The following is a 71466-nucleotide window of genomic DNA, read 5'->3' as shown; positions in this document are numbered from 1 at the left end:
AGGTCCCCAGTTCGCCTCAAGGTTTTGGAAGGCCTTCTGCCAACTCATAGGGGCTACGGCCAGTTTATCTTCAGGGTACCATCCGGAGTCCAATGGCCAAACTGAGAGGATGAATCAGGAGCTGGAAACCACCCTCAGATGTATGGTTTCCAACAACCCGTCCACATGGTCATCCTTCATTGTTTGGGCCGAGTACGCGCACAACACCTTGTGCTCCTCCTCCACTGGTATATCCCCGCATGAGTGTCAGTTTGGCTATGCTCCTCTATTGTTCCCGGACCAGGAGGCAGAAGTCAGAGTGCCTTCAGCCTCGAGGTTCATCAGACGCTGTCGGCTTACGTGGAAGAAGGCACGTCTTAATCTTCTGCGTTCCTCTCAGCAGTACCAACGACAAGCCAACAGACGTCGCCGTCCCGGTCCTACCCTGTACCCCGGCCAGAGAGTATGGCTCTCAACAAAGAACTTACCACTACGGGTGGAGTCTCGCAAGCTGTCCCAGAGATTCATCGGTCCCTTTAAGATTGCCAGGAGAGTCAATCCCGTTACTTTTCGCTTGCACTTACCCAGATCCCTTAAGATCAATCCAACATTTCACATTTCTTTATTAAAACCTGTTGTTTTTTCTCCCCTTATCCCGGCAGGCAGACCTCCGCCCCGTGTCATCGGTGGCCAGTCGGCTTATACCGTCCACCGGATACTGGACTCCCGCCGGGTGCAGCGGTCCTGGCAGTATCTGGTGGACTGGGAAGGCTACGGTCCCGAGGAGCGCTCCTGGGTTCCTGCCAAGGACATACTGGACCCTGACCTCATTCGTCAGTTCAGGACCCTCCACCCTGAGAAGGCTGGTAGGAACGTCAGGAGCCGTTCCTAGGAGGGGGATTCTGTCAGGTTTTGGCCAGGACTGTTCAGGTTTTTGGTCACTAGATGTCCCCATTGCACCTTTTTTGTTCCTTTTGTTTTCTTCCTTGCTCTATTATTGTTTGCAGCTGTTTGTCGTTCCCTTGTTAGTATTTAAACCCTGTGTGTTCCTCAGTTCCTTGCTCAGTGTTTGTAAGTTAGCACCCAGCCCCAGCCCAAGCCTTGTTTTGTTCAGATATTTCTCTTGTTGGATTTTCCAGAGGTTCTCTGGTTTAGTTCTTGTGTATTATTTGAGTAGTCTTTTGAGGTTTGTTTTTCCCTGCTGTTTTTACCACTTTGTGGAGTTTCTTTTGTATTTTGGAGGATTTCCATTTTGTGCCTTTTGGCTTTATTTTTGGACATTGTGGATTTAGTTTCTTTGCCTGAAGATTTTGTTCTTTAATTAAACCACCATCTCTAGTACTGCTGTGTCTGCCTCATCTTCTGGGTTCTGACGATTATTAGTGACTGTTTCTCGCACCGGGTCGTGACACATAAATCTTTATATTATCCACATTGTAACAAACTTATGGTAGCATAACAGTACATTGTGTAACATTATGACGGTTTTATATTAAACAATTTCGGAGCCAAGGACAACATACCTTGCTAGCCGAAGATCAGGCAAAAGAGAACAATAAGGGGGCACGGAAATACAGATAATCCGCGATGGGCCAAACCATAATATACAAAACTTTAACAATCACATGTATGTACAATATTGATATGAAAAAGTGTTTGTACACCAAAGAAAAACATTAGCTATGCAACTGTAATTAAATAAAAAAATACACTGATTTATTATTATTATCAAATTATTAACATCCCCTCTTGACCTGGCCTATTTGAATTGGTCCTTGTGTGCAAATTGGTGCGTAATCTAGGGGAACAACATCACACTGCTACATTCACCCCCATCACCCCCACACCCCCACATTCACCCTCAAAACACATTACCTCGAAGGTAACAAAGCAAAGAAAGAAAACATTTCACACCCACAGGGCGACAGAGTAACCCAGTGTAGTCCCTTAATTCTAGACCCACAAATGGTCGATCAGCTGAAAAGCTATCCTGCGAAGGATTAGGAAAAATAAGGGGTAGCTAATCCCTTATTCAACCGTATACGAAAAATGCCACATACATTTTATGCCGATGGACTACACATAAAGTCAAATATATTAGACAAACCAACAAATCATTCTAAGAAACGCTTAGATTCCTACATACAGTGAGGGAAAAAAGTATTTGATCCCCTGCTGATTTTGTACGTTTGCCCACTGACAAAGAAATTATCAGTCTATAATTTTAATGGTAGGTTTATTTGAACAGTGAGAGACAGAATAACAACAAAAATATCCAGAAAAATGCATGTCAAAAATGTTATAAATTGATTTGCATTTTAATGAGGGAAATAAGTATTTGACCCCTTCTCAATCAAAAAGATTTCTGGCTCCCAGGTGTCTTTCATACAGGTAACGAACGGAGATTAGGAGCACACTCTTAAAGGGAGTGCTCCTATTCTCAGTTTCTTACCTGTATAAAAGATACCTGTCCACAGAAGCAATCAATCAATCAGATTCCAAACTCTCCACCATGGCCAAGACCAAAGAGCTCTCCAAGGATGTCAGGGACAAGATTGTAGACCTACACAAGGCTGGAATGGGCTACAAGACCATCGCCAAGCAGCTTGGTGAGAAGGTGACAACAGTTTCTGTGATTATTCGCAAATGGAAGAAACACAAAAGAACTGTCAATCTCCCTCAGCCTGGGGCTCCATGCAAGATCTCACCTCGTGGAGTTGCAATGATCATGAGAACGGTGAGGAATCAGCCCAGAACTACACAGGAGGATCTTGTCAATGATCTCAAGGCAGCTGGGACCATAGTCATCAAGAAAACAATTGGTAACACACTATGCCGTGAAGGACTGAAATCCTGCAGCGCCCGCAAGGTCCCCCTGCTCAAGAAAGCACATATACATGCCCGTCTGAAGTTTGCCAATGAACATCTGAATGATTCAGAGGACAACTGGGTGAACGTGTTGTGGTCAGATGAGACCAAAATGGAGTTCTTTGGCATCAACCCAACTTGCCGTGTTTGGAGGAGGAGGAATGCTGCCTATGACCCCAAGAAACCATCCCCACCGTCAAACATGGAGGTGGAAACATTATGCTTTGGGGGTGTTTTTCTGCTAAAGGGACAGGACAACTTCACCGCATCAAAGGGACGATGGACGGGGCCATGTACCATCAAATCTTGGGTGAAAACCTCCTTCCCTCAGCCAGGGTATTGAAAATGGGTCGTGGATGGGTATTCCAGCATGACAATGACCCAAAACACACGGCCAAGGCAACAAAGGAGTGGCTCAAGAAGAAGCACATTAAGGTCCTGGAGTGGCCTAGCCAGTCTCCAGACCTTAATCCCATAGAAAATCTGTGGAGGGAGCTGAAGGTTCGAGTTGCCAAACGTCAGCCTCGAAACCTTAATGACTTGAAGAAGATCTGCAAAGAGGAGTGGGACAAAATCCCTCCTGAGATGTGTGCAAACCTGGTGGCCAACTACAAGAAACGTCTGACCTCTGTGATTGCCAACAAGGGTTTTGCCACCAAGTACTAAGTCATGTTTTGCAGAGGGGTCAAATACTTATTTCCCTCATTAAAATGCAAATCAATTCATAACATTTTTGACATGCGTTTTTCTGGATTTTTTTGTTGATATTCTGTCTCTCACTGTTCAAATAAACCTACCATTAAAATTATAGACTGATCATTTCTTTGTCAGTGGGCAAACGTACAAAATCAGCAGGGGATCAAATACTTTTTTCCCTCACTGTATATATATAAAAAAAGAAAAGGTAGGCAATATCCTACCGTCACTGAGAAACCAAGAACTGTTTCATTTCCTGTGTAGACATAGTTTGGATTAGCCTATCCACTGGCTTAATAAGTCTACCTAGTCTAGTCCGAACACCCTCACCCAAAAACCTAGCAGGAATGTCACAGACAGCACTAACCCTGCTCAGAGGTCTGACCTCAGGATGGGGAGTACTACAGATCCTTATATCCGGAGCCAGCACACTTTCAGTTACCGACTCAACACTAGTAGTGTCAGACGACTGTTCAGAATCCTGGTAGATTGTCACAGACCACACTGACGAAGCATCTTCAACCAAGGTAACATCATCTGTCACAGCAGCATCCACACTGAATGGAGTTTCGCAATCAGAACTCTTGTAGGCTTCGGGGATATCTCTCTGGTCCACTTCTGCTGAGCACACCTCACTTAAGGCGACTTCATACGGTTGTTCCACCTTACTTCCATCAGCTGGGACTTCACCATCCTCTTGGAGTATCCTCCCAGAAGACTCAGGAAGGCCTGCTACCCAGTTGACAGTCCTGGCGTCACTCCCATCCATTTGGCTGGACTCTGCAGACATCTCAGAGATCACGTCACCACTCAATAGAGATCCGTGACCCTCAGGTTCCTCCCACAAAGGCAAAGGCAGAAAGTTGACTTGCATAATCAGGTTCCTATGCACAGTTTGGATGCGTCCAGTGGTAGGGTGTTGGATACGATGTGTTCAGTGAGCTGTTCTTCGCAACCACTATGTACACCACACTCTCCCAGCGATCAGCCAGTTTCTTCTTGCCCCTCTCCCCCTTGTTAGCAAGTAGAACTCTGTCTCCCTTCTGCACCGAGTGACCCTTAGACCGTCTGTTGTAGACCTCGGCTTGTCTCTTTTGTTGCTTACTGGCATGCTGCTGGGCCAATGTCATGGCTTCTCTCAGATCGTCACCCAGAGACTGGACATACTTATCCACATCTACTGTGTCCTCATCCAACAGCACACTTTCAAATATAACATCTACCGGCAACCTAGGGGTGCGTCCGAACATCAAGAAGAAGGGTGGAAACCCAGTAGTCTCATGAACAGTGCAGTTATAGGAGAATGTCAATGTGTTCAACATCTGAGGCCATTTAGCCTTAGACCTAGCTGGCAGAGCTCTAATCATCCCACCCAGTGTGCGATTCAGACGTTCTGCTTGACCGTTACCCATGGGATGATAAGGTGTGGTGTGGGACTTTTCAACACCAGATAACTGAAGTAATTCTGCAATAAGTAAACTCTCAAAGTTAGCACCCCTGTCAGAATGGATGCAATCAGCAAACCCATAAATGCAGAAGAAATTATTCCAGAGAACACGAGCAACAGTCTTAGCATACTGGTTTGGACATGGATACACACAGGCCAGCTTAGTAAAGTGATCAGTCACTACTAACACATCAATAGACTTGTTGTTTGAATCTTCTGCAGTCCAGAAATCAATACACACAAGTTCTAAAGGTGCCGTTGTCACAATGGAGACAAGTGGAGCTCTTGCTTCAGGCTCAGGTGCTTTACTCAACACACATCTCTTACAGTGGGCCGCGTATTCCTTGACATCCTTCTCCATAGATTCCCAGTAAAACCGCTGTCTCGTGAGCCACAATGTGCGCTGCTGACCCTGATGACCAGCATCATCATGAACTCCCTTCAACACAAGGCCTTTCAAAGACACAGGTACGACATACTGGAATATTTTCTTCTTACTCACTGGGTGTTTTGAGACACGATACAGGATCCCTAACCGCGTGGTGAGTTTTCCCCACTGTCTTAGAGTATAAACTGTTTCTTTAGCTTCAAAGACTCGCTCTCTCCTAGATGGGCGCCGGCCTCTATCTACAAAGAACATGACTCTGCTGATGATAGGATCCAGTGACTGGTTATCATACAGCTCCTTGTGTGTAAGGACAGGTAAAGGGCTCTGACCCATGGACATCAACTTCTCAAGGTGCTGCACATGTGAAACGGCCCTCACTGTGGCACCATCATCCCATCGGCGATGGGCATGGAGGACAGCAGACACCTCTTCACAGGAAGCCAACCCACTGACATCATCACCAGCTCTACTCAACTCACTCCCAGGAGCCATAGACGTTCTACAGCAAGCCTCGGGCTGCTCACAGGAGAGACGGAACATGTCTTGTACATCATCCACTCGAAGACCTCTGGCTTCCTCCAGCAGGACATCATATGGAATTCTTGTCAGTCGGTGCAGAACTTTGGAGCGGACAAATGGCTCTCTGCTCAAAGCATCAGCAACGATATTCTTGGGCCCTGGTATGTACTGGATATCAAAATCAAAGGGTGCCAGCTTTGCAACCCATCTCTGCTCGCATGCATCAAGTCTTGGCTTTGTAAGAATATATTTGAGTGGATTGTTGTCGGTCCACACAGTAAACTTATGCCCTCGCAGCCAATGGCTGAACTTATCATGAATGGCCCATTTCATGGCTAGAAATTCCAGCTGGTGAGCAGGATACTTGGATTGTGCATGATTAAGAGATTTACTAGCAAAAGCTATTGGCCTGGCTATGGCCTTCCCATCTTGCACTTGGGATAGTACAGCTCCCAAACCACTAGTAGATGCATCAACAGAAAGTAAAAATGGCTGAGAAAAATCTGGATGAGCCAGCAGTGCCTGGTCAACTAGTGCTGCTTTCAAAGCTTCAAAAGCGAGTTGACATTCGGCAGTCCAGTCTGCAGCAGTGAGCCTGCGAGAGGGACCAGGCCTCTTTCTGCCCTTGCCTCTCCTAGGCTTCTTCTGACCTGTAGTCAGCTGAAACAATGGCCTAGCAACCATGGAACAATTCTCAATGTAGTGTTGATAGTATACTACCATACCAAGGAAAGAACGGATTTTGCTAGGAGACGGAGTGACACCATCAGCTTCCATCATCTCACTCTCAGTCACATTTAAAATGGTTTGAACCTTAGCAGGGTCAGTGGCTACGCCCTCCTGAGAAATGATGTGGCTCAAAAACTTAACAGACCTCCTCAAAAACTTGCACTTAGATGGAGACAGTTTAAGATTGTGCTCCTGCAACCGCTGAAAAACCATCTCAAGTCTCTGCAGACTCTTTTCCTCCGTCTTAGCAAAAACCATCAGATCATCCAAATAGCAAAGGAGCTCATAAAAGTAGCTGGGCTGTTGCAAAGGCCTTGAGTTAAACGATTGTACTCGTGCAGACCTAAAGGAGAGGAAAAGGCAGTGTATTTCTTATCCTCTTCATGCAGTGGCACATTGTAGTACCCTGATGTCAAGTCCATTGTGCTGAAGAAAGCATTACCACCCAGCGCAACCAGTACACCAGCCTGATGAGGCAGGGGATGAGCATCCTTTACTGTGCGGGCGTTTAACCACCTAAAGTCAGTACATAGACGCAAGTCCCCATTCTTTTTCCATACCAGCACCAATGGTGAGGCATACTCACTGCTGGATTTTCAGACGATTTCCTTTTCCTCCATATCATCCAGTGTTTCCCTGAGTTTTTGGTAATGAGCTGGAGAAAGCCTACGATAAGGTAATCGAAATGGGCGGTCATCAGTCAGCCGTATGCGATGGCAGAACTTTTGCCTCTCCACAATCCAGGCTATGTCTAGAGAACACGGTGTCATACTTCTCAATTAAACCGACAAGTTTGTCTTTCCAGAACTGTGAAACTGGACACTCCTCAACAGACAGGCCTTGAAGTCCAAGATTGCTCAGTATACTGTTGCCATTAACTACACTGCCACCAACTGAACTCTTAGCTGTAAGACTGCCATGTGAGCTGTCACATTGTACTTTTGCCACGTTCTGGTAAGCTGCTTGCTGCTTGACATCATCAAAATCCTCCAATGCAATGCAATGCAAGGGTACACATCTGCCACTTTAGCATTTTATCTCAGGGTAACTGGCGAAGTTGTTGGATTCACAATCTTCACAGGGAGCCATCCATCCCCCCACAGAGGCATAACTACTCTCCCTACTAGTATGTGTCGATTCACACAACGAGACGTGCTGGGCTCGACAACAACAGTACTGCCCACAGAGAGTTTTGTCTTTGGGGGTAGGCGGCCCCACACCAGATGCTCACTCATGGGTTTACATTTACATTTAAGTCATTTAGCAGACGCTCTTATCCAGAGCGACTTACAAATTGGATGGAGCTGGAGCGTTACTGCTCTCTTCAACTTAATGGTGCCCACTTTATCTGGGATGGAGTCTCCTCTCCATCTATCCAGATTTGATAGGAGACGCAGGAACTGTCTGTCATCACACTGGCCAGAAGGACCTGGCGTACCCACCACCCGCCAGTAGCTGTCATTTGATTTGAACTGTCTAATCAGAGACTTCAACACGTTAGTGCCCACAATGAGTTCATCAACCTGCCCATCTACAATAAGCACTGGGACTACATAACTGAAGCCATAAAGCTGTAGTTTTAAGTCACACATGCCCACTGGGCTAGTTTGCGTCCCACTACAACCCACCAGGATGATGTCTGAAGGAGCTAGAAAGTTCCCCTCTACCACTCCTGCCTCCCTCAACCGAGGTACAATATCTGTGCGCAGAGTAGTAGTCATGGACCCACTATCTAACATCCCCTTCAGCTCAACTTTATCCTGTACCAGCATGGTGGTGTAAAACAAACTGTCATTCTGAGTAATTCTCATTGTGTTCTGAAAAATTACTGTGTTGTTCTTGGGTACTGACTCACAAAAATAAGAATAAACAGATTGGATATCATCATCAGTGGAGGAAAAATTAGACTGCCCCACATTGCCCTCAGGATGGAGGCTTTCTAGTTTTCCAGACCTGCCAGTCTGTCCACATCCAGGGCTCTTTCGCTTCCCAGTCTCACTACAGTCAAAGCTCATGTGGCCAGGAGAGAAGCACTTGAAACACAGCTGGTGCATCTGACAGTGAGCTTTGGTCCAGTGATTAGTGCTTCCACAGACAGCGCACTCGCGCTCACATTTGGGCACTGTTTACGGGGCCCTCTGTTCACAGACTGAGTATTGCTGAGAAGAGCCTTCTCTAACATACTCAAAACATTCTCTAATGTCCCAACCTCAGATACAGATGGGGCCTGTTCTGGTTCACGGCATGTTCTACATGCTTTACGCTCCCTTAACAGTTCATCCAAACGATCCTGTAGCTCACTGGCAGTCCAGTCACAAAGGGATTTGCATTTGAACACTTGGGCCAACTCTTTATCAGGACAGTTGCGTACAAACATGACTGCCAACTCTGAGCACTGATTGGGCAAGGTTCTACCCTCACTTACAAGGTACTGTTCAGCTGCCTCTGCAGCTTTGTTAAGCCTAATCCAGAAATCTAGTGGACCCTCATTAGCATATGGTTTCATTGAATAGAAATCAGCTAATGGCATACCTGAGCAGACAGTATCCCCAAAGTGTTGCTTGAGAACACTGAACACTGCCTTAACATCTGTGACAACAGGGTTGTTACGCATCCAGACTTTGGTCACATCCCGTGCCCTCCCCATGAGCCTAGACATCACCTCCCCAAAATTCTCAGACCCAGTGTAACCCCTCTGCTCTAGGTAGACTCCCATTAGCTCCTCCCACTCCAGTACAGAGTACTCATCTGAGCCATCACCCCTAAAGAAAGGTGGAGCACTAACATCTGACTTCACAACCAGATTCAGCTTGGACGCATCAATAAAAGTTGACCCACATTGCTCAGGCAGGGGAACTGCTGGGGTTGGTGAGGGGAATGGGCAGGAGAAAGACTTGAAGCCCCAGGCTACAGTAAACTCGCTCTGATAGATTCTCCTATCTCTGAACCAATCTGCTTAATAAGGTCACTAAGCTGACTCGGAGGTGTCCCATTATTCTTGAGGACTGGGGATGATGGTACATCAAGAGACAGAGGTGGGATACCCTGGTCAGGTGGAGTAAACAGCCTACCCCTCCCAGTGCTTGTAAACTCAGGACTAGCAAACACTCTACTCCCAGGAGCTGACTGTACAAATGGTGTAAATGCAAGGACACCCCTCCCTCTACCCACACTAAAATCGCCAGCATAACTCATCTTATGGACTTGAGAGTTTTCCATGGCTCAATAGAGCACTAAAATACAATATAATTTACTGCATACAAATACAAAAAAAAATGCAATAAACAAATTCCCTCAAAACATGCAAATAAACACCAATACCCTTATCTAGTGAATATGCTACATTCACCTTCACTATTTACAGTATACATTCACTTATAGCAAACCATCAACAAGCGCGCACGCGCAGATCGCGCATCTCCTCCACAGCTCAGGTGGAGCTGCCACAACTGACAGTCTGCTAGTTGAATTATTTTTATTTGCCCTGTACACTAAGAGACAACGCACATTATGTTAACCCTTGCGCAGTCCTAGCTCTCAGGCACCTTGCTAGCCGAAGGTCAGACAAAAGAGAGCGACAAAAGGAAATAACATGTGCTGCGTGCACACATTCAATGCACAACAGCACACCATACAATACCATACAAGTAAAATGATACAGAACATAATTCGGACAAAATAAGACATACCTGCACACGAAGAGACAACACACATTATGTTAACCCTTGGCGCAGTCCTAGCTCTCAGGCACCTGCGCAAGCACATGGACACTCACTCAAACACTGTCCCAAGTACTCACAAGTTACAATAGATACCCTAGTTAGCGAGCTTGTGAAACTTGTTAACATAAATCTTTATATTATCCACATTGTAACAAACTTATGGTAGCATAACAGTACATTGTGTAACATTATGACGGTTTTATATTAAACAATTTCGGAGCCAAGGACAACATACCTTGCTAGCCGAAGATCAAGCAAAAGAGAACAATAAGGGGGCACGGAAATACTGCAACACAGGCGGTCACTGAGTCCGAGGTGCTAAAGGAGCTTCTTAAAACTTGACCCCAAAAAAACATCTGGGTCAGATGGTTTAGACCCTTTCTTCTTAATTAAGGTTGCTGCCCCTATCATCGCCAGGCCTATCTACAAACATTTTAACCTGTCTCTCCTCTCTGGGAAGGTTCCCATTGCTTGGAAGGCAGCCACGGTTCATTCTTTATTTAAAGGGGGAGATCAAGCTGATCCTAACTGCTATAGGCCTATTTCTATTTTGCCCTTTTTATCAAAAGTGCTGGAAAAACTTGTCGAATCAACTGACTGGCTTTCTTTTTTTCTTATTTTTTTACCCCTTTTTCGTGGTATCCAATTGGTAGTAGTTACAGTCTTGTCTCATCGCTGCAACTCCCATACGGACTCGGGAGAGGCGAAGGTCGAGAGCCATGCGTCCTCCGAACAACAACCCAACCAAGCCGCACTGCTTCTTGACACAGTGCACATCCAACCCTGAAGCCAGCTGCACCAATGTGTCAGAGGAAACACCGTACACCTGCGGTGTGCCCTGCGCCCGGCCCCTCACAGGAGTCGCTAGTGCGCGATAAGACAAGGATATCCCTGCCGGCCAAACCCTCCCTAACCCGGACAACGCTGGGCCAATTGTGCGCCACCCCATGGGCCTCCTGGTCGCGGCCGGCTGCGACAGAGCCTGGGCACAAGCCCAGAATCTCTGGCGGCACAGCTAGCACTGCGATGTAGTGCCTTAGACCACTGCGCCACCCGGGAGGCTTGACTGGATTTCTTAATGTCTAACGTATTCTCTCGGGTATGCAATCTGGTTTCCGCTCAGGTTATGGACTGTGACACTGTAACCTTAAAGGTCCTCAATTATGTTACCATTGCCCTTGATATTAAGGAATGTTGTGCTGCTATTTTTATTGACTTGGCCAAAGCTTTTGATATGATAGACCATTCAATTCTTGTGGGCCAGCTAAGGGGTATTGGTGTCTCTTAGGGCTCTTTGGCCTGGTTGGCTAACTACCTCTCTCAAAGAGTGCAGTGTATAAAGTCAGAACATCTGCTGTCTCAGCCACTGCCTGTCACCAAGGGAATACCCCAAGGCTCGATCCTAGGCCCCACACTCTTCTCAATTTACATCAACAACATAGCTCAGGCAGTAGGAACTTCTCTCATCCATGTATATGCAGTTGATAGTCATACTCAGCTGGCCCCTCCCCGGATTTTGTGTTAAACGCTCTACAACAATGCTTTCTTAGTGTCCAACAAGCTTTTTCTGCCTTTCACCTTGTTCTGAACACCTCCAAAACAAAGGTCATGTGGTTTGGTAAGAAGAATCTCCCCACAGGTGTGATTACTACCTCTGAGGGTTTAGAGATTGAGCTAGTCACCTCATACAAGTACTTGGGAGTATGGTCAGATGGTAACACTGTCCTTCTCTCAGCACATATCAAAGCTACAGGCTAAAGTTCAATCTAGATTTGGTTTCCTCTATCGTAATCGCTCCTCTTTCACCCCAGCTGCCAAACTAAACCGGTTTAAAATGACCATTACATTTACATTTAAGTCATTTAGCTGACGCTCTTATCCAGAGCGACTTACAAATTGGAAAGTTCATACATATTCATCCCATATTCATCCCACCCATGCTAGATTACGGAGACATAATTTATAGATCGGCAGGTAAGGGTGCTCTCGAGCGGCTAGCTGTTCATTACCATTCGGCCATCAGATTTGCCACCAATGCTCCTTATAGGACACATCACTGCACTCTATACTCCTCTGTAAACTGGTCATCTCTGTATACCCGTCGCAAGACCCACTGGTTGATGCTTATTTATAAAACCCTCTTAGGCCTCACTCCACTCTATCTGAGATATCTACTGCAGCCCTCATCCTCCACATACAACACCCGTTCTGCCAGTCACATTCTGTTAAAGATCCCCAAAGCACACACATCCCTGGGTCACTTGTCTTTTCAGTTCGCTGCAGCTAGAGACTGGAACGAGCTGCAACAATCACTTAAACTGGACAGTTTTATCTCAATCTCTTCATTCAAAGACTCAATCATGGACACTCTTACTGACAGTTATGGCTGCTTTGCATGATGTATTATTGTCTCTACCTTCTTGCCCTTTGTGCTGTTGTCTTTGCCCAATAATGTTTGTACCGTTTTGTGCTGCTGTCATGTTGTGTTGCTGCTATGCTGTTTTGTCATGTGTTGCTGCCTTGCTATGTTGCGGTCTTTGGTTTCTCTTTTATGTAGCGTTGTGTTGTCTCTCTTGTCGTGATGTGTGTTTTGTCCTATTATTTTATTTTTAATCCCAGCCCCTGTCAAAAGGAGGCCTTTTGGTAGGCCATCATTGTAATTAAGAATTTATTCTTAACTGACTTGCCTAAATAAAAGCTGACTATGACCAGTAGAGTAAAGTATTGGATCACACTAAAAAATCTTACATGTTCAGAGAAGAAAATAATCAAGACTGTGACAAGCATGTTCTATTGTAGTTTTGATTACCGGTCTTTGAATTTTTTTTGTATGCTAAATCTTAAACTTTTGCATAATATAGAAATTACAAATGTTTACACAGCAGAAAATAAACTATACCAATACCACTAAGCAAAACGATTTATCTACCCATAAAAGTGAATACAGTAATGCACACTTTATGCCTCTCAACAGTCATTAGTTAAGAGCTGCACTGACGCCCCCACACCACGAGGCGTCGTGAGTCATTTAGTATCACAAAAACCTTCATAAAATTATACTCTTCGGGATTTGTTTTACTCTATGCGGAAGTTGAAAGTTTCATAACAGTTATGTACACATCGGCTTGTATATGTTGGATATTGTAGTGGTATAATAAATACGTCAACTTAATTAAAGTGTTTATTTACGAAATGGTCAACCTTGGACTCACAAAAGTGGACGATGCGCTTGCAGCAAAACATCCGGTTGGTCCTTTCTCTTTCTACTGCTTCAACATTTTACGCAAGACACTGCTAAATGGTTCCTATAACTCAGTTGTAGATTACACTTGCTTTGTGTTTTCACGTTTTAAACACGATTATATACATTTGCTAGGTTTTACAGCCTTCCTTGTTCTTCCTTGCTAGTTGTGTTCTCAGATTTCTTACCAGAGCTACCTAACCTGGGACACATATTGAACATCAAATAATCTCTCAAATGATGATTGCATTTTGTATTCAACCCATTTGCGATCTTTCTTCTCTCTCAGGGTTTACAGCAGTATGCTGCCTGTCAGTCTCATGCCTTCATGAAAGGGACAGGGACCTTTATATTGGGTGAGTGACAGACACTCTCCCAATGCTTTGTTTTCACTTCATATAATAACTATTTATTTATGCATAAATGCATCGTGGAGCCTCTTTCATGTACCCTAACATTTCCTGTACTCTATTGTAGGGACAAGTGGATTATTTCTCATACAAAAAGTTATTCAGAAGAGGCTTCCATATCCTTTGCAGTGGAACCTGCTGATTTCAACAGGTGAGAGTGTGCCTGTGTACTCAAATTACAGAATGTGATGTTTAGCTATAACTTTCAGTAATATAGAGTTTAGAATGATTGTCTAAACGTCAATCATGTCTAACGCTTTGTCTCACCTTGTTCCTTTCATTGCCCCCTCTACTCCGCTTCAGCGGCTTCGTCAGTGGGCAGCTATGCAGTGACACGCTGGGAGACAATGAAGTGCACTGACCTATGGATGCTAATAGAGACAGGGAAAGTACCAGACAGAACACCACACAGTGAGTATAGCAGTGGTTCTACTCTATTCTATGCCATTCTATACTACGTGGAGTAAATCTCAATGCTGGTTGTGAAGACGGACACAAAATAAGAGGGGTAGACATTAGGTCAGCGGTTTATTCAGCTCTCAGGTCTCTGACATCGCTCTGTGTTTGTCTGTATTGCAGTAGCAGAGCCTGCCCCTGAGGAACCAGCTGGGCCGAAGAAGACCCCATATGGAGATGTGATGGAATGACCACAGGACATACTCATGTACAGGCAACCCCAGTCCTCTGCTTCACATCTCACCCACTCAACCCTATCAATAAACACATTTATTTATGTATTATGGTTCAACTGTGTCACCATTGGACAATGTTCTGCCATGCTGGACTTAGTTTCACGCGGGTTTAGTGATTGAACCCTTTATATAGATCAGAAAACCGTGTAAGGGTTTTAGTTGATCATGGCATTTTGTCAGATTGGGCCACCCTGACTTGTGTTCAGATGAGTCCTGTATAGTGCATAGTTTATTTAATATATGGAAAAGGTAAGGGAAAAACATTATTATATGTTATAGAGTGGTCCTTGGGGCTTGAGGGTTGAATAAACAATGTCCATTTGATCACATCCTGTAAATACTTCACATGTTGTATTCTGCTCATGTGACAAATAAAATTTGATTTGATTTACTGGGTTTAATGCAATAGAAATCATGTATATCATTAAGCTTTTATCTCCTCAAAGGTAAACCACTGTTGACACATGAGTAAGGGTCAGATTTCCAGACCAATAGGCTGTGAGATTTGGATTTGGAGCGCAGGGTTTTTTCTGGATTAAAAAGGGGGTTTGGTAGGGGGTGTGGCAAAGAGCGTGGCTACATTTTCTAACACATTTTAGAGGCTCCCATCTTGGAGATGAGAGCCTAAAGCTATTTATCTAGGGCTTCCTGAGTGGCGCAGCGGTCTAAGGCAGTGCATCGCTACAGACCCGGGTTCAATCCCAGGCTGTGTCACAGGGCGGCGCACAATTGGCCTAGCGTCGTCTGTGTTAGGGGAGGGTTTAGCCAGGGCGGGCTTTACTTGGCTCATCACTCTCTAGTGACTCCTTGTGGCGAGCCGGGCGCCTTTTGTCATGCATCTGAGAGAAAATGTTGCAGTTTAAAACTTCTTCGGGATTGGTGTCCCTTCCACGGGATGGTAGAGCTAACGTAGGCTAAATCGATTAGCATGAGGTTGTAAGTAACAAGAACATTTCCCAGGACATAGACATATCTGATATTGTCAGAAAGCTTAAATTCTTGTTAATCTAACTGCACTGTCCAATTTTCAGTAGCTATTACAGTGAAAATACCATGCTATTGTTTGAGGAGAGTGCACAATTTTGAACATAAAAAGTTATTAATAAACAAATTAGGCACATTTGGGCAGTCTAGATTCAAAATTTTGAACAGAAATTCAATGGCTCATTCAATGGTTCATCTAAAATGTGGCACATACACTGATGCCATCTAGTGGCCAAAATCTAAATTGCAACTGGGCTGGAATAATACATTATGGCCTTTCTCTTGCATTTCAAAGATGATGTATTATCTTTTACCAGATCTATAGTGTTATATTCTACTACATTCCTTTCACATTTCCATAAACTTCAAAGTGTTTCCTTTCAAATGGAACCAATAATATGCACATCCTTGCTTCAGGGCCTGAGCTACAGGCAGTTAGATTTGGGTATGTCATTTTAGATGAAAATTGAAAAATGGGCTAATCCTTAAGAGGTTTAATGCTAATTTCCCACAATTCTACATATTCTGCCATGGAGCTGAGGATTTTCTTTGCAGTTTTAAAGCTAGTTTCTTTTGCTCAAACAATAAGAAAAATTAATACTGCTAAATTGTTTTGGGAATTTTCCTTTCTCCCTGCAGTCTAGTTTTTATTTTGGTGATTGTTAGTTCTCAGAGATTATATTATTTTAAAATGTATAGGTCCATTATCTTTTCTACATACTTTATATCTGGTTTTAGTCGTTTAAGTTTACACTTATTTTTTTATTTTTTTTACACTGTTTGCACTTAGGTGACCCGAAAAAAAGCTTAGGCGGCCCGCCCAAGGATTACAATGGCAGAAAAATCCCTGGAGCAGGATACGAGGGCAAATGTTGTTGCATTTTGACAGAGTTCCACAAAAAAAAATAAACTTTTTGGGGGGGATTCAAATTTTAAGCTCATGATCCTGTATTATTTTTTATGCCTTGGTTGGCATGCTGTACGGCTGAAACGAACCAATAGTTTCCTAAATTGCCACTAGTGGTTAGTATGGATCATTGAGGTTTTGTAGAATTCCTGCGCATTTAACACAGTTTGGGACAGGTTATACTAGCAGCATAACATACAGTATATCACTAGGTATAATGCTTTGTTTCTCTTTCATTCAGAATTGACTTTATTTAGCAACTCCTCAACTTTACTTTGAGTCAACAGAGGGTATGAGCAGGATGCCTTACAGGATGCGAAACTATTTGACAAAGGTCTTCTAGAATTGCATTGTAAGGACTGTACTGTCTGTATTCATCCACTTGGTGAATGTGTCTCACACTTTATGTAGGCTAATACTACATCAATTTATCTAGGATATTTTATGATTATAGCTTTTAATCCTTAGTGGATTTTTTTTATTAACACATTTGTGAGTACTTTGCATGATTTGCCTAATTCTGTTCAATTTAAAGTCAATGGAATTTGCGTTGATGAGAGATGGCAAAGAAGTGATGACCGGAGGGAAGAGAAGTCCACACAGACGAGGGTACGCTAATGTGAAGATGTCTGTAATGATACATGACATAATGTTCATTGAACTGAAGCAGTTTAAAATGAATAGGCTAAAACAGATTAGCACAATGTGTTGATTTCCTGTTAGTGATAAGCATTAGTGTTAACGACGTACAGGATTTACCTCTGAAACATCCATTAAATAGATCATGTTTGCTTTTGTCACTTACAGTATATATATATAGTAAATGCTGTGAGTCTGGAGAGGGGGCTTTGGTCACCATTATTTAGACATGCCACCACTAGCTGGCTCACGTATATATATGTAAAGCCACTCACATCTCTCGTGCGAATTTGCTCATTTGGTTGAAGAAGAGGCATGAGAGCGTGAAACTGTGACTATTTGACACTTCAAGTCAGTGTATTCTACCTCCTGTCCGGTCTCATTGCAGTAACGGCCTATAGTCTTATGTGTGTGTCTTAATCTTCTCATGTCCCAAATGACCAGCTTAACTCATTCTATTGACTCTGACTGACTTTTCAGGACATTCAAGACAATGTGTACGTCCCACACAATGCATTAGCTGATAATCCAAAAATTATAACACCAAGCTTGATCTGGTGCAGTAGTGGCCACGATACCATTTTGCTCCTCCCTTCCTATAGGTATACACTTTTACAAGCACTTTGCTACACCCGCAATAACATCTGCTAAACATGTGTATGTGACCAATAAAATTCTATTTGATTTGAAGATCGTCAAGGATCTCAGCCACCCGAGCCACAGCCTGTTCACCCCGCTACCATCTAGAAGGCGGAGACAGTACAGGTGAATCAAAGCTGGGACTGCGAGACAAAGATTCTCTATCTCCATGCCATCAGACTGTTAAATAGTTTCACTAGATGGCCTTCGCCCAGTACCCTGCCCCGAACTTTAGTCACTGTTACTAGCCTTCTCTAGAGTAGAGTTTGTAAGGATTCTAAATATACTGATGCTGGGTAAAACATGAAGATGTAGTATGGTTCAAGCTCCTTTTCTCAAGGCCATTAAAAATCATACCTGAACTAATGCTAACAGGCATATTGGAATTGGTCTGATATTTCTGTTTTCATACATACTAGAGGCACAGTGTGTCATTACTATGTAGTTTGGTATTTACAGTGATTAACAATGCTTCCAAGAACAAGGAAACATTCTTCCATAAGCCCCCTGTCACATAATGAATTCGATAGATGGCTTAGACTAGAGCAAGACATGCATTACAATCTATAAATACATACTGCATGTATTTATAGGAGTCTGAAGGATTTGGCTAAGATATCAGTCCTTTGCATCATTATTGTTATAAAAAACACAGGATCAGCTTCATGGGTGGTAAAAATCAGTATGGGTGTAAATAGAACACAATGCGATTGTATTGTATCTAAAACCCTACCGTGGCACCATTTGCATAACTGAACTAGTTTCCTTTTCAAATTTGTGCAAATATGTGTTTTTCTCACTTAATGGAGGCCAGTGAAACAATAGAGTCTTTTTACACATAACTATCCGGAGAAACTATGTGACCAAAGTCCATTACCTTAGGCACCCAGAAAAGTGCTTAAATAAACTCTCTTAACAATACTAGGCTCCAGAAACTCCAGAAAAGCAGGAACAGAATGAAGGCTTGGAAATGGGGGATACCTAGTCAGTTGTACAACTGAATGCCTTCAACTGAAATGTGTCTTCCGCATTTAACCCAACCCCTTTGAATCAGAGAGGTGCGGGGGGCTGCCTTAATCGACCTCCACATCTTAAGCACCCAGGGAACAGTGGGTTAACTGCCTTGCTCAGGGGCAGAATGACAGATTTTTACCTTGTCAGCTCAGGGATTTGATCCAGCAACCTTTCGGGTTACTGGCCCAACGCTCTAACCACTAGGCAATCCTTGTCATAGATGAGGATTGGATTGGTTTCATTATTTGCGAATAGACATTCACAGTCTAATCTGAAGGCTAAATGAGAGAAAGACTTGGCACTATCTGTTCCCTCCTTTAGCCTCCATCGCTTAAATGTACTTCCACTCTGTCTTCCATTGTGACTCAACTTTGGATAAAAGCCTAAGATTTGAAGCACTTCCCGAAAATAATGCGGTGACCCAGCTCTCAAATGGTTTGCCACATGCACAGTGATATTGCTGAAGGGAGAGACAGAGATACAGAGCACAAGTTAAAAAAAAGATATAATGTGTGTGCGTGTGAGCGTGTGAGTCGGCCAGTGGGGTCAGGGTAAACCTATGGTTCTAATAAGTAAGATAAACAATAGCAGGGTCAGGGATAATTCCCTCAGTGCACTCATGGTTTAGCTTCCACTCATGAACTGTGGGCACTGTAGTGTGTGTGTGTGTGTGTGCGTGCGCGCGCGCGCGCAGGCTTATGTGTTTGTGTGACTGTGGCGGTGTATGTACGTGACAGGGAGAGAGAGACAGAGTGAAAGGAAAAGAAGGAGGGGAGGGAGGCTGGTAGAGAATTGAGGATTAAATTGTCTGACTCTGTGAACCTGCCGATCAGTAAAAGAACACCACTCACATTGGCAGTGCAGCCTATCTCTCTCTGTCACGTGCACAAACACATGAGCATGCACACGCACGCACGCACACACACCATCTTTTTCTCTAGCTATGCTACTACATAGGAGCGTGCACTAGCTGACCCCGGTGGAGTAGCCAAAGAGGGTTTACTGTTAGGATAATTCCCTCCATTAATGACCAAAGCCACTGTGTGTAGGACTTTCTACTGTATGCAATTGTCAAATCCTTTACTATGACAATCAATTTGATCTCACCCTCAGGCATTCAGTGATTCTGTTCACAAAATCAATATGTTATCAATAATGACTAGTACTGTGTTGGTTGGTTTACAGTGAGAGGAGAGAGTAGAAACAGGGATACATCATAAATGTACCCTATATAAGTTGCAGCATTCCCTGTGACAGAGTGAAACTTAAATTACATCAAATTAAAAGTTGTCCTCAAGGGATGAGAGAAGAATTCAAGTCTGAGCAAGCGAGGCTTGAGGATGAAATGGAAGTGACTTCTCTAATGATGTATCTACATGGAGGAAAGAGGAGATTGCTGTGACTTGTGTTAGTTATAAGAACCTTTTTTCTAAAGATATTTTATGATATGTTTGGTCATATAAAGCTTACAAAGCCCGATATGTTAAACATTCTGAAATATAAGTGGCTTAGTCAGTTAAAACACTTTCATTTATGGAATATAGCGGTAATACAATGCTCTAATCTACAATGTATCACTCGTAGGCTACAATGTATCATACGCCTATTACTACGTATAAACATTACTGTAAACATCTTGGGTAAAGACTGCCTCTCTTTTTTTTAACAATTAGACCCACATGTAGGTTAAACACACATATTGCCTCACTCATAAAGTGGGCAGGGTATGAATCCTTGGGCGAATAACGTCCGGCTCTATGAATAACAAAAGCACAACTCAAACTTCTGCCTTCCACAAGCTCCTACCAATAAACGCACGGCAATTCTGACGATGACCAATGGCTGCGTCCCTAGACAAATCTGCGCAGACGTTTGAAGGACTGTCCAGTTGAAAAAAAGTATCCTGGAGCTGCAAATGCGGAGAGGGGAAGCAGTGTTTCGTCAATGGAAGACATAAAGAGAAGTTGGTAGAATTTCTATTCAGTTTTGAATAAATATAGTAGGCTAGGCTACTTATTACAAACGAATATTTGTTGTATCACGCGCAAAGTAATAAGACTTTATAACCACGTTATAAGATATATCTTGGTGAGGTTTGAGTTTGCCATTATTCAGTTCAACGATTGACAAATGAATGGCTCTGATAGTGACTGATCGGAGCTGCAAATTGAATTGGTCATCGACAATTTACGGTAGGATTGGCACAAGAAGAGAAGGCAAGACAAGCAGAAGCGGTAAAATGCAGCCTAAAGACACGGAATATTCAACAGATGGGTTACCCAAAGCATTTTTACAAAGTTTGAGGACACTCTTTGACATCCTTGATGACGGGAAGAGAGGGTATGTGCACATATCGGAGATTGAGAGTCGATGGCAAGGGGCAGATACTCATGATTTGCCCGGCGGGGTGCTGGAGTGCCTGAGGCGGGTGGCCCCACCGCATGGTTGCCTGACATTTGAGCGCTTCGTGGCGGGGTTGCGATACTCCATGCTGAACCCGGACAACAACAACCAAATGAAGGGCCAGTCTGCCGTGCACACGGAACACCCGCACTCTAATCAGCACCATCTGCCAGCGCAAAAACCAGCCCCGCTCTCTGCCTGCTCTGTCGGAACTCGGATTGAAAACAAAGTTATTCCACTGGATTCGAGCAACGGGACCAACAATACGCATCACCACCGCGCGTCCTCACTTCAGAGTCGGTCCAGACATGAGGAGGGGAACACTGGATACCCAGTCACCTCTGCCGCAGGTGGCCCCATGCGGTACACCAATGCGGGTTATGAGAGATCAGGCAGAAGTTTGGAACGGATTCCCATTGTGCTCGAAAGCGGTTCGTATCGAGCAGATTCGTCTCGAATGGTGAAGCAAGCGCATCCACAGCAGAGTCGGGTGAGGTCCATAGAGTCCCTTGCGCTCGAGTCACCAAGCCTCCAAAAACCAAGTAAGTTTGAATGTCACTCTTGATTGATTTCACATTGTGATAAATTAAATAAATATCTGAATGAGTATTGAGTGGGTCTGCAGGAGAGATTAATTATCTAAGATCAGGACCAGTCATCCATCTCTCTCTCTCTCTCGCTGTCTCTCTCCATGGGTGTATTTTGTTTCTCAGTAGGGTAAGCGATCACGAAAGACTCAAGGATGTAAAGCTCATTGATCGTCACTCAGTAATACGATCAAGTGGGTTGTAAACCGGTCAGGACTATTCTGCTGCCTCAGTCTCATTGACCCAGCTGTGGACATAGAGTATGAAACACACACACGAGCATTTATCATCGCTATACCAGACACACAGACATCCTCTCACTAAACCTCTGCAGCACAACAGGTTTTAAGTTCCAGGTTACAAAATGTTTAGCATCAAACTAAATCAGTGGTGTAAAGTACTTAAGTAAAAATACATTAAAGTATCTACTTAAGTTGCTTTTTGGGGTATCTGTACTTTACAATTTATATTTTTGACTACTTTTACTTTACTACATTTCTTAAGAAAATAATGTACTTTTTACTCCATACATTTTCCCTGACACCAAAAGTAGTCATTACATTTTGAATGCTAGCAAGACAGGAAAATGGCCCAAATCACACAATTATCAAGAGAACATCCCTGGTCATCTCTACTGCCTCTGATCCTCCACACTAAACACAAATGCTTCGTTTGTAAATTATCTCTGTGTTGGAGTGTGCCCCTGGCTATCTGTAAATAAAAACACTAAAATGGTGCCGTCTGGTTTGCTTAATATAAGGAATTTGACATTATTTATACTTTTACTTTTAATTTTGATACTTAAGTATTTTTAAAACCAAGTACTTTTAGACTTTTATTCAAGTAGTATTATACTGGGTGACTTTCACTTTTACTTGAGTAATTTTGTATTAATGTATCTTTAATTTTACACAAGTAGGACAATTGGGTACTTTTCCCACCACTGGACTAAGTGTCAGCTGCCTTCTGAGCTCTTGATGCATGCAGTCTCGCAGGTTGACATTTATTGTCATGAATCTTGCCCTGGAGGCAGAACTGAGTGATTTCCTCTAGATGGGCCAGCTGCAAAGTCAATATTGGCTATGTGTGATCCACCGCCTCCATTCGGTCTTATGTAGACTAGTAACATTTGAAATTGCTTTAGTTTTTTTACATTGGATAAAAGTAGAGATTCAGAGCTACAAAATGGTATATCATACACTGCAGTTGAGAAACAATGAGAAAGTAATTCTGCTTTGAAAGTTGATAAACTTGTAACCCCACTTTTGAGAAAATGTCCCTTGAATATTTTGGTACACCTACTGGAGAGCTCGTCTTTGTCTACACCTATTCAGCATCGTTCACACACCCTTAAGCCTTAGCCCCACCCATCTCTTTCAAAACTTCAGGTAAAAATACACTTCATCAGGTACTTGGCCTATATCCTAATCTGACTTTGAAAGTGTCCAGATAAAAATATTTTATTTATATTTTATAATTAGCTTATTAGATGATGCTTACCCAGACACTTGTCTAAATTGATGGGTCATGTGAAAGAAATGCTATAACCACCCCCAACCACATCTAGAAAAGTGGATGGGTCACTGTTGTCTAGACATGTACAGTACACATGTTCATGATATACAATAGATGTCCGTAACCACCCCCAGACATACCTGGCTAACTTGATGGGTCATGTAATCATTCTCTTGCGAAGTAGAGTCTTTTGTTTAGACATGTAGCCAGCTAGCTAGCTAAACAATGAACCATAATCCCAGCCCATAGCTACAGTACAAATGGATTGTCATAGCTAGCCACTATGCATGAAATGCTAGAGTATGAATCTGCAGCTAGCTAAAACTAACCAACTAGGGTCAATGTTAGCTTTCTGAGATACAAATAATATTACTACACAGATCATACACGTAATGTTAGCTAGCGAGCCAGAAAGCTAATGTTTGCTAGCTAACTAACAGTCTTTTTTATTTAATTGAACCTTTATTTAACTTGGCAAGTCAGTTAAGAACATATTCTTATTTACAATGACGGCCTACTCCGGGCAAACCCGGACGATGCTGGGCCAATTGTGCGCCGCCCTGGCTAGTGGAAAGATTCCTGTCTTTTTCCGTGGCTAAACCAACTAGGCTCATAATCTAAAAATTGTATTCATATTTACAGATGGCATACACGTTTGTTATTAAGGCACATGAACGTTTGCATGTTTCAGAAGGCATTTCTGTAAAAAAATGCATTTTGATAAAATTAAAATGCCTCTCCTGTGAAGTAGTGACTTCTGATTTTTTTTTATTTAACCTTTATTTAACTAGGCAAGTCAGTTAAGAACAAATTCTTATTTACAAGGACGGCCTACGAACACTGGGTTAACTGCCTTGTTCAGGGGCAGAATGACAGATTTTCACCTTGTCAGCTCGGGGATTTGATCCAGCAACCTTTCGGTTACTGGCACAATACTCTAACCACTAGGCTACCTGCCGCCCCAAATACGCCTTGATTATTGAAACGAGTCACATATTGTAACAATTCATGAAAACAAACATTTCCTTTTTGGTCGTAATTTAAGGTTAAGGTTAGGCATAAGGTTAGCAGTGTGGTTAAGGTTAAGGTTAGTGTTAGGTTTAAAATCAGATTTTATGACTGTGGCTGTGCCAGCTAGTGACCACTATGCAGAGCTGCCTCCAAGGCAAGATTCATGACAATAAATGCCAACCTGCTGCAGTCTCATTCCTGCCTTAGTCATCCATATAAGTTCCAGGCAGTTTGTGGTTATACAGTTTGTTTTTGATTTGTTGATCTTGTCAGGCTGTTTAGGGATTACATGTCCTTACTTAAATATATATAAGAAACAACTTTTCAGTTATAGTCACAATTCTCTTAACCGTTAGGTTACCTGCCGCATCAGCTCCATACCAATTCCATCATGCATTGCACAGTGGAGTGAACACACTGTAAAAAGTGACTATTTGAATTTAAAAAAAATTGTGTCAACTGGTTACAATTACATGAGTTAGGTTTTCTCAATTGAAAAAAACTACATTTGTTGAAACCAAATATATGACTCAATGCCAACTGTTATATTTGATTATTAACAAACCTACTGTATGTTTCAAGTTGCAACCTGTTTCTTTAAATACTCAACTTACTAAAAAATATCATAAATGAAAATGATTACAGTATATAAATAACACATTTTAGTTGATTTTTCACTTTGGAATTACCCATCTACATTTCTTCAATTGGGTTACAAGCAGTTACATCAATTTATTGTTAATCAAGATATTAAGTTGGTTCCATAACATGAAATAATGACACTTTCTTTGCATAAGACTTTCAAATTAACTGGTTAAAATAATGTAATCCAATGGTGACCATCTCATTAGTCTACTCATAACCACTCATTTTGCATCATCATGATGATGATGACACTTTGCTTCTTGAAAGTCCAATATCTTAAAATCTTGACTGCTGACATGCAAAACATTTTGGGACTGTATCAACAGTGGACTAATGAAAAAGAAACCAAAAGTTAGTTTTTGAGTGGATTTTCCATTTATTAAAATTCAGTGCTGGCAGTCAACATATAATAATAAAATAATAAAAACAGAACACATTACCTGGAATGACATTCACTCTCACAGGTGGCCAAAAATAACAAACTGAAAGCCACAGACCCAATAGGCCACGCCTACAACTCTTCTGATAGGCTGCTGCCACTACATTGCACGCACCGCTATGCAATGTGAATGTGCATGACGTGTTGAAAACAATTTAGAATCTTTCATTCAATAAAAAAAATCACATTGATCTGTCAAAGTCGTTATTTGATTTCAGACTAATATAATAGGTTGAAAGAACCAAAGCGTGATTTTGGGTCATACCAATCAGAAAAAGCACTTCAGATGAAGAACTGTACCGTCCTACTTTTTACAGTGCAGGAGAAGTACTGTGCAATAGGCTCCATTTTGAGTCAGCTAACTGATTCCCAGCAACGGATCTTTTGATCACATCCTTTCTTTTAGTGTGAAGGTGCCTAATCTGAGCTTGTCATCACAGCCTTGTAACTTCTAATTTGACCTGACCTACACACATGCTAACACCAAACCTAACCCTACACTACACACATACTGCTAGTGTCAGTGTTTATGGACAGCGCTCTTCAATAATTTAGCTGTTTGTTCTCTCCCTCTATGTGAAGATGATAAGACCAGCCACACCGCTGCTGTACATTTTCTAGCCCTGGAACCATTGGAACCACTGCCAAATTGCCACATTAGAACAGAGAACCAGAGCCCACAGCTAGGGGCCACAGCTAGGGGTCAATCCTTCCACACTCGCTGGTATTTTACTAATGGGTGAGCTCAGCTAACTAACCACCATTATTTCAAAGCCATGGTATGCCTTTTAAATCTCTCCGCTCCAGTGAAGAGTGTGTAATTGAGTAATTGGCCTCCAACTTGTCCAGCGTGAGTCACAGATCATGTCTCAAATTCCTCAGGATGCTTAGCCAGAGTTTAGACTGGGGTCTGGACTGCTGCTAACGGGATCATCAGCCCAACCTTTCCTGGTCCTTTCCTGGTGCCCTCATTAGACTGGCCTGTGTTCACCGAGGTCGGGAAAGCCATGGAGAAAATCCTGCTTTGTCACATGCATCACGCAAGCACGCTCACACACACACACACGCGCGCTTTCTCACACACGCACGCTCTCTCTCTCTCTCTAATGGCCTTGCTAAATCCAAGCCTGTCTGTCTGTATAACTGGGAATGTCTGAAGCTATAACTGTGACATGTCTATGTCCGTGAAGAAGCAGCATGGAGGCCCTGGCTAGCGACTTACGTCAGTGCCACAGAGCCACTCTAGAGGAGCCTGTACATGGGATTGGAAAGTGTGGTGAATGGTGATGTTAACTCCCCCAGCAAACCCGCTGGATTAGCGCAGATTACCACACGCAGGGTAATTGAGGCATGGCAGCTGTGAAATCCTGCCCACCCCTGAAGAAGCGGCCATTACCCTGCACTCCCTCTCTCTCTGGCACCCTATTCTCTACATAGTGCACTATTTGGGATGCAGTCTCTTCTTGGGGGATGTCCAAAACCATGGATAGAGGTCACGGCTGCCCCTGTGGTACTCAGTGAAGAGGCTGATGTGGTATTGGAGCAGGGTAATGGGCCAGCGGCTGGTGCTGGATTGTGGGCTATGGTTTACAGAGCTACTGACCCCAATGCTTTAGTGTCCTGCCAAGGTTATGCTGAATTAAAGGCATAATAACAATTATCACTCCTCTGGAGCACTGGAAAATAATTCACACACTTTTAAAGGCAGCTTCTGGACAGCATCACTGTGTGGGTGAAATGACATCCATGCTATACGATGCTCTAAACATTAGGAAAGATGTAACATTTTTCATGACTGCAGATCCTGCTGTTCTATCTCTGTGTATCTGAGCAGTGAGCTGTAGGCAGCCAGACAGGCGGAGGAGGCTGTGTGGAAGAGGTTGGACAGAGAGAGAGAGAGAGAGAGCCTGTCAGAGCTTGCCTTCCTGACCCGTCTGACTGCAGATTAGCTGTGAGGTGTGAGGAACAACTCACCTCAGGAAAAACTGGCTCTGGAGCCAGACACACACACACACACACACACACACACACACACACACACACACACACACACACACACACACACACACACACACACACACACACACACACACACACACACAACAGGGGAGGCGCAGAGTACAGGAGGGACATTCTTTGTCAGCCGTTACAGCTCAAGACAACATGACATCACCTGTGGATGGATGGAGCAATAGAAACTGCTATAAAGACATCCCTCAACTGCCTGGAATGTTATTCATTCACAGCACAACAGAGTTAGAAATGTAGCACAGGCATAGTCAGTGCCATATGTGATAATGTCAATATTTCCATCAACACTGAGTTAATAATAGACAATGCTACAGTATTTGTAAAACTATTGTTAGCCTTCTATCCAAGCGTTAAAGAGACTCTATAATGAGTGCAAATAAAATGAGCTGAGTCTAGATCAGTTGAGTGTGATCGAATAAGCCTACAGGTTCCCCCGTGGGTCACCATCTTATCTTCAGCTGAGCAGCATTCATGCTCTGTTGGGCAGATTCTGACCCTGATATGATGATTTCAATACTAACTAACTATCTTTCTTGCTGTCTCTCTCACTGTCTCGCTCTTTCTCTTCTCTATACTCTCTCTCACTGACTGGCTCTTTCTCACATGCTCCCTCAACCTAACCTCTCCTCTGCTGTACAATCAAAATAGTTTTCATCACAATTTCTTGCTGCTGGAATGGAAAACAGTACATGTACCTGTTGTGTTTATGTGTTTAGACCAAATGGGAAATGGCACATCGACAGGGGAAACCATTTCAATCAGCAATGCTGTTATAAGGTGTGCAAATGAGGCTTACATACACCGGTAAACAATATCCTCTTTGGGTGCCAGAGTCCAACTTGAAGACTATCTAGAAACACTAAACTAGGGGCTTTACATATTTCCCCTAACATATTTGGCCACTCTGAACCCCACATACTTCTGCCCTCAAGGAATTATATCCAGTTACTGATTAACAGGATTTCTGGGAGTCATGATACAACATGGAAGAGTATCATGTTTGTTCTGCTCTGTTATCTACTATCACCTGAACTTGCATTTTCTTCTCATCTCCCCCCTCAGGCTTGTAATTTGTCCACATTCAATACAACCAGAGTGAAACCTCATCTCTCAGTTGATATTGGTTAGCAGGGAGGTTAGCATCCTCGTGTGGCCACCATAGGCACTGCAGGATGTCTCTCACACAAAATCAAATCAAATTGTATTTGTCACATGTGCCGAATACAATAGGTGTAGACCTTACAGTGAAATGCTTATTTACAAGCCCTTAAACAACAATGCAGTTAAGAAAAATAAATGTTAAGAAAGTATTTACTAAAATAAACTGAAGTAAAAAATAAATAAAAAGAAGAAAAATAACAAATAATTAAAGAGCAACAATAAAATATCAGTAGCGGGGCTATATACAGGGGTACCGGTACAGAGTCAATGAGCGGTGGCACAGGTTAATCGAGGTAATTGAGGTAATATGTACATGTAGGTAGAGGTAAAGTAACTATGCATAGATATTAAACAGAGAGTAGCAGCAGCGTAATGCAAATATGGGACGACAATGCAAATAGTCCGGGTAGCCATTTGATTAGCTGTTCAGGAGTCTTAGGGGGTAGAAGCTGTTAAGAAGCCTTTTGGACCTAGACTTGGCGATCCGGTACCGCTTGCTGGAGACTTTGGCAAATTTTAATGGGGTTTCTCTAACACTGCCTGGTATAGAGTTCCTGGATGGCAGAAAGCTTGGCCCCAGTGATGTACTGGGCCGTACGCACTACCCTCTGTAGTGCCTTGCGGTCGGAGGCCGAGCAGTTGCCATACCAGTTGGTGATGCAACCAGTCAGGATGCTCTCAATGGTGCAGCTGTAGAACTTTTTGAGGATCTGAGGACCCATGCCAAATCTTTTCAGTCTCTTGAGGGGGAATAGGAGTTGTCGTGCCCTCTTCACGACTGTCTTGGTGTGTTTGGACCATGATAGTTCGTTGGTGATGTGGACACCAAGGAACTTGAAGCTCTCAACCTGCTCCACTACAGCCCCGTTGATGAGAATAGGGGCGTGCTCAGTCCTCCTTTACCTGTAGTCCACGATCATCTCCTTTGTCTTGATCACGTTGAGGGAGAGGTTGTTATCCTGTCTCTGACCTCCTCACTATAGACTGTCTCATCGTTGTCAGTGAGACACACACACACACACTCACAAGATTTGGGGTGGGTTTGTGGTGATAATGTGTTAGTCTGATGTTATCTCTGGTGATTCTAGGCTGGGAGACACAGTTCAGTTCTATCATACAGTGGCAAGAAAAAGTATGTGAACCCTTTGGAATTACCTAGATTTCTGCATAAATTGGTCATCAAATTTGATCTGATCTTCATCTAAGTCACAACAATAGACAAACATAGTGTGCTTAAACTAATAACACACAAATGATTGTATTTTTCTTGTCTATATTGAATACATAATTTAAACATTCACAGTGTAGGGTGGAAAAGGTATGTGAACCCCTAGGCTAATGACTTCTCCAAAATCTAATTGGAGTCAGGAGTCAGCTAACCTGGAGTCCAATCAATGAGACGAGGTTGGAGATGGTGGTTAGAGCTGCCTTAGCCCAAAAAACCATCAAAATTTGAGTTTGCTATTCAAACTCAAATTTGCCTGATGTGAACCATGCTTCGAACAAAAGAGATCTCAGAAGACCTAAGATTAAGAATTGTTGACTTGCATAATCAAATACAATTTATTTATAAAGCCCTTCTTACATCAACTGATATCTCAAAGTGCTGTACAGAAACCCAGCCTAAAACCCCAAACAGCAAGCAATGCAGGTGTAGAAGTACATAAAGCTGGAAAAGGTTACAAAGGTATCTCTAAAAGCCTTGATGTTCATCAGTCCACGTTAAGACAAATTGTATAGAAATGGAGAAAGTTCAGCACTGTTGCTACTCTCCCTAGTAGTGGCCGTCCTGCAAAGATGACTGCAGAGTACAGCGCAGAATGCTCAATGAGGTTAAGAAGCATTCTTGGGTGTCAGCTAAAGACTTACAGAAGTCTCTGGAACATGCTAACATCTCTGTTGGCGAGTCTACGATACGTAAAACACTAAACAAGAATGGTGTTCATGGGAGGACACCACGGAAGAAGCCACTGCTGTCCAAAAAAAAAACATTGCTGCACGTCTGAAGTTTGCAGAAGTGCACCTGGATGTTCCACAGCACTACGGCAGAATATTTTGTGGACAGATGAAAGTTGAGTTGTTTGGAAGGAACACAACACTATGTGTGGGAAAAAAAGGCACAGCACACCAACATCAACACCTCATCCCAACTGTGAAGTATGGTGGAGGGAGCATCATGGTTTGGGGCTGCTTTGCTGCCTTAGGGCCTTGACAGCTTGCCATCATTGACGGAAAAATGAATTCCCAAGTTTATCAAGACATTTCTAATCAACTAAAATGTAATTGTATTTGTCACATGCGCCGAATACAACAGGTGTAGACGTTACAGTAAAATGCTTTCTCACAAGCCCTTAGCCCTTAATCATCAATACAGTTTTAAGAAGTAGAAAATAATTGAGGAGCAGCAGTAAAATAACAATAGCGAGGCTATATACAGGGGGCACCGGTATAGAGTCAATGTGCGGGGGCACCGGTTAGTCGAGGTAATTGACATAATATATATATGTGCGTAGAGTTATTAAAGTGACTTATGCATAGATAATAACAGAGAGTAGCAGCAGCATAAAAGAGGGGGGGGGGTGCAAATGGTCTGGGTAGCCATTTGATTGGATGTTCAGGAGTCTTATGGTTTGGGGGTTGAAGCTGTTTAGGAGCTTCTTGGACCTAGACTTGGCACTCCGGTACCGCATGCCGTGCGGTAGCATAGAGAACAGTCTATGACTAGGGTGGCTGGAGTCTTTGAAAAAATGTTGGTCCTTCCTCTGACACCGCCTAATATAGAGGTCCTGGATGGCAGGAAGCTTGGCCCCAGTGATGTACTGGGCCGTACGCACTACCCTCTGTAGTGCCTTGCGGTCGGAGGCTGAACAGTTGCCATACCAGGCGGTGATGCAACCAGTCAGGATGCTCTCGATGGTGCAGCTGTAGAACCTTTTGAGGATCTGAGGACCCATGCCAAATCTTTACAGTCTCCTGAGGGGGAATAGGTTTTGTCTTGCCCTGTCTTGGTGTGCTTGGGCCATGTTAGTTTGTTGGTGATGTGGACACCAAGGAACTTCAAGCTCTCAACCTGCTCCACTACAGCCCCTTCGATGAGAATGGGGGGCGTGCTATGTCCTCCTTTTCCTGTAGTCCACAATCATCTCCTTATTCTTGATCACATTGAGGGAGAGGTTGTTGTCCTGGCACCACACTGCCAGATTTCTGACCTCCTCCATATAGGCTGTCTCGTCGCTGTTGGTGATCAGGCCAACCACTGTTATGTCATCGAGAAACTTAATGATGGTGTTGGAGTTGTGCCTAGCCATGCCGTCATGAGTGAACAGAGAGTACAGGAGGGGACTGAGCATGCAGGAAGTCCAGGATCCAGTTGCAGAGGGAGGTGTTTAGTCCCAGGGTCCTTAGCTTAGTGATGAGCTTTGAGGGCACTATGGTGTTGAACGCTGAGCTGTAGTCAATGAATATCATTCTCACATAGATGTTCCTTTTGTCCTGGTGTGAAAGGGCAGTGTGGAGTGCAATAGAGATTACATCATCTGTGGATCGGTTGCGGCGGTATCCAAATTGGAGTGGGTCTAGGGTTTCTGGGATAATGGTGTTGATGTGAGCCATGACCAGCCTTTCAAAGCACTTCATGGCTACAGACGTGTGTGCTACGGGTCGGTAGTCATATAGGCAGGTTACCTTAGTGTTTTTGGACACAGGGACTATGGTGGTCTGCTTGAAACATGTTGGTATTACAGACTCAGACAGGGAGAGGTTGAAAATGTCAGTGAAGACACTTGCCAGTTGGTCATCGCATGCTCAGTGTACACGTCCTGGTGATCCGTCTGGCCCTGCGGCCTTGTGAATGTTGACCTCTTTAAAGGTCTTACTCACATCAGCTGCGGCGAGCGTGATCACACAGTCATCCGGAACAGCTGATGCTCTCATGCATGTTTCAGTGTTACTTGCCTCGAAGCGAGCATAGAAGTTATTTAGCTCGTCTGGTAGGCTCGTGTCACTGGGCAGCTCTCAGCTGTGCTTCCCTTTGTAGTCTGTAATGGTTTGCAAGCCCTGCCACATCCGATGAGTGTCGGAGGCGGTGTAGTACGATTCAATCTTAGTCCTGTGTTGAAGCTTTGCCTGTTTGATGGTTCGTCGGAGGGCATAGCAGGATTTCTTATAAGCTTCCGGGTTAGAGTCCCGCTCCTTGAAAGTGGCAGCTTTACCCTTTTGCTCAGTGCGAATGTTGCCTGTAATCCATGGCTTCTGGTTGGGGTATGTATGGTCACTGTAGGGACGTTGTCATCGATGCACTTATAGATGAAACCAGTGACTGATGTGGTGTACTCCTCAATGCCATCAGAATAATCCCGGAACAAATTCCAGTCTGTGCTAGGAAAACAGTCCTGTATCTTTGCATCTGCTTCATCTGACCACTTTTTTATTGACCGAGTCACTGATGCTTCCTGCATTCATTTTTTCTTGTAAGCAGCAATTAGGAGGATAGAATTATGGTCAGATTTGCCAAATGGAGGGCGAGGGAGAGCTTTGTACACGTCTCTGTGTGTGGAGTAAATGTGGTTTATAGTGTTTTTCCCCTCTGGTTGCACATTTAACATGCTGATAGAAATGAGGTAAAACAGATTTAAGTTTCCCTGTATTAATCCGCTAGGAGCGCCGCCTCTGGATGAGCATTTTCCTGTTTGCTTATGGCGGTATACAGCTCATTGAGTAGGGTCTTAGTGCCAGCATCGGTCTGTGGTGGTATGTAGAAAGCTACGAAAAATACAGATGAAACTTTCTAGGTAGATAGAGTATCTCATGACAAGCCGTAGACCACACTACCACAGGCGAGCAAAACCTTGAGACTTGCTTAGATATCGTGCACCAGCTTTTGTTTACAAATATGCATAGAGTAAATCCCTCTCATCCGACTCATTAAAGAGAAATTCTTCGTCCAGTTCAAGGTGAGTAATCGCTGTTCTGATTTCCAGAGGCTCTTTTCAGTCATAAAAGATGGTAGCAGCAACATTATGTACAAAATAAGTTACAAAAAATTTGAAAAAACAAACAAAATAGTATGGTTGGTTAAGAGCCCATGAAACGGTAGCCATCCTTTCTGGCGCCATTACATTTTGAAGGAGAATGTTAGGCTATCTGTCCGCCAATTGAAGCTCAACAGAAGTTGGGTGATGCAACAGGACAACGACCCAAAACACAGACGTAAATCAACAACAGAATGGCTTCAACAGAAGAAAATACGCCTCCTGGAGTGGCCCAGTCAGAGTCCTGACCTCAACCTGATTGAGATGCTGTGGCAAGACCTCAAGAGAGTGGTTCACGCCAGACATCCCAAGAATATTGCTGAACTGAAACAGTTTTGTAAATTGGAATGGTCCAAAATTCCTCCTGACCGTTCTGCAGGTCTGATCCGAAACTACAGAAAACATTTGGTTAAGGTTATTGCTGCCAAAAGAGGGTCAACCAGTTATTAAATCCAAGGGTTCACATACTTTTTCCACCCTGCATTGTGAATGTTTACATGGTGTGTTCAGTAAAGACATGAAAACGTATAATTGTTTGTGTGTTATTAGTTTAAGCAGACTGTGTTTGTCTATTGTTGTGACCTAGATGAAGATCAGATCAAATTCTATGACCAATTTATGCAGAAATCCAGGTATATCCAAAGGGTTCACATACTTGTTCTTGCCACCGTAGATAAAAACCTTCATCCACTGAACACAACAGAGTGGGTCAGAACTTCTCTCGTCTCTGGCTTTCATGCCCACCTAGCTCTATGTATTTGATACTAACATTATATAAGAGCAAAGATAGCCAAACACTAACATGTACCTAAAGATGATGTTATTCCTTACAGCAAATGGTTATGTTTTCATTTGATGTGATGGGTACCCAGAAGCATATACAGAGTTCCAACAGTATTGGGACAGTGACACATTTTTCTTGTTGTTTTGGCTCTGTACTCCCGCACTTTGGGTTTGAAATGATACAGTGACTATGAAGTTAAAGTGCAGACTGTCAGCTGTAATTTGAATGAATCGTGAATAATGACGAGTGAGAAAGTTAGATGCACAAGTATCATACCCCCAAGACATGCTAACCTCTCACCATTACAATAACAGGGGAGGTTAGAATTATTTGGAGGGGTATGATATTTGTGCATCTGTAACTTTGTCACTCATCATTATTCATGATTCATTCAGGATTATCCGTAATTATGGTAGCATCCACATGAATGTAGAAGTGTTTAGAAACATATTCTATTCTTATTTACAATAAAAGTGAATCCAAAATGGCACAATACATTTACCATTAATTTCTATTGGGCACAAAATAATCTGAAACACAAACAAAACAAGCAACATTTCCATAGACATATGTTCTATCCAAAATTACAACCAACTAGTTGCAGCATTACCACAAAAAATGGAGGAGGCAGGTAGAAGGGGGGAAAAGTAAGGAACTTGTCTGTCGGCCCTGCGTTAAAGACCAAAATTGGTTAAAGAAAACTGTGATAAATAAAAATATATACCAGTTTCATTTAAGGAACAAAAAATTGGCAGCTGTGCCATATAAATTGCAAAATAGTTGGGAACAGATTTTCGATGTACCTGTCACGATCGTCATGGGAAGAAGTGGACATAAGCGCAGCGTGGTACGTGTTCATTCTATTTATTTATTAACTGAACACCGACAACAACTAAACAAAATACGAACGTGACGTTCTGCAGGGCAAAATAACAACCAGTGCAAAATTAAGAACCCACAAATGAAAGAGAGAAAAAGGACTGCCTAAGTATGATTCCCAATCAGAGACAACGATAGACAGCTGCCTCTGATTGGGAACCACACTCGGCCAAAAACAAAGAAATAGAAAACATAGAAATAAAGAAACTAGAATTCCCACCCTAGTCACACCCTGGCCTAACCAAAATAGAGAATAAAAACCTCTCTAGGGCGTGACAGTACTCCCCCCAAAGGTGCGGACTCCGGCCGCAAAACCTGACTCTAAAGGGGAGGGTCCGGGTGGGCATCCCTTACGGCGGCGGCTCCGGTGCGGGACGTAGACCACACTCCGCCCGCAGATCCCTCCGCTTTGGTGGCAGCCCTGGTGCATAGACCTTCACTGGAGGAACCGGGCCGCAGATCATCGCCAGAGGAACCAGACCACCGATCATCGCCGGAGGCTCCGGACTGGGGACCGTCGCTGCAGGCCCCGGACTGGGGACCGTCGCTGCATGCCCCGGACTGGGGACTGTCGCTGGAGGCTCCGGACTGGGGACCGTCGCTGGAGGCTCTGAACTGGGGAGACACACTGCAGGCCTGGTGCGTGGAGCAGGCACAGGACTCACCGGGCTGGAGAGACACACTGGAGGCCTGGTTCGTGGAGCAGGTACAACCCGTCCTGGCTGGATACCCACTTCAATCCAGCAAGTGCGGGGCACCAGCACAGGACGCACTGGCCTGTGAAAGCACACTGGAGGTCTGGAGCTTAGAGCTAGCACAAACCCTCCTGGCTGAATCACCACTTTAACCCGGGACGTTCGAGGCGCAGACACAGGACGCACTGGGCAGGATATCCCTGTCCGAGGAGGCGCACTGGAGACCAGGAGCGCTGAGCCGGCACCACCCTTCCTGGCTGGATACCCCTCTTTACGCGGCAGGTACGGAGAGCATGTACTGCACGCACCGGGCTGTGACTTTGCACTGAAGGCTTGCACTGAAGGCACGGTGCGTAAAACCGGAAAACATGGCACTGGAACCGTGACCAACTCCTCTCGCCCCGCTCGCCAACCCGTGTGCCTCCCCCAATTTGTTGGGGGGGGTTGCCTCTTGTGCTCCCGTCTCTGCCGTAACTGTTTCCATGGCAGGCTTTTGTCGCCTGCCATGATCTCCTCCCATGTCCACTATGTCCTAAACTCCCTTCTCTCCCGTGCCCAGGATCCCTTCTCCTCCTGGCCACGCTGCTTGGTCCTTTTGTGGTGGGTTCTTCTGTCATGTTCGTTGTATTGAGGAGACCAAGGCGCAGCGTGTTATGAATACATTCTTCTTTTAATGAAGGAAGAACACTGAACAAAGTAACAAAGTAACAAAGTAACAAAGTAACAAAGTAACAAAGTAACAAAGTAACAAAGTAACAAAAACGACCGTGAAGCTATACCAAACGAGTGCTGAAACATAGACAAGAACCCACGAAACCAAAAGGGAAAATGGCAACTTAAATAGGATCCCCAATCAGAGACAACGATAAACAGCTGCCTCTGATTGGGAACCAATTCAAGCCACCATAGACCTACAATATGCCTAGACTTACAAACACCCCTAGACTTACAAACACCCCTAGACATACAAAAACCCTAGACAATACAAAAACATGCATACCCACCCTCGTCACACCCTGACCTAACCAAAATAATACAGAAAACATAGATAACTAAGGTCAGGGCGTGACAGTACCGATTCCATGGCACATGGTTTATGAATTGACATGCAAAACGACGCCGGATTCAAAACGTAGAATTTTTCTATTTAAATTATTATACAAAATTCTTGCAACCAATAGAATGTTATATATATATGGGGGATACAATCTTCCCAGCTCTGCAGATTTTGCTGTGGCAGAGTCATTAGATCATTTATTTTGGTACTGTCCATATGTAGCTTGTTTTTGGTCACAGGTCCAGGAATGGCTGAAGAATTGCAACATTTACCTACAGCTAACGCTGCAGATAGCAATACTGGGTGATTTGAAAACTCATAGTCAATGGATCATTAAAATAATAATTATTTTAGCAAAAATGTTTATCTTTAATTTACAATCTGTAGAAACTATGAGAATAGAAAGGTTCAGTACTTTTGTGAAACATCACAGCACAGTTGAAAAATGTATGTAAAATAGAAATCCAATATTGATGGTGTTAAGAGATAGCTGGGAGGGGTTGAATGGAGCTGAAGGGTAGGACTATTAACAACAAGATAACAAATGTAAAACATACGGGGTCTGTAAATTGTATATAGGTTCAGAACTTTTGTGAAATAGCACAGTTACAAATATATGGCAAATAGAAATCAAACTGGATGGACATCAGAAATAGAGGACTAGGACTAAAAACAAACAAAATATAACTATTGTAAAATAGATTGTGTCTGTAGAATGTGTATAGTATGTATAAGCTGGAAGTAGAAGCCTAAGTGTTATTGTTTATTAGTTTACTCCAATTGGGGGAGGGGTGGTAGGGTTTGGGAAATAATAAAGGAAGGTATATTCAAAAACAAAAGTGAAATCGGAAGTTTACATACACCTTAGCCAAATACATGTAAACTCAGTTTTTCACAATTCCTGACATCTAATCCTAGCAAGAATTCCCTGTCTTAGGTCAGTTAGGATCACCACTTTATTTTAAGAATGTGAAATGTCAGAATAATAGTTGAGAGAATGATTTATTTCAGCTTTTATTTCTTTCATCACATTCCCAGTGGGTCAGAAGTTTACATGCACTCAATTAGTATTTGGTAGCGTAGCCTTTAAATTGTTTAACTTGGGTCAAATATTTCGGGTAGCCTTCCACAAGCTTCCTACAATAAGTTGGGTGAATTTTGGCCCATTCCTCCTGACAGAGCTGGTGTAACTGAGTCAGGTTTGTAGGCCTCCTTGCTCGCACACGTTTTTTCAGTTCTGCCCACAAATTTTCTATAGGATTGAGGTCAGGGCTTTGTGATGGCCACTTCAATACCTTGACTTTGTTGTCCTTAAGGCATTTTGCCACAACTTTGGAAGTATGCTTGGGGTCATTGTCCATTTGGAAGACCCATTTGTGACCAAGCTTTAACTTCCTGACTGATGTCTTCAGATGTTGCTTCAATATATCCACATAATTTTCCTACCTCCTGATGATGCTATCTATTTTGTGATGTTCACCAGTCCCTCCTGCAGCAAAGCACCCCCACAACATGATGCTGCCTCCCCATTTTCCCTCCAAACATAATGATGGTTATTATGGCCAAACAGTTCTATTTTTGTTTCATCAGACCAGAGGACATTTCTCCAAAAAGTACAATCTTTGTCCCCATGTGCAGTTGCAAACCGTAGTCTGGCTTTTTTATGGCGGTTTTGGAGCAGTGGCTTCTTCCTTGCTGAGCGGCCTTTCAGGTTATGTCGATATAGGACTCGTTTTACTGTGGATATAGATATTTTTGTACCCGTTTCCTCCAGCAGCTTCACAAGGTCCTTTGCTGTTGTTCTGGGATTGATCTGCGCTTTTTGCACCAAAGTACATTCATCTCTAGGAGACAGAACGTGTTTCCTACCTGAGCGGCATGACGGCTGCATGGTCCCATGGTGTTTATACTTGCGTACTATTGTTTGTACAGATGTATGCGGTACCTTCAGGCCCAGTGATGAACCAGACTTGTGGAGGTCTACAATTTATTTTCTGAGGTCTTGGCTGATTTATTTTGATTTTCCCATGATGTCAAACAAAGAGGCACTGAGTTTGAAGGTAGGCCTTGAAATACATCAACAGGTACTCCTCCAATTGACTCAAATTATGTCAATTAGCCTATCAGAAGCTTGAGCCATTAAATAATTTTCTGGAATTTTCCAAGCTGTTTAAAGGCACAGTCAACTTAGTGTATGTAAACTTCTGGCCCACTGGAATTGTGATACAGTGAGTAATAAGTGAAATAATCTGTCTGTAAACAATTGTAGGAAAAATTACTTGTGTCATGCACAAAGTAGATGTCCTAACTGACATGCCATAACTAAAGTTTGTTAACAAGAAATTTGTGGAGTGGTTGAAAAACGAGTTTTAATGACTCCAACCTAAGTGTATGTAAACTTCCGACTTCAACTGTATGTATATGTATGTACAGTAGGGAGAACAAGTATTTGATACACTGCCGATTTTGGAGGTTTTCCTACTTACAAAGCATGTAGAGGTCTGTAATTTTTATCATAGGTACACTTCAACTGTGAGAGACGGAATCTAAAACAAAAATCCAGAAAATCACATTGTATGATTTTTAAGTAATTAATTTGCATTTTATTGCTTGACATAAGTATTTGATACATCAGAAAAGCAGAACTTAATATTTGGTACAGAAACCTTTGTTTGCAATTACAGAGATCATACGTTTCCTGTAGTTCTTGACCAGGTTTGCACACACTGCAGCAGGGATTTTGGCCCACTCCTCCATACAGACCTTCTCCAAATCCTTCAGGTTTCGGGGCTGTCGCTGGGCAATACGGACTTTCAGCTCCCTCCAAAGATTTTCTATTGGGTTCAGGTCTGGAGACTGGCTAGGCCACTCCAGGACCTTGAGATGCTTCTTACGGAGCCACTCCTTAGTTGCCCTGGCTGTGTGTTTCGGGTCGTTGTCATGCTGGAAGACCCAGCCACGACCCATCTTCAATGCTCTTACTGAGGGAAGGAGGTTGTTGGCCAAGATCTCGCGATACATGGACCCATCCATCTTCACCTCAATACGGTGCAGTCGTCCTGTCCCCTTTGCAGAAAAGCATCCCCAAAGAATGATGTTTCCACCTCCATGCTTCATGGTTGGGACGGTGTTCTTGGGGTTGTACTCATCCTTCTTCCTCCAAACAGGGTGAGTGGAGTTTAGACCAAAAAGCTCTATTTTTGTCTCATCAGACCACATGACCTTCTCCCATTCCTCCTCTGGATCATCCAGATGGTCATTGGCAAACTTCAGACGGGCCTGGACGTGCACTGGCTTGAGCAGGGGGACCTTGCGTGCGCTGCAGGATTTTAATCCATGACGGCGTAGTGTGTTACTAATGGTTTTCTTTGAGACTGTGGTCCCAGCTCTCTTCAGGTCATTGACCAGGTCCTGCCGTGTAGTTCTGGGCTGATCCCTCACCTTCCTCATGATCATTGATGCCCCACGATTTGAGATCTTGCATGGAGCCCCAGACCGAGGGTAATTGACCGTCATCTTGAACATTTTCTAATAATTGCGCCAACAGTTGTTGCCTTCTCACCAAACTGCTTGCCTATTGTCCTGTAGCCCATCCCAGCCTTGTGCAGGTCTACAATTTTATCCCTGATGTCCTTACACAGCTCTCTGGTCTTGGCCATTGTGGAGAGGTTGGAGTCTGTTTGATTGAGTGTGTGGACAGGTGTCTTTTATACAGGTAACGAGTTCAAACAGGTGCAGTTAATACAGGTAATGAGTGGAGAACAGGAGGGCTTCTTAAAGAAAAACTAACAGGTCTGTGAGAGCCGGAATTCTTACTGGTTGGTAGGTGATCAAATACTTATGTCATGCAATAAAATGCAAATTAATTACTTAAAAATCATACAATGTGATTTCCTGGATTTTTGTTTTAGATTCCGTCTCTCACAGTTGAAGTGTACCTATGATAAAAATTACAGACCTCTACATGCTTTGTAAGTAGGAAAACCTGCAAAATCGGCAGTGTATCAAATACTTGTTCTCCCCACTGTATATATATGGGAGATTGGAAATGATGCAGACAATTACATTGATGGAAGCAACAATCTATCCGCAATATTAAAGCTCCCCCCCAAAAAGCTCCCCCCCCCCCCCAAAAAGACCAGAGTCACAAGCTTGATGTAGTCATTGTGTGCTATGAATATGAAACTAAATGTTTAACTTTTTACTACTTTAATACACATATAAATGCATTTGTCTCAATACTTTTTGTCCCCTAAAATGGGGGGATTATGTACAAAAAGTGTTGTAATGTCTAAACATTTCACCCAATATGGATGAAAATACCATCAAATTAAAGTGGACAGTCTGCACTTTAACCTCATAGTCATTGTATCCAAAGTGCTGGAGTACAGAGCCAAAACAACAACATTTTCACTGTCCCTATAGTTTTGGAGCTCACTGTACAATGTACTAACCAGACAGTTGATACCTGTGTTCCAGACAAGATCTGGAAGTCAGTTGGTGACCACCCCTTCCTGCCCTCTCTCTGGTCCAGGTATTGTGGAGGCTGGTTTGCCGAGGTCCCAGAGTGAATCAGCCACGGGATTCACTGCCTCCAGACGCCATGGGCGGAGCCGGGATGAGCAGAGACGCCACACCATCACCAATGGAGTGGGTTACGGAATGGTACGTACACACACACACACACACACACACACACACACACACACACACACACACACACACACACACACACACACACACACACACACACACACACACACACACACTGTTGCATATGCACAGATTTAAGAGAGGCAGTCAAACAACCATGTTCTCACCGCTAGTGATGTTCAGTGATGGTGCTCATGTTAGGGGTAATTTTATCTAGAGGGTGGAGCTGGGAACAGTTCCATGGATAAACAGGCCTTTCTGCTCTGTGCAGACTTCTACTGCTCTCTGGCACTTTGTTTCTGTTGGCCAACACCCACCATTCCACCCCTCTCCCTACTTCCCTCCCCTTTTTTTCTCAGTCCAACCCCTCTTCTACTGTTGCCCTCCCAATCTCCTGCCCCCCCCATGCCTCCTCTCTCTCTCTCTCTCTCTCTCTCTCTCTCTCTCTCTCTCTCTCTCTCTCTCTCTCTCTCTCTCTCTCTCTCTCTCTCTCTCTCTCTCTCTCTCTCTCTCTCTCTATCTCTATTCCTCTCTCTCTCTCTCTCTCTCTCTCTCTCTCTCTCTCTCTCTTTCTCTATCCCCCAGCCTCTCATTTCTCTGAGCCCTACTCTCTCTCTCCCTCTCTCTGTCTTTTTCTCTCTCCTTCCACTCTTTCTCTGTGTTGAGTTGTAGAGGGAGCTGCTCCCCCTCCCCCCTTCTCCCCCCTCTGATTGCCTGTCCACATGGTAATGAGCCGGGTCGGACCCAGGGGCCTGGAAGCAGGGGACTCGCTTGGTCCACCCGGCCCAGCCTGGACAGCCGTTTGGGCAGCCTACACCACTGTCTTCATCCCTCTCAGCAGCAGTCTGTACAGCAGCAAGGCGCTGCACTTTTTCCTTTGGGTGAGTGAGAACCATTACAGGAGAGAGGAAGAGAAGGAAGGATATTTAGACTGGAGGAAAGTCTTGTTTGGCCATTGAGGAGTTTCCATGTATATATGTCTACTACCCGCTCCAGATGTGTGTCAAGCTGTGTCAATATTTAACTATGGAGTTATGAGCAGAGTCAGAGAGAGATAACAAGTTGTCAACTAGCTGAATGTTTGACAGTTCTGTTGTGTGTCTGTGGTTAATGAGTTGTTGAAGCTAGTGAACAGTGCCAATAGACAGTGTTAGTGTGGGTTTGTATCAGGTTGTGTCTTGTTGATAACCTGTAAACCCCTAGTTGTCATGTTGTTGCTTTAGCCCTAGCAGTTGTATGTTAGTTTGTACTGTTTGGAGCTGCTGTGTAGACTAGCCGCATGCACATTATATAGAAATAAATCAAGCCTCAGTATTGAAAATAGGAGAAAGATTGTTCAGACAACGCTTCTACCTGTATTGGATTTTGGTGATATTGTTTATATGCATGTGGCAACCCCCGCAATCCGTTTTATCACAGGGGACAATTTTAGGACTCATCATTGTAGTCTGTATAAAAATGTGGGATGGACCTCTGTCTGTAAGAAGAGAGCTGCATACTTGTTAATTTATTTACAAAGCAATCTTCCAGAAACTCCCTTTATATGTAACTTCATTAATTAAGTTTAGAATCATAAGTTACCAAACCCATTCTCAGGAATGGATAACACTAGAGATCCTTTCAGTCTCCACAGATTTTTGTGGAACAATCTGCTGAGTTTTATTTTTTTAACCTTTATTTAAACAGGGAGTCACATTGAGATTAAACATATATTTTACAAGAGAGCCCTGTATACATTCCAATAAAAACATAATAATAAAACATACATATATATGTGAATGAAACAATATAATTCAGCACACAATTAAAATAAACATATTTAATAAAAGCAATCACATTCAACTACATAGAGGTCCCCAATCAATCATTTAACTGCCTGAGTGGCACCAGAACATATAACTGCAGGAAACTCTGGGGCGGCAGGTAGCCTAGTAGTTAGAGCGTTGGGTCAGTACCCAAAAGGTTGCTGGATTGAATCCCCGAACTGACAAGGTAAAAATCTGTCGTTCTGTCCTTGAATAAGGCAGTTAACCCACTCTTCCCTGGTAGGCCGTCATAGTAAATAAGAATTTGTTCAAAACTGACTTGCCTAGTTAAATATAGGTTAAATAAAAAATTCAAAATAAACATGATATTGTACTTTGTGATTTTAGATAAGACAACATCATCAGTGTCATGCCATTGTTGGTGTTGTATGCTTTGTCATTTTAATACTGGTGATGTTAGCCTTGTCAGCCAGCTGGGACATGTACCCCCTCTCCCCTCTCTAACTTTTCTATCATTCCCCTTGCACCTTCCCCCTCTCTCTACAGAGCTGCCCTGCCTGTGGCCCACCACACAAACACACAGCCTGACACTGGGTCACGCTTAATTCCAGCCACAAACCCCCCACCCCTCTCTGTCTTTCTCTGCTCTCTCTCTCTTTCATCTCTCTTTCTCCTCTCCTCTGTCCTCTGTTTGCAGGTCCCATTCAACCCAGCAGGGCCAGACCTGAAAGGGGAAATGTGTTTAGTATGCAGTGATGCCACAAGAGGTTTATCCTGGCTGGTTATAGTCCAGATCAGATAACAACAACAGTATCAGCACACTTTGACAATACTGGTTGGTTTATGTCATTGGAAAATAGGCCTTTGTACAGACATGGTTTTCCCAACAGTGATAGTGTATAGAGAGAATGGATGACACATCAGGTGGCTGAATGCCAAGAATGGGGCCTGTGCTGTGCTGTGGCACTGGAGGATAAGATGGTCAGCAGAACTCAATGCTGTCTGCCTGCCACTGGGACAGGACGGCCTGTTGGAGTGGCTACTGTTTACCCATTCTTAGGTCTATCCACGGTTGCTATGGCGCCGGGCTGATTGCTCCAATGAATATTGCTCTTCCTTTTGAGGTTGGGGTACAATTCTGGCACAATTGGCCCTGGGCCATTGTCTCAGGACAACATGTAGAGATGTAGCTTTTTGACCATCATAAATGTGACATGCAAGCTTAGCTAATACACAACATTTACCCTGAGATGATTGTAAATTAGGGACCCCTTTTTTGGGACTCAGTATGAGTATAAGCTTGAGGAGCAAGCAGCAAGCATACAGAGTCGCCAAATGACTTCAGGTTAGTGACCCAAATTGATGACCATAGTGAGATAGATGTTGACTCCCTCTTGCTCCAGCTGAAGCAGATGAAGGAGTTGGAACAGGAGAAGGACTCTCTGCTGGCTGGTCTGGACGTGGTGGAGCGGGCTAGAGAGTGGTACCAGACCCAGATCCACAATGTCACAGAGAGACAGAGACACGTGGGCCAGAGCAACCACTGCACGGTAAGGACTGTTCATTAGGCAGCAAACAGAAGAAAACAAACTGAAACAGGGAGTGACTACCTCCTGGACTTGTCCATTTTCATTTTAAAAATGAAAATGTCCCGAGGGCCTCCGAAGTGGCACAGCGGTCTAATGCACTACATCACAGTGCTAGAGGCGTCACTACAGACCCGGGTTCCATCCCAGGTTGTATCACAACCGGCCGTGATCGGGAGTCCCATAGGATGACGCACAATTGGCCCAGCGTTGTCCGGGTTAGGGGAGGGTTTAGCCGGGGGGGGCTTTACTTGGCTCATCGTGCTCTAGCGACTTCTTGTGGCGGGCCGGGCGCCTGCAGGCTGACCTCGGTCGTCAGTTGGACGGTGTTTCCTCTGACACATTGGTGTGGCTGGCTTCCGGGTTAAGCGTGCGGGTGTTATGAATTGTGGTTTAGCGGGTCAAGTTTCAGAGGATTCACGCCTCAACATTTGCCTCCTGAGCCCATTGGGGAGTTGCAGCGATGAGACAAGATCTAAATTGTGGGGGGAAAAGGGAGTAAAAAAAATATGAATATGTCCTAATGAACATGACCCAGGTCATGTACAGTATAATTCAGTACAATAGGTATGGATAATATATAAATGATCTGAAACTGTCTGATCTTACTGTTTCTCTTTCTCTCTCCCACCAGGATTTCTTCACAGAATCCCAGAATCAAAGTCGCATGGATGTTCTGCTTCCCAAGCTGCAGGAAGCCAACCGCTGCCTTAATGACCTCATTTCCTGCTCTGGAATGGTGAATATTGATGATTCACCTTGAAATAAGGCATATTACCTGACTGTGTGTAACTCAGCCTCCTCACTGCCCTATGAGGAATGGTTGTCTCATATAATTGTGCAATTTCTAAGTTCTAAGTTCAAGTTCCAGTAAGAGGAAAACTCTTACTGGAATCCTCTCAGTGGCAATTATATGTTGAAAGTTTGTTCTATGTTTTAGACAGAGAGTATAGTCAACCCTAAACACTGGAGTCTTTACTGAAACATGGTAAATAATGGTGAATAATTTATTTATTTCTCTCTCTCCCTCTTAGCAGTCTTTCCCATTCTCTGGCACCCAGCCCACAGCAATCTCCTCCAGCTCCCAGCCTCCTGCCCCTGCCCCACCACAAGCCATTCAGAGACTTAAGGACCAGAACCGCCTTCTCACCCAGGTAAACTGAAGATACTGTTAGATGTCAATTAAATGTACTGTATATACAGTATACTGTATATGTATCCGTCACCACTGTCCCTCTATGATCGTCTAACCTCTACCTGTCTCTTCTCTTCAACCTGCTGCATCGAAGCTCTGTATGTACACTCCTTAAATGCACAATAAAAGCTTGTTTAAACTCTCTTCTCCCTGGTCCATGTCTCCCCTCCTCATTTCCTCCTCCACCACTCCTCCTGTCTCCATCCCTCCATCCCTCTCTACGCCCTGGTGCAGGAGGTGACTGATAAGAGTGAGCGCATCACTCAGCTGGAGCAGGAGAAGTCTGCTCTGATCAAACAACTGTTTGAGGCTCGCGCCCGGAGCACGCATGACAGCAGCACCATGGACTCCACCTTCATCTGAATACAGACACCATAATACAACTGTAGTGGTCTCCAGCTCTATCTGCCCCCCCCCCCCACTCACAACAAGACAACTGTATCAGACTCAACTCACCACTCCTGGCATGATGAAAGCACCTTGAACTTTGACCCCCCACTTGACCACACCCTCTGGATCTCCCCAACCGACAACTCCACTTAAAATGGCCTGCACACTAATCTGGGCCGACCCCTCCTAGAGGAGAGGGACTCCCGAGTCCACCGTCCTCTGATACCTCACCCACTGGGCAGAAAGCCTGGAACACCATAGTCTAACCATTCCTAACTGGGACCTGCCCAGGATTCTACTCCCCCTCGAAATACTCCAAGGATCTATTGTGATCCACTAGGATCCTACCTTATTGGACCAGACTTTACGTTCACCCTCCCTCCCATCACAGTATAAGCTATGTGATTGGGCATCATGAACTAAATCCCAAACCCCTACATGGAGCTACTGGATCCCTGACAATCACCATGACAACAGCTCCTGTACAAATGCATTAGTTGGAGGGATTCCATTGGACACACACCACAAAAAGTATTTATTTTATGAAACATTTATTCCAGATACTTTGATCTCAGTCACACTTTGGTAGATATTTCTCCCCTTGTATTCCAATATATCCACTTGTGTATCTCAAACCTAATTGAAATGGTTGGTATGATGAGAAGCTGGGCTCTCTTGACCTGGCGGAGCTTACTGGTTTCTAGAGAGCTTTTCCCATCCCTGGGCGCCGAAGACATGGATGTCGATTAAGGCAGCCCCCCGCACCTTTCTGATTCAGAGGGGTTGTGTTAAATGTGGAAGACACATTTCAGTTGAATACATTGTTGGACAACTGACTAGGTATTCCCCTTTCCCTAAGGAGGACAACATGACTGTATAGTATCTCATTTACTGTTTGTCACTCTTTGTACCCTTAAGTGAGCCAAATACACATGATGTGAAGCACTAGTATATATAGTCTATTATAAACTGTGTGGTTTGAACCCTGAATGCTGATTGGCTGACAGCTGTGGTATATCAGACCGTATACCAAAGGTATGACAAAACATTTATTTGTACTGCTAATTACGTTGGTAACCAGTTTATAATAGCAATAAGACACCTCGGGGGTTGGTGGTATATGGCCAATATACCACGGCTAAGGGCTGTGTCCAGGCACTCCGCTTTGCGTCGTGCATAAGAACAGCCCTTAGCCATGGTATATTGGCCATATACCACACCCCCTCGGGCCTTATTGCTTAATTACCCATCATCTTAGGAGTAGAACAGAATAGCAGCTTGTAATTGTCGTTTTGTTTCCCTTAAAGGGAATGTATTGAGAGCACTAGGAAAGTGACACGTCCTACAAGCCAAGGAGACCTAGTAGAGGAGAGGGTAGGAGAGAAGTTTGCACGTAGAAGAGACTTGAAGATGAGAAGGATGGGTATTTATTGAATGTGTTTGAGCCCTGGTCCCTGGTGGCAGAGGGACCACTGGAACGGGACAGGGTTCAGAGAAGAGTAATGTTGGATTGGCTAGTGGGAAAAAACGACTCCTCCTTGGTTGATAGACTTCAAATGTAATGTAATGTGCTGTAATGATTCATGCGAGACTGGCTTTAAGTGCCACTTCCTCTCTGCCTTCCTACAGAGGTGTCTCAGAGCCTTTGTGTCAAAAATGAGTAATGCCATGTTAGTACAGGATGAACAGAATGTGCTTTGTGAGACCTGGTTCGCTGAGAGGTTAAAAACAAGCATACGTACTGCTGCTCTTTCAATGCTGTGCTCATAATGGTCCCACCAAACCAGAATCTAAACCAGTGGCCTCATAAACCACGTAGTCAACTGGGCCCATTCAATCTTAAATCCTCTTACATTTCTAATTGAGAATATGTTTTTTAGTGGCAGTAATTGCTATTTAGCGCAACTATGTAATGATTTTGCAATGCAACTCTTATTAGGTACTGTTGTGATGTCTGCATATAAATACTCTCTGCTGTGACAGACTGCCTAGCTGTCTCCTGTTTGATTGTATGTCTTTGGTCTTGTGATTATCTTGCTTCACATTGTATGTTAGTGAATGCCACGCTATCCTTTCCTCTTTCTATTTAACTATTTCCACTTAACAGTAAAATAAACTTGCCCATAAGGTGCCAGTAAGGTCCTATAATCATTTATCTTGTAGTGTTTCAGCTTCTGATCACTTTGGCTTCGCTCTTCTATTCCTTTGTATTACAGGGTCAATCCAGATGGCGGTCATCAGTGGTAGAGGGTTTTGAAGATTTGATATATTGCCTCTTGTTGCACAAAGTTTACTTGATTTAGAAAGCGGTCACCTCTATTCAGGGGGATTTTATAGGATGTCGACTGAAAAGCAGTTGGGTGCAGGTGTCTCCAAGTCATGTTTTACATGGCACAGTTGGGAGCTTAGACCTTTCATATTACTCCTCAATTAATATTCCAACCTCTTTTCTAGCACGGCAAACATTTCGAAAATGAAGTAAAATAGAAAGAATACTTACTTTGGTTAAACAAATGTATATATGGACAGCACACTGGGAAAAGATAACACATTTGTATTAATATTTGATTGAGTTGTCAGAAAACATGAATTCAATTTGAAATCAACCAAACCTTGTTGTTGATTTGTGGTTGGAACCTGGGTTAAATTTAGAAATCGGAAACATCTATCAAAGAGCCATGTCGATGCAATGTTTACATTATGGGAACAACGTAGTCTCAAACAATGTTTGCCAGTGCGGGGTGTCTATGGAAAATCTAGGATCTTACAACTGCTGGTACACAAATGTCTGGATGAGAAAGTATGTTAGTGAGGAAGAGAACAGGTATTCGATGAGATGTAATAGGGCTCATGTGTTTCTCCTGCGTGGTGGAGAGAATGAGGCCTGGTTGTGTAACGTTTGTCTAGAGAGAGACTGACTGATACATCCTCATCTGATACCCTTTGTTCCCCTTCTATTGTATAACTCCTTGTGTCTGTTGTTGCTTGTTAATAGCACCATTAAATAACCACACACGTATACACTAGCACTGAAAGATGATGACTGATTTTGTTTCCAATTTGTTCATTCTCATCAAATATATAAGTCACTAGTGCCAAGTTGATGGACAGGTTGAGATGAATAACCTTTGATTGTGTGTTATTGTAACAGGAGGGATGGACAGACACACAGTGTAACTAACCAGAAGATCTACCATGCTTAATGATCTGTCTATCAATAAGAATATCATTGAGAATATTAGGCACCACTTCCAGACTGCTAGAAGCTATATAGTCAACTTTCAGATAGAGATCTTTGTATCTTCTCTGTTGAGAGAAAATACATGTGGCTTCTCTGACAGATCAATGACACCCATTGTAGTTGAGTAGGGGGATCTTGCCTCACAGATAACCATCAGATTAGGAAATGCCCTACTACGTTCTCACTGTATGACATAATTCATCCAATATTAATTTTGTACCCTTGGATTTTATTAGGTCAGATCCAGTGGAGGAGATTTTAATAAGGAATATAATTCTGTTTGTCCTGGGCATACAATTCTCAGGAAAAACTTGATTGGAATTGGTGTAATGTCTTTCCAAAGTTTTAGAAATGATGAGACAGCGGGGTTTATTCATTAGAGACATGACTTTAAAATCTATTATATATGTAATAACTATAAGCAAATTAACAATGAACTTATGACATTCACATTTTTTATTACACTACATTTCACCAGCTTGAAACACAACAACAACCATGAACATTCCTAATTAATTACAATTATCTTAGAGTCCACTGATTCCACTTGAAGCATGAATTCCCACTAATTAAAAGGGCACCCAAAGCAGCAACAACTAAGCATGTTGAGTCAGAGACTCCAAGGGCACTTTTCCTCTGCTGTTCATCTCTCTCTCAGAGACTAACTAAACAGAATGGCAATGGCATCCCAGGGGCATCATGTCGTCTGCATGACTGACTGCTGCATGGTGGGGTCGTGACTTTTACACAACGTACTGTCTGTGGGATAGGAGAAGCATGAAAACAATGTCTGGCATTATGTGTTCTTCAATTATGTGATTTCAGGTTGTCACTTTTCTCTGAGATACTTGCAAGAGAAGGGGATTTAACTCAACCAAATGGCATCTCCTTTAAACCTATCAGTTTCATTGCTGTCATTTTCATCAAAATTGGCAATCTAATGAGACATTTCCTGAAACTGATAACTGAAATTACAAGGAAATTACATTAAACAAAAACAGAATGGAATAATTAAAATGTATATGACATTTGAATGTGGGGACATTTAAATGAACTTTGGTTAGATCTTTTGTCTGCTGATAAAAACAGAACCCGGTCTTGTGGCTGCAGGTGGAGCTCAGAGCCCCGGGCTGAAAGTGGCACGTGTCTGAGAGTCTTCCCTTATATGAGCAAAATATGTCCTGTATGAACATAGAACTAATGTAGACACAACCTTGGATTCAGTCACGATGAACAAACCTGGGTTGTCTTTCGACAGATGCTGTGGCGAGTTGTAACCATTAACCAAGATAAACACACAAAGTTATACCATATATAACCATATTCACCCAAACAAATCAGACAGAAACAAATCAGACATACAAATTAGTAAAGGAATCAGGTGAATCCTTCTGGACTGGATCCAGTTGAGTTGATTGACTGTCATTGTATGAAAAGTTTATTCAAATACTTTAAAGATAACCACCAATATGTGGCATCATAGTGAAGTGTAATTTAATTCCAATTTATAATTGAAAAAAGCATCCTTCATTTGTGTAGATGTCTTTATTCCTCTAAGTTACGGTTCTTCCATAATCGTATGAAAATGAAGAAAGAACAATCTATGGTCTGTAATTTGAGAGGTCATCTGAAAGGTCAAACAAACTCTTTATGAGATCAGTTTCTGACATTAAGAGTAGGCTATTAGGAGCTATTCTATACATCTGTACAGATAACAGGCCAAACAGCACATGCAGGCTATGCATCAAGGAGCCTTTTTCGCCAATGAAGCCACACAAAATCCTCACTGCCAATGTACTGTGTACACCACTGACAGTCATCACGGCTCACGGATCACAAAATAATGCATGTCATGCCCATGTAACAGATTACCCTTTGTTACACTGAATTTCAGAAGTGATCTTCTGGATTGTTACATCAGTTGTTTACCACCAAATTTCCGTCAGGCTCCAATGGCGTGTTGCATCATTGCCAATCAGTGTGAATGGCAATGGCTTCTCACGACACATTCTCCAAACAAACCAATGGAACCATTATACCCACACCTCTCTTTAAATGTATTATTATTACCATATTTATTATACTATAATTGTTTAATAAGTGACAAAACAGTACTGTTACATAGTGTTTTAGCCATGCAAATGGCTTAGTGATGTGTGTACAGTGAGTTAACGGCCAAGCGTGCTATGGATGCCAGGGGAAACATTTTCCAGGTTTCCACACCCTTATCTTCATGTGGTGATTGGATCGTCAGGATCCCCGTAGTGTTGGGTCATCGGTGAGGGGGTGTTCTCTACACCTTATTTTGAGGTGAGGGCTCAGTCCATACTCACACACTCACAGATGAACACAGATGAAGAACTAAGGAGGATGAGCAACAGTGGAGACACTATTCACTGCAACACAGAGCTGAACCAGCTGAAGACATACTGTTCCTTCAAACCAAAAGCCCTGTAACCTACCGGTAAGTCTGTCTCTTTATTTTGCATAGACTGGGAGGTTCTCTCCATTCAAATGTTTTATTACCAAAAGCCCTGTAACCTACCGGTAAGTCTGTCTCTTTATTTTGCATAGACTGGGAGGTTCTCTCCATTCAAATGTTTTATTACCAAAAGCCATGTAACATACCAGTAAGTCTGTCTCTTTGTTTTGTATATACTGGGAGTTTCTGTCCATTCAAATATTTTCATAAACCATCAATAGGCTCCTTATCAGTCGAGCTCCAGCTCAGGTGTCCAGAATGTAGACTATTATTAGAATAGTATATGAGTCTGGGCTTTAGCTACCGTACATAGGAATATCTTCTAGGAAACAGAGTACATACTGCATGGAGTCATGGCAAGTCTCAGTCTTTATTACGTGCCTAGAAACTAAAACGGGATTTACTCACAGTTTACGTTTAAACAGTGGTACATATTACAAACATGTGGCAAGGGGAATTATTCAATATCAGACAACTAGATCCTGGAATTAGGTAAAATGATTTCTTTTTTAAGACAGATATTAAGTCATGTTGATGTTCTTCAGTGGGTAAAGAGAGAAATGAAGATGCTACAGGAAAGGTTATTTTATTACAAAGCATGATCAATGATATGTCAAAGTGTTCAACTAGCTGTTAAAGAAGTTGTGCTAAATCTGACAAGTTTGTATTATTTGTTTGTCCAGATATAGAGTTCTTGTCCTGTGTCCACTGAGTCTCCCACTAGTCCAGTCATCATGGAGGTGTTCTTCAACTCGTCTTTGCTCTTCATCTCACACAGACCATTAAACTCCAGCATAGGGGACAAGACTGTATATGAGCAGTGTGACGGCATGCCAGCCGTGCTTCTCTTCTACCTGGTGCTGCAGTTCATCAACATGTTCTTGGGGATCCCAGCCAACGTCATGGTGCTGTGGCTCCTGCACAAGAACAAGAGTGACTCCACCACCTCGGACATCTTCATTCTGCAACTGGCCATCCTGGACACCTTCTTCTGCCTCATCCCCCCTCTGGAGCTGGCCAACATCGTCTACCTGACCACCAGCAGCACCTGGTACGTGCTGCGCTTCTTCTACGGCGTCAAGGACTCCTCTCCACTCTTCCTGTCCTGCATCTGCCTGGACCGCTACATGGCCGTGCTCCACCCAATCACCTTCACAGAGCTCAAGGACCGCAGCCACCGGCCCGTGCTTGCCGCCGTCATGTGGATTGTCACGCTGGCTTACTCCACCGCCAAGTGCGTGGGCAACATCGTGAACTTTGACAAGGTCTTCACAGTCATGATCCTGGCAGCATTCGCCTTCATGGTATTCTGTAATGTCGCCATCCTATGGGCCCTGAGGCAGTCTGGGCCAGGCCGTGACGAGATGCACCCTGTCAAGAAGAGAGCCTTTAAAATGGTCCTCATCATATTGGCAATCATTGTTTTGAACTACTTCCCTCCCGTGGCTCTGTTCCCCTTCCAGCAGTACTTCTCCCCGGATGTATTCCAGTGCTACATCCACTACATTGCCTTTGGCTTCATGGACATTAGCAGCAGTATCCAACCTGTGCTTTACCTTTCAAAAGAGAAAATACTACCACAGAAACCTGGCTGCTGCTGTACCAGAAATACAGCCAACTCAGGATGATCCCTCAACACACATACTGTACTGGTAGAAGTCTGGTTATTATGGTGGGAAGTAGTTTTGGTCCAAAACTGACAATGTAAGGTATTGTTGAGGACACAAGATGTAGGTAGACTACCAGTAGACAACTATTCTCAGATTTAAGGTGAAACAAAATTAGCATATGGGCAAAATGGTTTTTTACTTCATTTATATCTTTGTTTTTACTTACTTCATACTGCATATATGGGGATGGAAATGCCTTTGAGAAAATAAGCCTGTCTAGAAAGTAAATGCAATAAAATTTTGAGCATACTCAGTTCTGTTGACATGTGTTTGTATGCCGATGTCATTTCATATGTTATTTCTGTTGTATCAAAGGTGTGTAATGAATTAGTAATAAAAAATATTAACACATACTGTATTATGTCTTAGAGGATTATGCATTTGGTCTGTATACCAACTGATTTGAATGCTGGTGTCAGAATGATAAAAGGTAAAAAATAAAATTGTATTAATAAATACAACACTGTAGAAACTGTGTTGGTTTTGATAAATTATTTTAATTTGGACTAACAGCAGAATATATTCCATATTAAGGATAGATCCTCAGTAACAAGTCAATTTTTTATGTATCATTTACCACAATACATCGGCCTATTAATTACACTTTGAATAATAAATCATTTCGAAGGTTTGGCATCATTCTTACCAAAATAATCCAATTTTCTACCATAACATTCATGTCTAAAAAGTATGGCTTCTAAAACCATTAACTGTGAAAATTAGTGACATGTTCATAGATTAAATTAAATGGTTTGTCTCTAGGTAAAAGCCATTGCAACCAATCATTATTTACACCTTGCACAACCTAAAATGCATGACACTCTTTTAAAGAAAATCAACATTTTGTTGATCGAGAATATGCCTTAAAAGCTATGTACAGTGTTAGAAAATAACATTACCGCTTTATACATAGAAAGTCTAACACGAATGACAATCATTACCATACTTCATTACTGGCAAGAATGGCTCTTAGGCTACATACACTCAAAGCAGTTTCCTGTCCTACTACTTGGGGAAATCTAAGCTTGAGCTCTTGTGAAATTCAGCATAGTGTTTCTACAATGTACTGATACATCAACATTAAATAGCCATATAGAGTGCACTGTAACACATACAGTAACATGACATAACAGTCTTAGTCTTCAGTCTTTATTTCCAGGTTATGGGGAACATCAGTCCCACTGGTACTGCTCTCATTCTCCTGAGTCCTCAGCTCCTCAGTCCTCAGCTCCTCAGTCCTCAGCTCCTCAGCTCCATGAGTCTTCTGGTGCTTTTTGAGGGATGACTGGTCGGTGTAGGTCTTCCCACACTGGTCACAGGGGTAGACCTTCTCCTTGGTGTGGACCTGCTCGTGTCTCTTCAGATGGCCAGACCTACTGAAGCTCTTCCCACAGTAAGAGCAGCTGAAGAGTTTCTCCCCTGTATGAGTCCTCAGGTGCAGCTTGAGGCTGCTTGCCACACTGAACCTCTTACCGCACTCTGAGCATGTGTACGGTTTCTCTCCTGTGTGCATCCGCTTGTGTATGGTGAGGTGGCCTGCCTGGCTGAAGGTCTTCTCACACAGGTCACAATGGTACGGCCTCTCCCCTGTATGAATCCTGTAATGTGTTTTCAGGTCCCCCATACCATTGAACCTCTTGCCACACTGTACACAGCAGTAAGGCTTCTCACCAGTGTGAATTCTTTGGTGTATCCTCAGGTTACCTGCGTTGCTGAAGGTTTTGGCGCACACAGTGCAACTGTATGGCCTCTCTCCTGTGTGAGTTCGTAAATGGACTTTAAGCTGGTTGTGTTCACTGAAGCGTTTCCCACAGTGTGGGCAGCAGTACGGTCTCTCTCCTGTATGAACACGCTTGTGTATCCTGAGCTGGCCCGGGTGACCGTAGTTCTTACCACAGAGGTCGCAGCTGAACGGTCTCTCTCCCGTGTGAGTGCGTTTGTGGGACTTGAGCAGGTCTGCTCGGCCAAAGCGTTTGCCGCAGTAGTTGCAGCAGTGGGCCTTCTCGCCACTATGAGTCCTCAGGTGGATGTTGAGGGAGTTCACTCGACGAAATGTCTTCTCGCACTGGGTGCAGTTGTAGAAGCCTTGTGCGTTTTTAGAGGGCTCTGCAGAGTTCAAAGTGGGTAAAATGTCCTCCCCACTCGTCCCAGCAGGGTCAGATCCCATGTCAGGGTAGTACGTCAGGAAGGGGTCTTCTTCTGGTTCAGCCTCTCCAGTTACATTGTGACACAGCCTTCCCTCTGACTCAACAAAATGGTCGCACTCGTCTCCCATCTCCATGGCCATGTGACTGTCAGACACTATGGTGACTTTTACGTCACTGTCGCTGTCTCTAGAGTCCACATCTGTGTCCAGTGGTGACTGAAGGTGTTCATCATGCTCTTCAGGAATGATGTAATTCACCTCAGCACTCTCTGTCTTCATTTGCTTAGAAGCCAGGTTGAGAGGAGACGGGGGCTTTGAGAGGTCTATGGCGTAGTCATCCTCCATATCAGGTTCTGTCTTTATGTTTTTGAACATTAGGGCAGAAACGTTTTGGAGGCATTCTGGTTCCTGCTGAGCTGCTGCATCTGTAAAAGAGACAGACCCTCTGCTCTGAAGCATTTTGTCCTTCTGCTGTCTCCTGGAGCTTCTTCGCTCATCACCCTGTGTTTTGATTGGCTTCTGGGATTGGCCGACAGCTGAATGGCTGGAACAGGTCTTCCTTGACAAGTCAGGGAGGTGAACAGCATACTGGTTACTTCCAGGGTCTGTGCAAAACAAAACACAAGTTTAAGTAAAAAAAATGTAAACTGTTATCCATGGTTGCCTGGAAAATGACATGAAAACATGCAACAGAGTGAGGGTCAGCTTGGCTCGGTGGCCATATTGAGGGCGGCTTGTACCTCAAGTTTGGACAGCTAGGCCTACCTCGCAATTATGCAACCAGGTGTACATAATTTTTAAAACAACTGTGCATTATGTACGTACCCTTAACTACCGAATCCTTGTTGTCTTGATCGTGCAACCTTTGTCTTAGATCTTCATTCTCAGTTTCAATTCTTTGTAATTTACCCTTGTACTCAGACAATGTCTGGTCCACTGACTCCAATATGTCACTCACTGTGGCTTTAAAAATCGCATTCAGAGACGACTCCAAGAATACTTTTAAATCTTTTGACTTGGCCATAGTTTACTAATAAATAGGATACAAATAAACGAGAAACATATTTTAATACCTTCTAAACTATCTTACAAGATGGGTGTGTATGATGTTGCTGCCGTGTACGGAACAAAGCAAATCAGTAATCGTCGCGTGAAAGTGACGTACCATTCCTTCGTTTTGTTGTTCTCTTTCCGTAGTGCCCTTTTACCGCCTCCGCAGTTTAGGAGTACGCATTGCATGTGTGTTTGCCGTCTATTCAAGCGTAGTAGCCTCCTGGCAGGTAAATGTACGTTTAATATTCATTAATATGACATACATTTAGTGGATTCTGTCGAGGGGAGCTTGTAGGGGGTTGTTTGGTGATTTGACACGTGTTTACTGTTCAAGTAGCTAATGTTCAAGAAGCATAGATCCGAGTTATACTACTTGTCACAACAACTAGCTCTTCATGTGGTGTCCTACTGTATGTAGTGCTACAAAACAACATCATTTAGGAAGTCAACACATGTAAAGTGTTTGTTTACCTTTATTGTTATTTTGAGGTTTACATGGAACAATCCTTATGAAAAAACAGAGGGAATGTTGTCTTGTAACAGCGTCTTCTTCCTCTGTAAGTAGACCCGGGGAATAGGGTCCAATGGGACTCATGGCTTACATAATTATTTGCTTAAAAGAATGCCTGCTGTGTTCTGAGGCTCTACCAGTTCACTCCCTTGTGTCAGTCTGAGTTTCAGGAATGAAGTTCAGACACTCCCCTAACCTGTGTGGGTGCCTTTAGGCTGTGGGCAGAGGCCCAATGCTCTCAGGTGTCTTTGTGCGCTTTCTCTGACTGCCAATCACAATGTGCCTTTTCTTCCTTTTTGTTGCCTCTTTTAGCTCTCTCATTCCACTCCTCCTTCCCCTTCCCCTGTCTTTCCCAGGCATATCCGTGTTGCAGATGAGCAGAGAGTGGCGGAAGTCTGGGATCTGTTGCCTGGAGATGAGAGGTATCTGTCACAGAAGAGTGGATCAGGACTTGTGAATTGCATGCGTCCTCTCTCTGTGACACCCCAGGCTAGTGCTGTCTGAGAGAGGCTGTAAGACTTGTTTGTTGTGGGTCTGAGTTGCAGCACCCAGATTGACAAGTCACTGGAGGGATTACGCCGTGTGCTGTAAGCCGTCTATCTACATGGCAATAATGAGTTTTTTTTCACCCAGACTGACTTAAAGCCCTACTAGCTAACTGATCATATGATACCCCTTGAGAAAGCTTGAAAGGGTAAGTCGATATCCAAGTTTACTATGAAATTGGCAAGTGTTACTCTGTGAAACCTTGGTAGTTTTTAGGGACATTATTAACTTTGTAGATCTAACTGTGTATTTGAGTTTTTAATGATCTTAGCCATGTTCTGCTATGTCTAGTTTCCAGACAACAGTAGTGCTTATTATCTAGAGTTTTTCCACACATGAATAATATACTGTATTTTAACCATGTTAGTCTGTTGGTATATATGGTTTCATTCAAGTTTGTGGTTTGATTTCTGCATATTTGTACGTGTCATGTAGCGACTTTGGTTGTGTTGTTTAAGAGTCAATGTGGTTACAATCAGTTTGGCATCTCACTCTGATAGCCTGTGGGCTGCTTCAACACCTCTAGACTAGCGTTTCATGCAAAGTGTATGCTAATACAACGGTCCACTGGTAGGGGATACCAACAGATCCACATAATTACTGGGACATCCACAAGTTCATGTAATGGTTCATCAGCTGCGCTAAACCTTTGCCATTGTCTTGTTGTCACTGTTCCTTATACTTTCATTCCCTAATTTGGCTAAATTATTTTGGTAATTTTAAAGGACACAACTGAAATCTCTGTTTTATCAATGTACGTTTATTCCTCAACTTTAAAAATCTGAAAACTTAATCCCCAGCATCATTCAAATCTAAGTACACAGATTAGTGTTGTTATTACACCAAATAATAGATAGGCCTATATTGTGCATGCAAGGGAACAATGTTCCTCTAATTAGATTTCAAGTGGAACCCATGACCTCCTGAATAGCTTCAAATCTTATACCTAAGGAAAGTTGATTACTGTAAAATGTTTTGTCCAGACTCCAATGTAAGAGTAAAAGAGTTGGTACAATACGTGTGTACAATCTCAATGATCTGAAAATCTCAATCGCAAAAATTCAATGAGGAACTATGAGGTGCAGAAAGATAGTGTCTATTGATCATTCTAACTTTCTTCCACTCTTTGGTATTGGTAGATGGAGCGCCAGCCCAGCAGCCTGACAGGAAATGAGAAATGAGCACCCAAACAGGAAGTGTGGCCAAGCATTGTCCCGGATGTCGGTTATGTGACGTGAGTAGACTATTGAAGAAAAGATTGAGAGAGTGACAGAGAGAAATGGAGTGAAAGTTTAAAATGGAGGGAATAGGTGTCCAGTATTTGTACCATTTCCACATGAACCTACTTTTTATGACAGCGCAATTCTGAAGACTTGAGGCTTAAAATGAGCCTTCACATGAATCGTTACCAAAATGCTGTGTTTAAATCAGATAGTGTCCTTGGTATGGATCAACAACATACTACTGTATATCTTCACTGATATTTTCAGGGTCTGTCCATGGACAGTGACATGCATGTACATACATTTACGTACATGACATGAATGTACATTGCGATAGCTCAGGTTCATGGTTAGCAGTAGACATGAATATTCATGGCATCTGTTCACACCCCAACCCTCTGGCTCTCAATCTCTCTATCTTTGCTCTCCACCTTTTCTCTCTCTCTCTCTCATTCGGAGAGAATACTCTTCTGTGGTCAGGAAATAAATGCGCCTCTTTAATGTTTCAGCAAAAGTCATTGCAAGGCGCGTCTGCCATGCCACGCCAAAAGAGAGAGAAGTAAACAGGGTTTATAAAATAAATGAACAGTGTTTGGTATACAGAAGTGAATGGTGAGTGTTGGCTTACGTTTTAATATGTTTTAGAGGCTCTTGGTTTGTTTGTCACTGAGCCATGGCTGTTTGTGTGTGAGAGTGACATGAACTGCTACAGGTCTACATTTAGGGATTTTGTCTTTCTGTCAATTTAAAGAATGTTAATCTCACACCTTAGTCCAGTTTTAGAAAATGTAAATGTCTTACTGTAAGAGTCTTAATATATTAGTCAGGTAGACAGTATTGGTGAGTAGATTTTAGACAGCAGGCAGCAGACTGGTATTTTCTCTTGGATGTACTGCACCTGTTTAGATGGGCTTTCCTTTCATAGCTGCGCAGAATATATATACAGTACCAGTCAAACGTTTGGACACACATACTAATTTAAGGGTTTTTCTTTATTTTCACTATTGTCTACATTGTAAAATAATAGTGAAGACATCAAAACTATGAAATAACACATATGGAATCATATAGTAACCAAAAAGGTGTTAAACAAATCAAAATATATTTTATATTTGAGATATTTCAAAGTAGCCACCCCTTGACTTGATGACAGCTTTGCAAACTCTTGGCATTCTCTCAACTAGTTTCATGAGGAATGCTTTTCCAACAGTCTTTAAGGAGTTCCCACATATGCTGAGCACTTGTTGGCTGCTTTTCTTTCACTCTGTGGTCCAACTCATCCCAAACCATCTCAATTTGGTTGAGGTCGGGTGATTGTGGAGGCCAGGTCATCTGATGCAGCACTCCATCACTCTCCTTTTTGGTCAAATAGCCCTTACCTCTCAACAGTTTTCTTAGTATTAGCTTATCTAGTAATTTCATAATCACCCAAGTTTGGTAGCCTATGCTGTTTGAGGCAACACTTTCTGGCCATGGCCATGGTTGTTCTTGTGGTGGTCACAATGTATCACTGATCAAATGTTCTCATAAGGTTCTCAAAGATTTTGTTACAGGGACAGACATTTTCACATGCACATTTTATTGTATACAGGGTTTGATAATTTAAATATCAGCCTCAACTTCTAGAGTTGCTTTTTTCTTTCTGAAGGCTAATCTGGGACATTTCTGGGGCCGGTCTAGACAGGGACAGGCCACCAAAATCAGGGACTTTCCCTGGAAATTGGGGACGTCTGGTCACCCTACTCTACAAACACTACTTTGGGAATTTATGAGCAAGGAGTCAGTAGTTACTCTGGGGTTTGGATGAATGTGTGTTGTGTAGTCATTTTATTGTACATGAATGTTCTTGATTACTAGGGCAGCACCGGAAGCTGTAACCAACCACAGGAGTCTACCATGACAGCATCATTGTGACCTAATTCCGAGATGGATAACCTGCCCTGCACAGAGTAATGAGACTGAACTAAGCTGAACCGTATCTCTCTGCTTAGGACTGAGTGAAGAGAGAGGTTATGGAGGAGGCTATGGTGTGCTCTCCTCTCCCAGACCTCAAGGAGCCAGACAGCCAGACATGGACCTCCATGGAGCTCCTACCACCGAGCAGGCCCCTGGAGGAGGCTATTCGGTGGGGAGAGATGGAGAAGCAGGTGAACGAGGCAGACAGGGAGAAAGAGGACAACTCTCCTGAAACTGGAAGGATCTCTGAGGAGCCAGAGGAGCACTGGGACTCCATGACTTTACCTGTGTACCCCATGACCTGTCCCAGTGTCCTTCTGTCCTTTGCCACAGTGCAGTGGGACATGCCTGACCTTTCCCCTGACACACCCTTCCCCATGACTGACAACAGCTTGGCCGATGAGCTGGATTCCAGTGGAGCAGCCAGTCTGGACTGTACTGTGAACCCGCTGTCCCTCCTCCACCACCACCAGCAGCAGCAGCATCAATCCTGTGTGACAGTGATAAACATAGAGCTGTCTGTCCAGGAGAAGACAGAGAAGCACAATAGACCGGAACAGCAGTTGCCTCTGGACAGTGAAAACTCCCATCCGGTACGTCAGCCCAACAGGGAGGGACTGTGGTTATGTGTCTGTTTGAGATGATAGCATTGGGTACAATGTGTGTGCGTGTGTGTGTTTGTCTGTCTGCGAGAGTGCAAGAGGAAGATCATATTTAGGGTGATAAATACCAATACTTCTGTGTTCATAGATACCAGTATTTAAGTTTCAGTCATAGGCGTAGAAGAGGTGGATGGAATATATACCGTTATACATATCAGTCATCTGATACCAAGGTCCCTTCTGTCTGAGTGCTGATCATCCCACGTCTTACTTAATCACAAGTTCTCCCCGACTCGATGTTTATTGTTGACAGTTGCTGTTGCAATTCCAGGCATGTGATACACCGAGCCCAGATGTGGAGGCTTCAGCACAACAGCTATTTGAGGAACATGGTGAGTGCAGGCCCTAGTCATTGTCCACAAAAAAATCACAGGCTAACTCTTATGTTAGCAACGGTCATCGAAATTGTTAAACGGTTTAAAAAAAATTGATTCTATTAAATGCATGAGTTGGACAATAGATGAGGATGCTCCAAACTTATAGAATAAAAAATCATAGCTTATATAACATTGTACTGACACTGACAAAGAATGAATGACGTTCAGGCATTTTGGTGGGAATTCAGGTATTCAATTTATAGTAGAATTTAACTTTTTTTATGCACTCACATATAGAAAAATGTTCTTATATCAGTTTTTTTTTAAATGCATTGTGATAAAATAAAGAAAATTATATGTGCCTCATTTGCATATACAGTACATTCGGAAAGTATTCAGACCACCTGACTTTTTTTACATTTTGTTACGTTACATCCTTATTTAAAAATAGATTTTCCTCATCAATCTACACACTATACCCCATAATGACAAAGCAAAAACAGGTTTTTAGACATTTTTGCAAATGTATTCAAAATGAAAAACTGAAATATGACATTTACATAAGTATTCAGACCCTATACTCAGTGCTTTGTTGAAGTAGCTTTGGCAGCGATTACAGTCTTGAGTCTTCTTGGTTATGACGCTACAAGCTTGGCACACTTGTATTTGGGGAGTTTCTCCCATTCTTCTCTGAAGATCCTCGAAGAGCTCTGTCAGGTTGGATGGGGAGCGTCTCGCTGCACCGCTATTTTCAGGTCTCTCCAGAGATGTTCGATCGGGTTCCAGTCCAGGCTCTGGCTGGGCCACTCAAGGAAATTCTGAAACTTGTCCCCGAAGCCACTCCTGTGTTGTCTTGGCTGTGTGCTTAGGGTTGTTGTCCTGTTGGAAGGTGAACCTTCTCCCCAGTCTGAGGTCCTGAGCATTCTGGAGCAGGTTTTCATCAAGGATCTCTCTGTACTTTGCTCCGTTCAACTTTCCCTCGATCCTGACTAGGCTCCCAGTCCCTGCCACTGAAAAACATCCCCACAGCATGATGCTGCCAGGTGATGAGCGGTGCCTGGTTTCCTCCAGACGTGACGTTTGGCATTCAGGCCAAAGAGTTCAATCTTAGTTTCATCAGACCAGAGAAACTCCAAGCGAGCTGTCATGTGCCTTTTTCTAAGGAGTGGCTTCCGTCTGGCCACTCTACCATAAAGGCCTGATTGGTGGAGTGCTGCAGAGATGGTTGTCCTTTTAGGAGGTTATCCTATCTTCACAGAGGGACTCTGGAGCTCTGTCAGAGTGACCATCGGGTTCTTGGCCACCTCCCTGACCAAGGCCCTTCTACCCCAATTGCTCAGTTTGGCCAGGCGGGCAGCTCTAGGAAGAGTCTTGGTGGTTCCAAACTTCTTCCATTTAAGAATGATGGAGGCCACTGTGTTCTTGGGGACCTTCAATGCTGCCAACATTTTTTGGTACCCTTCCCCAGAAATGTGCCTCGACACAATCCTATCTCGGAGCTCTACGGACAATTCCTTCGACCTCATGGCTTGGTTTTTGCTCTGACATGCATAAAAACCTGTTTTTGCTTCGTCATAGATTGATGAGGGAAAACATTTATTTAATCCATTTTAAAATAAGGCTTGAAAATAACATTGTGCCAGCAGAATACCACCCTGCATCCCACTGCTGGCTTGCTTCTGAAGCTAAGCAGGGTTGGTCCTGGTCGGTCCCTGGATGGGAGACCAAATCCTGCTGGAAGTGGTGTTGGAACTCCAATAGGAGCCACCCTTTCCTCTGGTCTAAAAACAATACCCCAATGCTCTGTGTAGGGTGCTGTCTTTCAGATGGGATATTAAATGGGTGTCCTGACTCTCTGTGGTCACTAAAGTTCCCATGGCACTTATTGTAAGAGTAGGAGTGTTAACCCTGGAGTCCTGGCTAAATTCCCAATCTGGCCCTCATACCATCACGGTAACCTAATCATCCCCAGCTTACAATTGGCTCATTCATCCTTTCCCCTGTAACTATTCCCCAAGTTGTTGCTGTAAATGAGAATGTGTTCTCAGTCAACTTATCTGGTAAATTAAATAAAAAAATAACAAGTGTGGAAAAAGTGAAGCGTCTGAATACTTTCCAAATGCACTGTATACACTATCTGCATAATTACTAAATGAATATAAAGGGGTGGAACAGGGCTGCAACCACTAAAAACTTGCCCTGTCACTAGTCTTATACCTGTCACTAGGCTTATTATACCTGTCACTAGTCTTATACCTGTCACTAGGCTTATACCTGTCACTAGTCTTATACCTGTCACTAGGCTTATACCTGTCACTAGTCTTATACCTGTCACTAGGCTTATACCTGTCACTAGTCTTATACCTGTCACTAGGCTTATTATACCTGTCACTAGTCTTATACCTGTCACTAGGCTTATACCTGTCACTAGTCTTATGCCTGTCACTAGTCTTATACCTGTCACTAGTCTTATACCTGTCACTAGTCTTATACCTGTCACTAGGCTTATACCTGTCACTAGGCTTATGCCTGTCACTAGTCTTATACCTGTCACTGGGCTTATACCTGTCACTAGTCTTATACCTGTCACTAGTCTTATACCTGTCACTAGGCTTATTATACCTGTCACTAGTCTTATACCTGTCACTAGGCTTATACCTGTCACTAGGCTTATGCCTGTCACTAGTCTTATACCTGTCACTGGGCTTATACCTGTCACTAGTCTTATACCTGTCACTAGTCTTATACCTGTCACTAGTCTTATACCTGTCACTAGTCTTATACCTGTCACTAGGCTTATGCCTGTCACTAGTCTTATACCTGTCACTAGTCTTATACCTGTCACTAGTCTTATACCTGTCACTAGGCTTATTATACCTGTCACTAGTCTTATACCTGTCACTGGGCTTATACCTGTCACTAGTCTTATACCTGTCACTAGTCTTATACCTGTCACTAGGCTTATGCCTGTCACTAGTCTTATACCTGTCACTAGTCTTATACCTGTCACTAGTCTTATACCTGTCACTAGTCTTATACCTGTCACTAGTCTTATACCTGTCACTGGGCTTATACCTGTCACTAGTCTTATACCTGTCACTAGGCTTATACCTGTCACTAGTCTTATACCTGTCACTAGTCTTATACCTGTCACTAGGCTTATTATACCTGTCACTAGTCTTATACCTGTCACTAGGCTTATTATACCTGTCACTAGTCTTATACCTGTCACTAGTCTTATACCTGTCACTAGGCTTATTATACCTGTCACTAGTCTTATACCTGTCACTAGTCTTATACCTGTCACTAGGCTTATTATACCTGTCACTAGTCTTATACCTGTCACTAGGCTTATTATACCTGTCACTAGTCTTATACCTGTCACTAGGCTTATTATACCTGTCACTAGTCTTATACCTGTCACTAGTCTTATACCTGTCACTAGTCTTATACCTGTCACTAGGCTTATTATACCTGTCACTAGTCTTATACCTGTCACTAGTCTTATACCTGTCACTAGGCTTATTATACCTGTCACTAGTCTTATACCTGTCACTAGGCTTATTATACCTGTCACTAGTCTTATACCTGTCACTAGGCTTATTATACCTGTCACTAGTCTTATACCTGTCACTAGTCTTATACCTGTCACTAGGCTTATTATACCTGTCACTAGTCTTATACCTGTCACTAGTCTTATACCTGTCACTAGGCTTATTATACCTGTCACTAGTCTTATACCTGTCACTAGGCTTATACCTGTCACTAGTCTTATACCTGTCACTAGGCTTATACCTGTCACTAGGCTTATTATACCTGTCACTAGTCGTATACCTGTCACTAGTCTTATACCTGTCACTAGTCTTATACCTGTCACTAGGCTTATTATACCTGTCACTAGTCTTATACCTGTCACTAGTCTTATACCTGTCACTAGGCTTATTATACCTGTCACTAGTCTTATACCTGTCACTAGTCTTTTACCTGTCACTAGTCTTATTATACCTGTCACTAGTCTTATTATACCTGTCACTAGTCTTATACCTGTCACTAGTCTTATACCTGTCACTAGTCTTATACCTGTCACTAGGCTTATTATACCTGTCACTAGTCTTATACCTGTCACTAGTCTTATACCTGTCACTAGGCTTATTATACCTGTCACTAGTCTTATACCTGTCACTAGTCTTATACCTGTCACTAGAGTTATTATACCTGTCACTAGTCTTATACCTGTCACTAGTCTTATACCTGTCACTAGTCTTATACCTGTCACTAGGCTTATTATACCTGTCACTAGTCTTATACCTGTCACTAGGCTTATACCTGTCACTAGGCTTATACCTGTCACTAGGCTTATGCCTGTCACTAGGCTTATACCTGTCACTAGTCTTATACCTGTCACTAGGCTTATGCCTGTCACTAGGCTTATACCTGTCACTAGTCTTATACATGTCACTAGTCTTATACATGTCACTAGGCTTATTATACCTGTCACTAGTCTTATACCTGTCACTAGTCTTATACCTGTCACTAGGCTTATTATACCTGTCACTAGTCTTATACCTGTCACTAGTCTTATACCTGTCACTAGGCTTATTATACCTGTCACTAGTCTTATACCTGTCACTAGTCTTATACCTGTCACTAGGCTTATACCTGTGGCTAGACTGCCTCATTAATTATTAATGACTGTTGTTGTCATGTAACCTTGCATAATTCAACAAGTGTGTCAAGAGAAGGATACTATGCAATTTAAAATAAAAACCGCCTGGCTCTAGATTACACCTATCAATACATACTTTACATTATTTGCGAAATCAGACACAATTTAATAATCCAAGTGTTCTTTTTTGGAAATTGCTTTCATTTCAGCGCATCTAATTTGAAAAAATCAACACCCCATCAAAATCAAGTTATTTTTCTCCTCTTTCTTGTGACGTAAGTGTCGAGACGGTGCGTTAAGTCTCAGACGAAGCATTGTTTCAGATACAGCGGAAAGCCAATGTAATCCATTGAGCTCATTTCAGCCATTACCGGAGTGTGTTTGATGGGTAATTACAAAAGTTTCCGCAGTCGTTACGTTAAGAGAAAAAATCAATGGCACAAGCAAGAGTATGAAAGAGTCACCTGAGTAAAATGAAAGCAATCAATCCAGCGAGATGAGTTAAGTGACAAGTGGATTTTGCACCCCCAAAACACAGGAAATATATGGCTGAAAAGGAGAGATCCTTAGGTGGTCGGGGCATGTGCGTTGCCACTTATATTAGCACACAGCTTGCATTTTTCCAAACACTGATCATTCCACCCCAATTAGAATTTTGTACAGTTTATTGAACAATTCTTGACATATTCTGATAGATGCTACCATTTCAAATACTTTTGACTTCTCGTGCCACTTTTACTTCATAAAGTACAGAGTGACTTGGTCAATGTTAATATGGGTATCTCTGTGTTCAGACTCTCTTTCAGAAAGCTCTACACGGCAGGAGACAGAGAAAGGGATGGGACAGCCTGTGACAGAAGATACTATCCCACCCTCTGACAGAGCTCCTAGCCCTGTACAGACAGGAGAGTCAGAGACTGGGCTGGATAGTGAGAGTCTAGACACTGTACTGGGAGAGGAACAGGAACAGACTAGCAGAGTGCTAACAATACTGATCAATTCAGAGCAAGGATCAAGCTCTACGAACTATGAGAAGGAACAGGCTGTAACTAATTTAGCTTATAATGGAGACGTGCAGAGAAGTGACGAGCAGACAGAACAGACCGAGCAGTCAGAGGGGAGGGAACAGTCAGATAGTGAGGGGGAATCAGAGACTATAGAACTCTTAGGGCACCTGTTTGAGCCAGCTGAACTGAAAGAACAGTCAGAACTCACAGAGAAGTCTGAACACAGTGGGCAGTCCGAGCCTAACCACACAAAACAGAGTGAATACAAAGACAACACCGAGACAACAGAGCAGCCAGAAGAGTCTGAGCAACTTGTAGAGTCCAACCAGGTAAAGCATTCAAATCAGTTAGGGGAGGAAGAACAGCAAACTGAAAAGACCCATTTACAACATGCAGAACAGACAGACGAGATAGACCAGTCAGAACAATCAAAAGAATCAGAGCAGACGGATCAGTCAGAGCAGACAGAATGTTTAGAATCAAAACAATTGCAACAGACACAACATTCTCAACAAACAATGTACTCAGAGCAGACAGAATTTTCAGTGCAGACGGAACCACAGACAGAAACATCACGGCAGATGGAACACTCAGAAGATTCTGAGCAGTCAAAACAATCAGGGGAGACAGAACAGACGGAACAGTCAAGGGATTCTGACCAGTCAAAACAATCAGAGCAGACGGAACAGTCAGAGCAGACGGAACAGTCAGAGCAGACGGAACAGTCAGATCAGACAGATAACAAACCAGTACATTCAAAGCAGTTAGATCTATGTTTCCATTGCACAGAGGAACTTGAACAGTCAGACCATACAGAAGAGCAGAAACAGTCAGAGATTGAACAGCCAGCACAGACTGAACTGACTGAGTTGACAGAAGAGGATGCGCAGACAGAGCATTTCAAGCAGGTAGAAGAATTGGAACCAAAAGAGTATAAAGAGGATTCATGTTTGCCGCCCAGGGAAGGAAGTTTAGAGCAACTGGAGTCTCAGGTACAGCAAACAGAGGCCTCAGAACCAGTGGTGGTCCATATGAATGGTGGAGTTTTGGACAGGGAGAAGGCCTGCAGGCTGGCTGAAAGACTCTACAGGCTGGATGGGATCCACAAGACAGATGTGGTCAAACACCTGGACAAAGAGTAAGAACTAAAGGCTGCAAAACATGGAGTGGCCAAACGTTACATTACATGGTTCTTATGCAGTAGTAACTATCAGGGTAATGATCTAGTAAGTACGTTCAGAGATTCTTTCGCAGAAGGTGTCACCTTGAATCATGAACTTGACCTGTCCTTGTTTCCCTGCTCCTCTCTAATTCAGCAATGGCTTTAGCCAAGCTGTTGGGCAGGAGTACCTCAAGTTCTTTGACTTCACCGGTCAGAGTCTGGACCAAGGCCTGAGGTAAGTCCTTCACACGTCCTAATGAGATTTCTCCTAGTTCACTATAATAGTAACAAGTAATGCTCTTAAATTAACATATTCCATTGATAAATCATCTTCTACCTCCTCTATTTTGCCCTCCTCTCCCAGGTCTTTCCTGAGGGTGGTGGTGCTGATCGGTGAGACCCAGGAGAGAGAGCGAGTACTGCAGCATTTCTCATGTCGCTTCCAGCAGTGCAACCCTCACACCTTCTCTTCAGGAGAAGTACTCACACTCACCTGTGCTGTGATGCTTCTGAACTCTGATCTGCATGGACAGGTGAGTCCCCACTGCAGTGATGAAATACTGTGGCAAACGTGTAGATATTTAGGCCTTTCACTGTAAGGAAATGGTTGTGTGGATTGTGGGATATGTACACATTTAAACATAATGTTTTTGTGTCTGTCCTCAGAATGTGGGTAAAGCCATGTCTGTGTCCAGCTTCGTGTCCAACCTGGATGGGATGAATGAGGGTGAGAACTTCAGCAAGGAGCTGTTAAAGGTAAGATTACACTCCTCATTCTACACCTACTCAATATTTCAGTAGAGACTGTTAAGTGTCCTTATGTAAGACTTAAGTGTCCTTTCAGTGCCCTTCTTTCAGTGTCCTTCTTTCTCTTGTTTCTTTCTCAGGCTCTCTACAACACCATTAAGAACGAGCCTCTGAAATGGGCAGTGTAAGTAGTCTGCCTTAAGAACAAGGAAATGGGTAGCATTATTCTAAATTATTTACCACCAGCTGTTCAGTATCACAGTATTCTGTTACTTTCTCAAATATATTTTGATTTTGTTTCACCTCTCACCTCTCACCATTCATATTTTAATTCCTCTTTTATTTCATCTCCATTGCTTCTTCATTCCTCCCCTCATCTCTCTATATGCCCTGTGCAGTGATGAGAAGGAACTGAAGAGCTCCATGCTGTTGGTGGAGGACGCTAAAGAGGACGCACCCTTGCGCTCCAAGAGCAACCCGTTCCAAGATGTGCCTCATGACAAGAAGGCCACAGTGTTCAAACAGGGCTTTCTCAAATGCAAGGCCCACGCTGACATCGATGGCAAACGCAGTGAGTTAGATTGTGACACTGTTTGCACAAAAACATAGGAACTAAAATGTCAGGGCAATAAACCATGTACAAGAGCATCATAGTGTTTTGATTAATCTTTTGATGATTCATCAGTCTGGCTAAATGATTTAGTGTGTGAGTGTGTTTGAGAAGCATCCTTTGACCTCAGGAATGATGTAATGTAACTGTGTGTGACAGCTCCTTGGGGGAAGAGAAGCTGGAAGACCTTCTATGGAGTGCTGAAGGGAATGGTCCTCTACTTACAGAAGGTTAGAGTCTACTCCTCCTCCTCTTTCTTGTCAACTCCTCCTTTTCCATACTTTCCATTGAACAGCCTCTTGTTGTCCAACCCCCCCCCCCCCCCCCCCCCCACCACCCCCAGGATGAGTATAAGATGGAGTGGCAGAGTACAGAGGAGGTGGTCAGTGTGCACCATGCCCTGGCAGAGCAGGCAGCAGACTACACCAAGAGACCACATGTCTTCCGTCTGCAGACTGCCGACTGGAGGATCTTCCTCTTCCAGGCCTCGTGAGTCTTGTGTGCGTGTGTGCGTGCGTGCGTGCGTGCGTGCGTGCGTGCGTGCGTGCGTGTGCGTGGGTGCGTGCGTGCGTGCGTGCGTGTGTGTGTGGTAGTGGTAGTGTCAAAGAGAAACAAGAACTATATCTATGTAGTATTGGAATTGTGAATTTACGTTTGTTATACATGAGACTAATGTGTTTGATGGTGTGAAGGAACAAACAAATGAATCAGGATGCAACAGTCCGGTAATCCCATGACTTTGCCTTTAATTCACATGATATTTTCT

At 43.2% G+C, this 71466-nt stretch overlaps 5 protein-coding genes across 9 annotated transcripts in view; 4 read left to right on the top strand and 1 right to left on the bottom strand.

The window, feature by feature from the left end:
* The first annotated feature begins 13359 nt into the window (after positions 1-13359).
* tmem141 (transmembrane protein 141) lies at positions 13360-15087 on the top strand. The gene is made up of 5 exons (XM_071349736.1): positions 13360-13594; positions 13879-13945; positions 14067-14150; positions 14303-14410; positions 14579-15087. The coding sequence occupies exons 1-5, from the start codon at positions 13541-13543 to the stop codon at positions 14644-14646; spliced, it is 381 nt and encodes a 126-aa protein (XP_071205837.1). The 5' UTR covers positions 13360-13540; the 3' UTR covers positions 14647-15087.
* A 5679-nt stretch (positions 15088-20766) lies between these two features.
* On the top strand, positions 20767-49741 carry LOC139543548 (suppressor APC domain-containing protein 2-like). Of its 2 annotated transcripts, none has more exons than XM_071349735.1 (6): positions 20767-21819; positions 41646-41776; positions 44934-45080; positions 45751-45855; positions 46154-46270; positions 46546-49741. In XM_071349735.1, the coding sequence occupies exons 1-6, from the start codon at positions 21009-21011 to the stop codon at positions 46672-46674; spliced, it is 1440 nt and encodes a 479-aa protein (XP_071205836.1). In that variant the 5' UTR covers positions 20767-21008; the 3' UTR covers positions 46675-49741. The 2 variants fall into 2 exon arrangements, with proteins under 2 accessions (XP_071205836.1, XP_071205835.1); XM_071349734.1 differs by having other exon boundaries at positions 20768-21819; positions 46151-46270.
* Positions 49742-53158: 3417 nt separating this feature from the next.
* On the top strand, positions 53159-54136 carry hcar2 (hydroxycarboxylic acid receptor 2-). The gene has a single exon (XM_071351940.1). It carries the CDS (start codon positions 53159-53161, stop codon positions 54050-54052), a length of 894 nt encoding a protein of 297 aa, XP_071208041.1. The 3' UTR covers positions 54053-54136.
* Positions 54137-54571: 435 nt separating this feature from the next.
* LOC139543547 (zinc finger protein 723-like) lies at positions 54572-57382 on the bottom strand. Its single transcript, XM_071349733.1, has 2 exons — positions 57066-57382; positions 54572-56845 (listed from the first exon to the last, which is right to left on the bottom strand). The coding sequence occupies exons 1-2, from the start codon at positions 57262-57264 to the stop codon at positions 55230-55232; spliced, it is 1815 nt and encodes a 604-aa protein (XP_071205834.1). The 5' UTR covers positions 57265-57382; the 3' UTR covers positions 54572-55229.
* A 739-nt stretch (positions 57383-58121) lies between these two features.
* The window catches only part of LOC139543546 (PH and SEC7 domain-containing protein-like), a 16229-nt gene continuing 2884 nt past the window's right edge, over positions 58122-71466 (top strand). Inside the window, exons 1-12 of one of the 4 annotated variants that reach the window (XM_071349728.1) lie at positions 58122-58498; positions 59490-59584; positions 61431-62122; positions 62463-62523; positions 67969-69319; positions 69498-69578; positions 69708-69876; positions 70010-70099; positions 70231-70274; positions 70489-70661; positions 70860-70930; positions 71044-71189. In XM_071349728.1, the coding sequence (XP_071205829.1) occupies positions 61586-62122; positions 62463-62523; positions 67969-69319; positions 69498-69578; positions 69708-69876; positions 70010-70099; positions 70231-70274; positions 70489-70661; positions 70860-70930; positions 71044-71189 (2723 nt within the window). In that variant the 5' untranslated portion in view covers positions 58122-58498; positions 59490-59584; positions 61431-61585. Of the gene's footprint in view, positions 58499-59489; positions 59585-60026; positions 60186-61430; positions 62123-62462; positions 62524-67968; positions 69320-69497; positions 69579-69707; positions 69877-70009; positions 70100-70230; positions 70275-70488; positions 70662-70859; positions 70931-71043; positions 71190-71466 lie in introns of those variants that run through there. The other 3 variants (XM_071349730.1, XM_071349731.1, XM_071349729.1) reach the window with 3 other exon arrangements.

This window comes from Salvelinus alpinus, chromosome 18 (assembly GCF_045679555.1).
Source record: "Salvelinus alpinus chromosome 18, SLU_Salpinus.1, whole genome shotgun sequence".
In the NCBI taxonomy this organism is placed as follows: domain Eukaryota; kingdom Metazoa; phylum Chordata; class Actinopteri; order Salmoniformes; family Salmonidae; genus Salvelinus; species Salvelinus alpinus.
This window is presented reverse-complemented; position numbering and strand designations above follow the sequence as displayed.

Coding starts and splice junctions, on each gene's coding strand:
- tmem141 (XM_071349736.1), top strand. CDS start 13,541: ATGGTCAACCTTGGACTCACAAAAGTGGACGATGCGCTTGCAGCAAAA. Junction 13,595..13,878: donor CGCTTGCAGCAAAACATCCG/GTTGGTCCTTTC, acceptor CTTCTCTCTCAG/GGTTTACAGCAGTATGCTGC. Junction 14,411..14,578: donor ACCAGACAGAACACCACACA/GTGAGTATAGCA, acceptor TCTGTATTGCAG/TAGCAGAGCCTGCCCCTGAG.
- LOC139543548 (XM_071349734.1), top strand. CDS start 21,009: ATGGCTCTGATAGTGACTGATCGGAGCTGCAAATTGAATTGGTCATCG. Junction 41,777..44,933: donor ATGGAGTGGGTTACGGAATG/GTACGTACACAC, acceptor CTCTTGCTCCAG/CTGAAGCAGATGAAGGAGTT. Junction 45,081..45,750: donor GCCAGAGCAACCACTGCACG/GTAAGGACTGTT, acceptor CTCTCCCACCAG/GATTTCTTCACAGAATCCCA.
- LOC139543547 (XM_071349733.1), bottom strand. CDS start 57,264: ATGGCCAAGTCAAAAGATTTAAAAGTATTCTTGGAGTCGTCTCTGAAT. Junction 56,846..57,065: donor CAAGGATTCGGTAGTTAAGG/GTACGTACATAA, acceptor TGTTTTGCACAG/ACCCTGGAAGTAACCAGTAT.
- hcar2 (XM_071351940.1), top strand. CDS start 53,159: ATGGAGGTGTTCTTCAACTCGTCTTTGCTCTTCATCTCACACAGACCA.